This window comes from Engystomops pustulosus, chromosome 8, assembly GCF_040894005.1.
Source record: "Engystomops pustulosus chromosome 8, aEngPut4.maternal, whole genome shotgun sequence".
In the NCBI taxonomy this organism is placed as follows: domain Eukaryota; kingdom Metazoa; phylum Chordata; class Amphibia; order Anura; family Leptodactylidae; genus Engystomops; species Engystomops pustulosus.
The window spans coordinates 6,247,091-6,308,038 of record NC_092418.1 but is presented as its reverse complement, the minus strand read 5'-3'; the positions used below and the strand labels follow the sequence as shown (position 1 = coordinate 6,308,038).

The window sequence follows — 60,948 nt, the reverse complement described above, 5'->3', positions numbered from 1 at the left end:
GAGCCCGTGGTAGTAACAGCCATAACCAGGGATCAGACAGAGGCAACATTGTGCAAATCTACTCATGGTTCTTTATTGAACAACGGGTAGCAGGCAACGGGCCTAAACGGTGAAATAGCAGATTCGGATTCTGGTTACTGCAGTGGTCATGGAGAGGCATCCGCAGGAATAGTGCACCAGCCTGGTAGTAGATGCAGCCTGGTAGTAGATGTAGCCTGGTAGTAGATGCAGCCTGGTAGTAGATGCAGCCCGGTAGTAGATGCAGCCTGGTAGTAGATGCAGCCGGGTAGTAGATGCAGCCCGGTAGTAGATGCAGCCCGGTAGTAGATGCAGCCTGGTAGTAGATGCAGCCGGTAGTAGATGCAGCCGGTAGTAGATGTAGCCTGGTAGTAGATGCAGCCTGGTAGTAGATGCAGCCTGGTAGTAGATGCAGCCGGTAGTAGATGTAGCCTGGTAGTAGATGCAGCCTGGTAGTAGATGCAGCCGGTAGTAGATGTAGCCTGGTAGTAGATGCAGCCTGGTAGTAGATGCAGGCTGGTAGTAGGTGCAGCCTGGTAGTAGATACAGCCTGGTAGTAGATGCAGCCTGGTGATAGATGCAGCCTGGTAGTAGATGCCGCCTGGTGGTAGATGAAGCCTGGTAGTAGATGCAGCCTGGTAGTAGATGCAGCCTGGTGGTAGATGCAGCCTGGTAGTAGGTGCAGCCTGGTAGTAGGTGCAGCCTGGTAGTAGATGCAGGCTGGTAGTAGATGCAGCCTGGTAGTAGATGCAGCCTGGTGGTAGATGCAGCCTGGTAGTAGGTGCAGCCTGGTAGTAGATGCAGCCTGGTAGTAGATGCAGGCTGGTAGTAGATGCAGCCTGGTAGTAGATGCAGCCTGGTAGTAGATGCAGCCCGGTAGTAGATGCAGCCCGGTAGTAGATGCAGCCTGGTAGTAGATGCAGCCCGGTAGTAGATGCAGCCTGGTAGTAGATGCAGCCCGGTAGTAGATGCAGCCTGGTAGTAGATGCAGCCGGGTAGTAGATGCAGCCCGGTAGTAGATGCAGCCTGGTAGTAGATGCAGCCTGGTAGTAGATGCAGCCGGTATTAGATGTAGCCTGGTAGTAGATGCAGCCTGGTAGTAGATGCAGCCTGGTAGTAGATGCAGCCTGGTAGTAGATGCAGCCGGTAGTAGATGTAGCCTGGTAGTAGATGCAGCCTGGTAGTAGATGCAGGCTGGTAGTAGGTGCAGCCTGGTAGTAGATGCAGTCCGGTAGTAGATGTAGCCTGGTAGTAGATGCAGCCTGGTAGTAGATACAGCCTGGTAGTAGATGCAGCCTGGTGATAGATGCAGCCTGGTAGTAGATGCCGCCTGGTGGTAGATGAAGCCTGGTAGTAGATGCAGCCCGGTAGTAGATGCAGCCCGGTAGTAGATGCAGCCTGGTAGTAGATGCAGCCTGGTAGTAGATGCAGCCCGGTAGTAGATGCAGCCCGGTAGTAGGTGCAGCCCGGTAGTAGGTGCAGCCTGGTAGTAGATGTAGGCTGGTAGTAGATGCAGCCCGGTAGTAGGTGCAGCCCGGTAGTAGGTGCAGCCCGGTAGTAGATGCAGCCCGGTAGTAGATGCAGCCGGGTAGTAGATGCAGCCCGGTAGTAGATGCAGCCTGGTAGTAGATGCAGCCCGGTAGTAGATGCAGCCCGGTAGTAGGTGCAGCCCGGTAGTAGGTGCAGCCCGGTAGTAGGTGCAGCCTGGTAGTAGGTGCAGCCTGGTAGTAGATGTAGGCTGGTAGTAGATGCAGCCCGGTAGTAGATGCAGCCTGGTAGTAGGTGCAGCCCGGTAGTAGATGCAGCCGGGTAGTAGATGCAGCCCGGTAGTAGATGCAGCCCGGTAGTATGTCCCCTTATGGTGCCTCGTGTCCTCTGCAGCACAGCAATGATGCAAGGAGCTGATAGCTCCCTGCATCATCATTGTATTCAACTGTATCTGGAGAAACTGGGACATACCTCCTGCCACAGACCAAAATCCGGGACTGGCCCACTGGTTCCAGGACGCTTTGGAGGTGGGACAGTACTGACAGCATCAATTAGCTATTGTTAACCCCCTAGGTGCTGCTTCAATACAACTCCCTGGTATTTTATCATTGAAAAACTGAAGAAATATCACCAAATCGTGTTGCCGCCCTGTTATAGTACAGGATGGACATGTATAACACATAGACACCCGTATAACACACAGACACCCATATAAGTGAGGTTCTCATGTCGCTGTTGCTAAAAACTGACGTGGCAGCTCAGGCTGATAAACTTCATGTCCCAAAATACTGAGATGTGTCACACCCGAACCGACGTGTGAGGCCAGAGGCAGCCGAAGCTCTGCAGAGGTGCAAGAGCTGACGCTCCATGTATGTGCACTGTATCTGTCTGTATATTGTAAAGGGGGTAACTATGGATGGGGGACATGTTTCCCCTGGGTTTTCTTATTCTGCAAGACCTTAATGCGGAGGTTGTGTTTGTCCAGGTGCAAACACTGTAAATCCGGGAGGTTTGGCTCGAACAAGTTATTTGTTGGAGCAGTTGTGTAATACTCTCCTGGGCCGGGATTATATGGAGTGGATCCGCAGGCCAGTAGTGGGGGGCCCATTGCACCTCCCTGTTAGGCTTGGCCAGGTCTTGGGTTGTTCATCACCTTGGACACGGGTTTGTGGGAGGAGCCTAATCGGGGGCATAAAGCTGCTGAGCAGAGCTGAGAGAGTGCACTACAGCCCTGACTATCTCTGCCTCCTCAGACTCAACTGGGCCAAAGCCCCTATATATGTATATGTATATATATATATGTGTAGTTGTAATGGATATGCAACATCCCCCACCGGGGTCTAGCTTTTTCTTGGGACCTGGAGGCAGCCGGGGCCCAGAATACCGGAGTGGCTGGCGGTTGCGGCCTAGGCACGCTAGTGTCACGGTGCTTGGTATGGGGACCGGAGGGATGTCCTACAGCCTGGCAGCTCTCCAGCAGGTGGTGTGTGCAGGAAATATGGAGGGAGAGGCTGATGTACTGGTTCTCCCTGGGGCAACCCCTGAGTGTCCATAGTATCTGTCCCAGGGTAATGGATGGGGAGCCCGTGGTGGTGACAGCCGTATCCAGGGATCAGACGGAGGCAACATTGTGCAAATCTACTCATGGTTCTTTATTGAACAACAGGTAGCAGGCATAAACAGCAGATCTGGTACAGGAGCGGTCGTGGAAAGTGGTCCTCACGAATAGTGCACCAGCCTGGTAGTAGATGCTGGGGTAATGGAGATGAAACTGTGTCCAACCATGTAGGCTGCAGCTCTGGATTAGAGTCTCCTGATTCAGTTCCTAGGATTGGTTTCTGTGGCAGCACTGAAGGTGCACTACACACTCAAGACCATGAGGTCAGACAGATCAGCTATGACCATGTGCCCCCTGCACAGGGGTTTTATACCCCCTCCCCGGTCAGGTGGTAGCTCCTCTCCAATCACACTCCACCTTACAATACAGCCACATCATTAGATAACATCTTACACCCATTTAACTATTGCTTGTCCAGACAGAGGCTACAGATAACATTACATAATCTCTTTTATTGTTAATCCCGGTTCTCAGTTTTAAAATTCAATTGTCACTGAGAGCAAAAAAATTTTTTCTGGGATTACAATTATAAAATATACTGTTCCAAATTTGACTACGTAACCCGGGGACTTCCTGTACACACAAACAGTGTCGGACTGGGTTTCTTTAGGCCCAACAGAGAAAATCTATTTGGGGGCCCACTCTTCATTATTCCCCAGGAAATATAATCTAGCAGCCTACAAATTGTGGTATTTTCTGAAGGAACTCTGGGGTTCAGTATTGGGTTGAGCGAGGGCCCACCGGAGGATCCTCTGATACTCTGGTGGGCCAGTCCGACACTGCACACAAATAGATAAACCTACAGTACATACATACATACATACATACATATAAATACGGTACATATGTATACACAAACACATACTTAGGCTATATTCACACGAACGTATGGGGGACGTATATACGGCCGCCATATATACGGCCGATATACGTCCCCCATACACTCCTATGGGCGCACGGCACCCTACGGGAGCGGTACGGTGCCGCACACGTGCGGCACCGTACCGTTCCGTACCCGGGAAAAAGATAGGACATGTCCTATCTTTTCCCGTAATACGGCGCCGTGCGCCATATGTTGCTATGGAGAGGGGCGGGGGTGAGCTGCGCTCACCTCCTCCTCCTCTCCCCGTACACTGCCGTTGCCCGCTACGGTACGGTACGGGCGGGCAACGGCAGTGTGAATATAGCCTTAACCATACATATTCACACATACATACATATACACACAAATAGATATACCTACAGTACATACATATAAATGCATACACACACATACATACATACACACACACATACATAAACCATACACACACACATACATACATACACACACACACACATACATACTTACATACATACACACACACATACATAAACCATACACACACATACATACATACACACACATACATACATAAACCATATACACACACATACATACACACACATACATACATACATACACACATACATACATACATACATATACACACACATACATACATATACACACACATACATACACACACATACATACATACATACATACACACATACATACACACATACACACACACATACACACACATACATACATATACACACACATACATACATATACACACACACACACATACACACACATACACACACATACACACACATACACATACACATACACACACATCATATCCAAGATTCCTGCCCAACATCAGCCACATCGATGGCTTTATTGGATCTTGTTTACTGCATTAATTTAGTGGTTTTGGTTTTGTAAACTAACATGAGCTGAGAATCTGTAGTCTTCCATGTAATGACATAGAGTCTGTGCCTGTCCGAGGGTCACCTGTGGTGGGTCCATCATAAGATGACCCTTCTGTAGAGCCGGATGACCTGTCTCCTCATGGAACCTGATATCAGATCCTGGTCCCGGATATCTGTGATGAATATTGGATGTTCTCGTAGGTCAATTCTAAGTGGCTGTATATATCCACTGATTATAGAAATGAGAGAATTGTACTATTTTGGTAATGCCAGTAACTGGAGTAATTTATTAATACATTGGACCCTAAGTAATTAAATTGATCAAAGAAGTCCACACTTTACATGATCAGGTAAGTCTATTGGAGAAAAGCACAGCTCCATCAGAAAGACTCTTGGCTAAACACTCGGGGGCACCGGGACGTAATCCTGACAAAACATCCCCTGGAGGTGATCGGCACAAGTTACACTCATAGAATACGTGACACTTCCGCGTTTAAGGTAACAGGTTTCAGGAGTTTTCCCTGAAGACAGAACTTTCTCACATTTCCCCAGGAAATCATCACCACCTTTGTCCTCATCCCAAACCTGGATTGTATATTTCTTACCAGCGCTGAGCTCCACCTCTCCCATATTAAACTTTTGCTCCCATTTGGGGTTGTCATTATCTGGAATGGTCGGGGTTGTAATACTGGAACTATCAAATCCAAATATGACATAGGCGTCTGTCTCTGAAAACCAGTCACCTTTCAGACCGGTGCCATAAAGGATGGTGACGTGAAGCTTGGCCGCTCCTCGAGATGTTGGGCAGCAGTTAGAACTTGTGTGCCGCGAAGCTGGACATGAGCAGAGGCAGTCACTGCCAAGTTTGATGGCGCGACCATAGGGACATGTACACTTCTGTATAAGAGCCCTCTCACTGACATAATCGCTTATGGCCAGCCTGAGGTTCTCCCGCTTAGGGCCCTCAATTTTCACCAAGTTATGAATGGAATCTAAGGAATAGGAAACCAGTCCTGGATGGGTCTTCAGGCTTTCCATCCACTTCTTCAAGGCATCAGCCAGGCCCTTTTCAGTCGAGAGAAGATCAAATGATATGGTTCCTCCAACAACCTATAAATGTAGATGTTGAGATCAGTAAATATCACATCCTATCACATCTTTATTCTCTCGTTTTTATAGGCCATACAGGTTGTCTCACTAACTAACATTTACCATGTGTCTGCTTTGTGTTGGCATCATTTTTTAAAAGTTATCAGGGCAGTAGTCAGGGCTGTAGTCAGGGCAGTAGTCAGGGCTGTAGTCAGGGCAGTAGTCAGGGCAGTAGTCAGGGCTGTAGTCAGGGCAGTAGTCAGGGCAGTAGTCAGGGCTGTAGTCAGGGCAGTAGTCAGGGCAGTAGTCAGGGCTGTAGTCAGGGCAGTAGTCAGGGCAGTAGTCAGGGCTGTAGTCAGGGCTGTAGTCAGGGCAGTAGTCAGGGCTGTAGTCAGCGCTGTAGTCAGGGCAGTAGTCAGGCCAGTAGTCAGGGCTGTAGTCAGCGCTGTAGTCAGGGCTGTAGTCAGGGCTGTAGTCAGGGCAGTAGTCAGGGCAGTAGTCAGGGCAGTAGTCAGGGCAGTAGTCAGGGCTGTAGTCAGGGCAGTAGTCAGGGCTGTAGTCAGGGCAGTAGTCAGGGCTGTAGTCAGGGCAGTAGTCAGGGCTGTAGTCAGGGCAGTAGTCAGGGCTGTAGTCAGGGCAGTAGTCAGGGCTTTAGTCAGGGCAGTAGTCAGGGCAGTAGTCAGGGCTGTAGTCAGGGCAGTAGTCAGGGCTGTAGTCAGGGCAGTAGTCAGGGCAGTAGTCAGGGCAGTAGTCAGCGCTGTAGTCAGGGCTGTAGTCAGGGCTGTAGTCAGGGCAGTAGTCAGGGCTGTAGTCAGGGCAGTAGTCAGGGCTGTAGTCAGGGAAGTAGTCAGGGCAGTAGTCAGGGCAGTAGTCAGGGCAGTAGTCAGGGCAGTAGTCAGGGCTGTAGTCAGGGCAGTAGTCAGGGCAGTAGTCAGGGCTGTAGTCAGGGCAGTAGTCAGGGCAGTAGTCAGGGCAGTAGTCAGGGCTGTAGTCAGGGCAGTAGTCAGGGCAGTAGTCAGGGCTGTAGTCAGGGCAGTAGTCAGGGCTGTAGTCAGGGCAGTAGTCAGGGCTGTAGTCAGGGCAGTAGTCAGGGCTGTAGTCAGGGCAGTAGTCAGGGCTGTAGTCAGGGCAGTAGTCAGGGCTGTAGTCAGGGCTGTAGTCAGGGCTGTAGTCAGGGCAGTAGTCAGGGCAGTAGTCAGGGCTGTAGTCAGGGCAGTAGTCAGGGCAGTAGTCAGGGCAGTAGTCAGGGCTGTAGTCAGGGCAGTAGTCAGGGCTGTAGTCAGGGCAGTAGTCAGGGCAGTAGTCAGGGCTGTAGTCAGGGCAGTAGTCAGGGCTGTAGTCAGGGCAGTAGTCAGGGCTGTAGTCAGGGCAGTAGTCAGGGCTGTAGTCAGGGCAGTAGTCAGGGGCCGGGCTGTAGTCAGGGCTGTAGTCAGGGCAGTAGTCAGGGCTGTAGTCAGGGCAGTAGTCAGGGCAGTAGTCAGGGCAGTAGTCAGGGCTGTAGTCAGGGCAGTAGTCAGGGCAGTAGTCAGGGCTGTAGTCAGGGCAGTAGTCAGGGCTGTAGTCAGGGCAGTAGTCAGGGCTGTAGTCAGGGCAGTAGTCAGGGCTGTAGTCAGGGCAGTAGTCATGGCTGTAGTCAGGGCAGTAGTCAGGGCAGTAGTCAGCGCTGTAGTCAGGGCTGTAGTCAGGGCAGTAGTCAGGGCTGTAGTCAGGGCTGTAGTCAGGGCTGTAGTCAGGGCAGTAGTCAGGGCTGTAGTCAGGGCAGTAGTCAGGGCAGTAGTCAGGGCAGTAGTCAGGGCAGTAGTCAGGGCTGTAGTCAGGGCAGTAGTCAGGGCAGTAGTCTGGGCTGTAGTTTGGGCTGTAGTCAGGGCAGTAGTCAGGGCAGTAGTCAGGGCAGTAGTCAGGGCTGTAGTCAGGGCTGTAGTCAGGGCAGTAGTCAGGGCAGTAGTCAGGGCTGTAGTCAGGGCTGTAGTCAGGGCAGTAGTCAGGGCAGTAGTCAGGGCTGTAGTCAGGGCAGTAGTCAGGGCAGTAGTCAGGGCTGTAGTAGTCAGGGCAGTAGTCAGGGCTGTAGTCAGGGCAGTAGTCAGGGCTGTAGTCAGGGCAGTAGTCAGGGCTGTAGTCAGGGCAGTAGTCAGGGCTGTAGTCAGGGCAGTAGTCAGGGCTGTAGTCAGGGCAGTAGTCAGGGCTGTAGTCAGGGCTGTAGTCAGGGCAGTAGTCAGGGCAGTAGTCAGGGCTGTAGTCAGGGCAGTAGTCAGGGCAGTAGTCAGGGCAGTAGTCAGGGCTGTAGTCAGGGCAGTAGTCAGGGCTGTAGTCAGGGCAGTAGTCAGGGCAGTAGTCAGGGCTGTAGTCAGGGCAGTAGTCAGGGCTGTAGTCAGGGCAGTAGTCAGGGCTGTAGTCAGGGCAGTAGTCAGGGCTGTAGTCAGGGCAGTAGTCAGGGGCCGGGCTGTAGTCAGGGCTGTAGTCAGGGCAGTAGTCAGGGCTGTAGTCAGGGCAGTAGTCAGGGCAGTAGTCAGGGCAGTAGTCAGGGCTGTAGTCAGGGCAGTAGTCAGGGCAGTAGTCAGGGCTGTAGTCAGGGCAGTAGTCAGGGCTGTAGTCAGGGCAGTAGTCAGGGCTGTAGTCAGGGCAGTAGTCAGGGCTGTAGTCAGGGCAGTAGTCAGGGCAGTAGTCAGCGCTGTAGTCAGGGCTGTAGTCAGGGCAGTAGTCAGGGCTGTAGTCAGGGCTGTAGTCAGGGCTGTAGTCAGGGCAGTAGTCAGGGCTGTAGTCAGGGCAGTAGTCAGGGCAGTAGTCAGGGCAGTAGTCAGGGCAGTAGTCAGGGCTGTAGTCAGGGCTGTAGTCAGGGCTGTAGTCAGGGCAGTAGTCTGGGCTGTAGTCTGGGCTGTAGTCAGGGCAGTAGTCAGGGCAGTAGTCAGGGCAGTAGTCAGGGCTGTAGTCAGGGCAGTAGTCAGGGCTGTAGTCAGGGCAGTAGTCTGGGCTGTAGTCAGGGCTGTAGTCAGGGCAGTAGTCAGGGTTAACTATTGATGAACTGGAGCTGAGCTGCAGGAGAGTGATGGGTGTGGAGCAAATCAACCGAGATAGCCAGGTTCCTGGTCTCCGTTGTCCTATTTGTTGCCAATCTTCACTGCTTCCTTGTTTAATACCATATCTTTGCTCCTCTGTTTGGTGCCTGGTCTCTGCACCCCTGTTTGGTGCCCGGTCTCTGCTCCCCTGTTTGGTGCCCGGTCTCTGCTCCACTGTTTCGTGCCCGGTCTCTGCTCCACTGCTTGGTGCCCAGTCTCTACTCCCCTGTTTGGTGCCCAGTCTTTGCTCCCCTCTTTGGTGCTCGGTCTCTGCTCCCCTGTTTGATGCCTGCACTTTGCTCCCCTGTTTGGTGCCCAGTCTCTGCTCCCCTGTTTGGTGCCCAGTCTCTGCTCCCCTGTTTGGTGCCTGCACTTTGCTCCACTGTTTGGTGCTCTGTCTCTGCTCCCCTGTTTGGTGCCCGGTATCTGCTCCCCTGTTTGGTGCTCAGTCTCTGCTCCATTGTTTGGTGCCCGGTCTCTGCTCCCCTGTTTGGTGCCTCGTCTCTGCTCCCCTGTTTGGTGCCTGGTCTCTGCTCCACTGTTTTGCAAGCCCGGAGGCGTATAGCCGTTGGGCTAATGACTGCACAAAGGGGTCTTAGTTAGCGGGGTTATAAGTACAGGAATAGGTCCTTCTTTAACTGAGGTGGTTTTTCCCTTTCCTTTCTGTCTCCCTGCGTATCCCAGGGAGGTGGGGGCTACGTGACTAGGGGCGGGGCTGGTGGTGGGGGCTACGTGACTAGGGGCGGGGCTTGTGTCGTGGGTGGTACAGGAAGTGAGCATAGCTTAAATAGGGGCTGCAGACGTCACTCACCCTCTTTCCGGATCGCGTTTCCCACCCGCCCTCCCTTTGTTTAAGGTATTTTCGGCGTTACAATTGTCACAGCTGGCGGTTAGTTGGGTTATTTGGGCTACATGCCCATTGGCTGGCAGGCATACAGGTGGGAGGGGTTTTGTTGCTCTTTGTTTGTTATTTAAATTTGTTACCTGTTCAAATTATGTTTTAAATAATACAAAAAAATAATATAAAAAAAATAAGAAATGTTTATTACAATAATATATAAAGCTGTGGCCGACCCTCACGTCAACCCACATATGTTCAACTTTAATACAAGTCTCTGTGTGTTTTTTATTGGCGAATATTGGTTTAGGGTTAAAGGGGCCTGAGCTCCCGGGGGTTTATGGTTTTAAATTTATTTGGGCAGTCTGGTGCCCAGTCTCTGCTCCCCTCTTTGGTGCAAAGTCTCTGCTCCCCTGTTTGGTGTCCGGTCTCTGCTCCACTGTTTGGTACCCGGTCTCTGTTCCACTGTTTGGTGCCCGGTCTCTGCTCCCCTGTTTGGTGCCCAGTCTCTGCTCCACTGTTTGGTGCCCAGTCTCTGCTCCACTGTTTGGTGTCCGGTCTCTGCTCCCCTGTTTGGTGCCCAGTCTCTGCTCCACTGTTTGGTGCCCGGTCTCTGCTCCCCTGTTTGGTGCCCGGTCTCTGCTCCCCTGTTTGGTGCGTGGTCTCTGCTCCACTATTTGGTGCCTTGTCTTTGCTCCCCTGTTTGGTGCCCGGTCTCTGCTCCCCTGTTTGATGCCCAGTCTCTGCTCCCCTGTTTGATGCCCAGTCTCTGCTCCACTGTTTGGTGCCTGGTCTCTGCTCCACTGTTTGGTGCCTGGTCTCTGCTCCCCTGTTTGGTGCCTGGTCTCTGCTCCCCTGTTTGGTGCCCGGTCTCTGCTCCACTATTTGGTGCCTTGTCTTTGCTCCCCTGTTTGGTGCCCGGTCTCTGCTCCCCTGTTTGGTGCCCGGTCTCTGCACCCCTGTTTGGTGCCTGGTTTCTGCCCCCCTGTTTGCTTGGTCTCACCTTTCCTGTGAAGTGACCAGTCTCTGCTGTACTTTTTAGTGCCCAGTCTGAGGTGTCTGTTTGGTGCTCTGGTTATTTGGAGAAAGGTTGGTATAGCAAATCTATTAAGGAAAACAACCATCAAAATCCATCCTGATAAATAAGGGACACTGACCCATAGATCCAGGCGAAGTTGCTGTTGTAATCTTTGTTATCCATGGACTTCTTTCTTCTAAAATCAAGGCCATGATGTAGGCCATGGACAACAAATATAAGAAGATACCACAGTCACCGTGCCTGGTTCTATGAGTGTCTCTGGTTTATCAGGATGGATTTTGAAGGTCATGTTGTACCTCGGATGTCCTTTACTTTACATACTAGAAAATACTCCATTAGATAATGATTTGGTTTTTAGAGACATCTAAGCTCGGTATTTAGCACCAGAGGAGGTAAGAAATGGACAAATGTGAGCGTTCTACGAGAGTGCCTCTATACGTATATACTTTATAAATCCATCAACCTCAGCAACTTACCTCTGATACATATTCATTGAATTCTGTATGAAAATCACCACCAAATTGTGTTTTCCTTAATTTGTTTTTACAATGTTCATACTTGGATTTGATACTTTCGGATTTGGTGATATCGGATAATTCCACCTTTGCTTCCACCGAAAGGCAATCCTTGACCTCGTCGACCTTCAATCCATTCATTTCCAGTTGACATGTTCTTACTGCAGTGAGGTATTTGGAGAGGCCTCCGGCTCTTACCCGTGTGATATAGTGTGTCCCAAAGTTGGATATGAGATGTCTGTATGTCGCCTTGGTCATCGTATTATAGGAATCTGGAAGTTCTGACAAAGCTTTCTCATAGTGAGGTGTGAAGGAAGCATTGGATCCCAGGCCAAAACTGGAGACAATATAAACACAAAGGTTTTTAGTAAAGTTTTTCCAGTTAGTAAAACATCCACAGTTAGTTACCCCCCACCCCACAAGAAAGTAATACCTGTAAAAGCTGCATTCTAACTTATGGCTCAGAAAGTTGTAGGTGTCGGTGAGGCTTTTGCTATCGGCAAACTTGGCCATCTTACTGTGAGAGCCTCCTACAGCTACGATGCCATCCGATACGTAGGCTGTCACATTCAGACCAACTTTCCAGTCGTTCTCCACTGTCGTGGTTACATCATTGGCCACTGACACTTTGGACTCAGACACTGAGCCTTGTATGTTTCTGGAGCACGTAGACTCTGGTCTCCAGTCCACCAGCGCCTTAGGAAGCTTCTGCAGAACATTCTGGTTGTGAGGGTTCTCACACACGGTGCATCTCTTCTCCACTTCTTGTAGATCGAAAAGAAACGAGCCGGTTGTCTTCATAGTGACGATGTCAATGCCTTCACCCAACAAGGTGTGGCCGGGGACAAATCGAGCCTCCTTACATTCTTTCAGTGTTCCGGGTCTACAGCCATATTTAAGAATGGGAGAGCTCATAGACGGCGTCTGATGATGGAGAAGAAGAAGAAGCCAGAAGAGAAGATCCAGCTTCTTGTCCATTACTGAGAACATCCTGAAAAAAAAAAAGTTTTATCAGAAATGTAAAATATGTGTGTACAACAAAAAAGGTGTAACAAGGACAATAGTGGAGGGAACAGCGAGAGAAATGAAATGAGGGCTTGTAATAGAGCAGAGAACGTGTGACCATTACTTCACTCTGCGGAAATCTACTCAAAATCGGCAGATTGTATAGAAATTTACTAAACACTTCTATACCTTCCTATAGGGTCTTTTTAGGGGATGTCTTAAAGACCCTTTTACATGGATGTTGCGGTGCCGTATATACATAGACAGCTATGGCACCCGGCAGCAGTACGGAGAAAGCACACGAGTGCCACCTTCCGCACCAAGCGTGCTGTGTTTAAGGATGGGCACTATGCTTCACTATAGATAGGGGAGGGGTGCGCAGCACACATCCCTCCACCTCTCCAGTGAACCTATGTCCTAAAGGTCGTAAAGTCATTCAACTCAACTTCTCAGGTCTAGCAATAGCCCTTTCCTTACACAATCCCCACTTGTGCACATAGCTGCTTGTAGCCATTACATCTGCAGCTCCCTCTTCCCTGCAGCTTCTTCCTCCTCACTACCTTCAGCTGCCAGACTTCAAACTGTGATATTTTCTGGACTTTGGCAACCAGAAATACAGGTCTCATTTTAATGAGGAGAATCTCCCATGTGATATTGCTTTAGGATTGTGTTTCTAAGTGCAACAAAACCAGAAATATCCTCAGATAAAGTCAGGAGTGTGAGCTCTATACTGTACGTGGGTGTCATGGTACAGAAGATATGGGTGTCTGTAATCAGGGCTAATTTTGCAGGGTAGGGTTATTTTCCCGAAAAGAACAGTAGTGGAGTGGAGTGTCAGTGCAACTATGAAGTATGACGCATTATATGAGGAATTTCTAAGATGCAGATTGAATTCTCTCCTTTTGTAAATACACCAAAAATTATTTAAAAAAAATGAGATTTACAGAAAATGGCGCGGAGCACACATGGTCTTCTCGCCGCTCAGGACTTTTTATGATGTATTTCTTTTGAAGACCGAGTGCCCAAACTAAAACCAAAACCCACTTATTTTTTTGCAAAGTGCCAACACCCCAATTTAAGCAGGAACTTATTGCACACTGTTCTGTCGCAGCTTTCAATTGTATTGGCATCCTGAGGACACCAATACAATAAAAAGGAAGAGAAATTCTCTAATTATCATTGTAGCTTCCCTCCAGGGTCCCATGAATAAGAAGAAGTCTGGGGCTCAGAGCAGGAGCCCCAATGTCAATCCAGTTCTGTCTACTCTTCACTCCTTCTGAAGTCTGTATGCTGCATGTCCTGGGGTGTCTGGGACTGTAGGATGAGGCCTTGAGTCGTGTCTGCCAAACTCCATGTTGGGGTAAAAGCTTGAGTGCCACTTCTGGCACCCGTGCCATAGGTTCGCCACCACTGTTCTAGATGATTTTCTGGACAGCAGGGTAACACAATGTAGCAGCACTTACAGGAGGCTAAGTTTTGGACACAGAGGTTTGTCCAGACTGGAGATATGGGATAAAATGGTGCCATAGAGAGATGGGATGAATTATGGAAATTTACAGTTATATGTATATGGCTTTGATGTGTGAGAGATGCCTTGACTCTTCTTCTAAGGAGAAAGTTGTTTTAGATTTTATGGCAAATTTGAAAAAGTTTGGGTATAATAGAGATGATAAAATTATGACCAATAGATGTGCTATAACCTACTACACGGTAAGAACATGTCGTAGGGGCCACCATCTAGTAGACCAACCACATCCAACCAGAAGGTCAAGGAAATTGGTTGTTTTTTTTTTGCTGGCTTTAGAGAGTAAAACTTACCTTGATGTTTCTGGCCTCGGGTGACTTCTTCTGAGAGTCCTGGAGACTAGAGAACTGGAGACTATTACAACTTCTCTCATTTCAGTTGGAGCAGCGGTAAAACTTCTTCCATAAATGGTCTTCTCTTCTCTTATATTGTGATCAGATAACTTTAAGCAAAACACTTACGTAACACTTACCTGATGTTCCCCTCCCCTCTCTCGTGTGACTTCAGTTCAGAATGTTTTTGGTAGAAGTCTTTTGAGTTTGGTAGAAGTTTTTTGAGGGCTGCCAGGGGAAGACACAGCAGGTTCAGTGGTATTTGGGTGGTTGGAGGGGACACTTGGGCTCACGTGAATCTCTGGAGTGGAACTTATCATTAAGACGCCATCTTGCAGTGTTTTATGTACTAAAATTGTGAGGCTCCCTAGTGCAAGTGCACCCTATGATGTTGTTATATGTGTTCTGCTAATGAGTGTGTGTGGGTTTGGGGCAGTTGTTACAGACAGAGCAAGGAGAAGCCTGGAATAAAGTTGTCTCTGAACCTGCAAACCAGTGATCCAATGTTCCTTCCACATCTCATGGGTTCCTACCACGACATTACACAGCCTATGATGTAACTGGAGAGTGGGGGGTTCATCTCACCAGCCTTAAAAGATGTTCCTCAGCTGAAGTGGGAATCATTTCTCATTCATCCATGATTCCGGACACTGATAGGGGGCCTAGCTCACCAACTCTGGTTTGGACCAAGGTGTTGGATACAGTTGAGGACAGGGCTTTATGTAGCCAATCGAGTTCTTCCACAGCAGTTTCCCTCAAACATTCCTTTATTGACCAGGTTCATCATCCGCACCTTTGTGGACATTACTTTATGCACCGGGGAACAGCCATGCTGGAACAATAATGGGTCTTCCCTAATATGTCACCACAAACTTATAACTAACCATCCACATAGGGGCTCATTTACTAAGGGTCCGAACGCCGCACTTTCATCGGGTTTCCCTAATATTTCAATTTTGCGCCGAATTGCCCCAGGATTTTGGTGCACGCGATCGGATTTTGGCGCATCGGTGCCGGCTTTCACGCGACTGAAATCAGGGGGTTTGGCCATTGGACAACCCGACGGATTCGGACAAATCGCGGGATTTAAAAAAGGATTTGTGTCGCAAGATCAAGCACTCACATGCACCGGGAAGAAGACAGTGAACTCCGGCGGACCTCAGCGCAGCAGCGACACATGCAGGAACTCTGACGCACGATGTTAGTGAATCCTGGCAGACCCGAATCCTCGTCGGACAACACACTGCGGGATCGCGAGGGAACCTGGTAAGTAAATCTGCCCCAATATCTTTATATAGAAATTTATTGAGTGTTAAAATGTACCTATACTCAAACCAGGTTCTGGTTGGGCCAATGATGTACCAGTAAATCCACCGGTGGCTTCTGTCACTTATAGACTCTTCTTCCTATTCCAATGACTCGACCATCTATTTCAGATACAACTTCATTGTGCGTCTGCGGCTGTGTACAGGAGAGGCCGACAAGCGCAAGGTGATGATGTTATCACGCCTGTCGGCATCACAGCAAGAAGAGAGAAGAGAACTGCTGCAGGGGAACAGGAAAAGTGAGTAACCGATGTTTATCATTTTTTAAAGGGGTTGTCCAGGATTTTAATAAATGCTATATTTCTGGAGGGGTGGTAAAATTAGTTAAACCTCATATACTCACCTCCTCCACTGCTCCCACGGTGCCGCCCATCACTACCGGTCTCTGGGACACATTTACTTACCCGGTCCTGTCGCGACCAAGCGGCGCGCTCTCCAACGTGGATCCAGGTCTTCCGGCAATTCACTAAGGTCGTGCGCCCGATGTCCACCATGTGTCACTGCTGCGCCGAGGTCCGCCGGAGTTCACCTAGTTCTTCCCGATGCATGTGAGTGCCTGATTTTGCAACACACTTCGTTTTTTAAATTCCGCGTTTTTTCCGAATCCATCGGCTTTTCCGTCGGCCACGCCCCCAATCTCTGTAGTCCAAGATCCAATCTTGTGCGCCAAAATCCCGGCGGAATTCGGTGCAAAACGGAAAAGTCGGGAAGCCCACCGAAAGTGGAGCCCTTAGTACAGTGGTGGCGAATAGAGATGAGCGAGCACTAAAATGCTCGGGTACTCGTTATTCGAGACGAACTTTTCCCGATGCTCGAGTGCTCGTCTCGAATAACGAGCCCCATTGAAGTCAATGGGATACTCGAGCATTTTTCAAGGGGACCAAGGCTCTGCACAGGGAAGCTTGGCCAAACACCTGGAAACCTCAGAAAAGGATGGAAACACCACGGAAATGGACAGGAAACAGCAGGGGCAGCATGCATGGATGCCTCTGAGGCTGCTTAAACGCACCATTATGCCAAAATTATGGGCAACAGCATGGCAATGACAGAGTGACCGAATGAGGCTAGATAGCATCTAAAACATCCAATAATTGACCCTGACACTATAGGGGACGGCATGCAGAGGCAGCGGCAGCAGCGGCAGGCTAGAGAGTGGCATGGCGACATACCCTAAATGGACTCAGGCTTCAAACCAATGGGTGGCAGAGAGGAACCAAAGGAGGTGAGCAAGAAGCGCTGAAATTATTTCCTCTGTGAACAAAAGGTTGACGGTATATTTAGTCGATAACACAGCATGGTGGCGACATAGTGATCAAGTTCCATAACGTATCTGGTGAAACACCCGAAAAATTAGCCTGACACAGCTCGTTTGATAAGGGGACGACATTTGGAGGCAGCCATGGAGAGGACTTCCATGATTAAGAGCGACAGTATGGGGCATTCATATTGCGCTTCTATGATTGCAACTGCAGGTCTCCAGCATGGCGGCGACAGACGCGCCGAGTTCCACTATGTATCTGGTGAAACACCTGAAAATTCTGCCTGACACAGCTCGTTTGATAAGGGGACCATGTATGGAGGCAGTGAACTAGTAGTAGATTAAAGGTGCTGCAGTTAAAACTATGTTAGTTGGATCTTGGCATGGAGCTGGCGCTCCGCTGCCAGGCGAGCTTTCGCCAATCCAAGCCCCTGTCTCTAGGCTACTCCCCAAACAGCACTTCTAAGAACCTTTTGTATAAGATCAAGTGTAGTAGCGTTCTTATAAGTTTAGGATATGGCGGGTGAGGGGAATGTAAACAGATGCGCAAGAAGCGCTGAAATAATATCGGTAAATGATAAAAGTTTGCCAGTATATTTTGTGGATTACACAGCAGGGTGGCGACAAAGTTAACAAGTTTGATGTGGAATGCCCTGTAATAGCTCTTGGGCGTTGTGCCTTTTATCGCCTAGGCCAGTGATGGCCAACCGCTGACACGCATAGCCATTTTCAGTGACACACGGCCGCCGGAGAGTTAAGTTTCATCCTCGGCTCCTATACGGCCAGGTGCAGTAGCCGGGAGGCTGAGAGATTGTCCAGCACATTGTAATAAATAGATGATGTGGAAAATCCCCATATACTGCCATACTGTAGTACATGGTAGGATCAATCACGCAACTTAGGATTAAAGTACCCTAGAAGTTAAATAATTATACATATTTGTTATTTAAAACTATAAATATCACAAAATTATGTTTTTTTTTGTCAAGGTGACACACCACCTGAGTTATGCTCGGTTTTTTGGCGAAATTTGACACACCAAGCTCAAAAGGTTGCCCATCACTGGCCTAGGCTCAGCAGTTTGAGCACCGCCTGCTGTCGCTTAGCGACGGCACTGCTGCTGTGCCTAGAGCTACCGACTGATGGCGCCATGCCCACGGATGGTAATTCGGAGGAGGAGGAGGTGGAGGAGGGGTGGGAGGAGGAGGAGGTATAGTAGGCCTTTGAGACCTGGACCGAGGTAGGCCCCGCAATCCTCGGCGTCGGCAGTATATGACCAGCCCCAGGGTCAGACTCGGTCCCAGCCTCCACCAAGTTAAGTGTAGTAGCGTTCTTATAAGTTTGGGATATGGCGGTTGAGGGGAATGTAAACAGATGCGCAAGAAGCGCTGAAATAATATCGGTTAATCATAAAAGTTTGCCAGTATATTTTGTGGATAACACAGCAGGGTGGCGACAAAGTTAACAACTTTGATGTGGAATCCATGAAAACAACCCAAAATTCTGCCTGACACACCTCGTTTGATAAGGGGACGATGTATGGAGGCAGCTATATGGACGACTTTTGGAGGTAGCAATGGAGACAACGTGTGGAGGCTGCTATGGAGACAATTTAATTTGGATAGTGCCTGTATGTGGCAGTCCAAAAAAGTTTTCAAACCAGAGGAGCAGGTAGGTGGCCCTCCAGAAAAATGAAATAGATTGAGTGCCTGTATGTGACAGTCCAAAAAAGTTTTCAAACCAGAGGAGCAGGTAGGTGGCCCTCCAGAAAAATTGAATAGATTGAGTGCCTGTATGTGGCAGTCCCAAAAATTGTTTAAAACAGAGGACCGGGTAGGTGGCCCTCCAGAAAAATTAAATGCATAGAGTACTATAGCTAGAGCCAGTGGGCTCTGTCAAAAAATAGCCAGTTTCCTCTGCTTTAGTGTACAAAGAGGAGGAGAAGGAGGAAAATGAGGAGGAGGAGTGCATAAATTATTCAGGTTGAGCTTCCTTCACCTGGTGGAGATTGGAAATTATGAGAAATCCAGGCTTTATTCATCTTAATAAGCGTCAGCCTGTCAGCGCTGTCAGTCGACAGGCATGTACGCTTATCGGTGATGATGCCACCAGCTGCACTGAAAACCCGCTCGGACAAGACGCTAGCGGCAGGGCAGGCAAGAACCTCCAAGGCGTACAGCGCCAGTTCGTGCCACATGTCCAGCTTTGAAACCCAGTAGTTGTAGGGAGCTGTGTGATCATTTAGGACGATGGTATGGTCAGCTACGTACTCCCTCACCATCTTTCTGTAAAGATCAGCCCTACTCTGCCGAGACTGGGGACAGGTGACAGTGTCTTGCTGGGGTGACATAAAGCTGGCAAAAGCCTTGTAAAGCGTACCCTTGCCAGTGCTGGACAAGCTGCCTGCTCGCCTACTCTCCCTCGCTACTTGTCCCGCAGAAGTACGCCCTCTGCCGCTAGCGCTGTCAGAAGGGAAATACTGTTTCAGCTTGTGCACCAGGGCCTGCTGGTATTCATGCATTCTCACACTCCTTTCCTCTCCTGGGATGAGAGTGGAAAGATTTTGCTTGTACCGTGGGTCCAGGAGAGTGAACACCCAGTAATCGGTGCTGGAATAAATTCTTTGAACGCGAGGGTCACGGGATAGGCAGCCTAGCATGAAATCTGCCATATGCGCCAGAGTCCCAACGCGCAAGAATTCACTCCCCTCACTGGCCTGACTGTCCATTTCCTCCTCCTCCAACTCCTCCAACTCCTCTTCTTCTGCCCATACACGCTGAACAGTGAAGGTCTGAGCAATGGTCCCCTCTTCTGTCTCGCCAACATTCTCCTCCTCTTCCTCCTCATCCTCCTCCACCTCCTCCGATATGCGCTGAGAAACAGACCTGAGGGTGCTTTGGCTATCAACAAAGGAATCTTCTTCCCCCGTCTCTTGTGACGAGCGCAAAGCTTCCGACTTCATGCTGATCAGAGAGTTTTTCAACAGGCCAAGCAGCGGGATGGTGAGGCTGATGATGGCGGCATCGCCACTGACCATCTGTGTTGACTCCTCGAAGTTACTCAGCACCTGACAGATATCAGACATCCACTGGGTCCACTCCTCATTGTAGACTTGAGGAAGCTGACTGACCTGACTACCAGTTCTGGTGGAAGTTGACATCTGGCAGTCTACAATCGCTCTGCGCTGCTGGTAAACTCTGGATAACATGGTCAGTGTTGAATTCCACCTCGTGGGCACGTCGCACAACAGTCGGTGAGCGGGCAGTTGGAGGCGGCGCTGCGCTGCACTGAGAGTGGCAGCATCTGTGCTGGACTTCCTGAAATGCGCACAGATGCGGCGCACCTTCGTGAGCAAATCAGACAGATTGGGGTATGTCTTGAGGAAACGCTGAACTATCAGATTTAACACATGGGCCAGGCATGGCACATGTGTCAGTCTGCAGAGTTGCAGAGCCGCCACCAGGTTACGGCCGTTGTCACACACAACCATGCCTGGCTTCAGGTTCAGCGGTGCCAGCCACAGATCAGTCTGCGCCGTGATGCCCTGTAATAGCTCTTGGGCGGTGTGCCTTTTATCGCCTAGGCTCAGCAGTTCGAGCACCGCCTGCTGTCGCTTAGCGACGGCACTGCTGCTGTGCCTAGAGCTAGCGACTGATGGCGCCATGCCCACGGATGGTAGTTCGGAGGAGGAGGAGGTGGAGGAGGGGTGGGAGGAGGAGGAGGCATAGTAGGCCTGAAAGACCTGGACCGAGGTAGGCCCCGCAATCCTCGGCGTCGGCAGTATATGACCAGCCGCAGGGTCAGACTCGGTCCCAGCCTCCACCAAGTTAACCCAATGTGCCGTCAGCGACATATAGTGGCCCTGCCCGGCAGCACTCGTCCACGTGTCCATGGTCAGGTGGACCTTGTCAGAAACGGCGTTGGTCAGGGCACGGATGATGTTGTCTGACACGTGCTGGTGCAGGGCTGGGACGGCACATCGGGAAAAGTAGTGGCGGCTGGGGACCGAATACCGAGGGGCGGCCGCCGCCATGAGGTTGCGAAAGGCCTCGGTCTCTACCAGCCTATAGGGCAGCATCTCCAGGCTAAGCAATCTGGAGATGTGGACATTAAGGGCTTGGGCGTGCGGGTGGGTTGCACTATATTTCCTTTTCCGCTCCAGCGTCTGGGGTATGGAGAGCTGAACGCTGGTGGATGCTGTGGAGGATCGTGGAGGCGACGATGGGGTTTTTGGGCCAGGGTCCTGGGCAGGGGGCTGACTATCAGCTGACACAGGGGAAGGAGCAGTGGTGTGCACGGCCGGAGGTGAACGGGCTTGGTGCCACTGAGTGGGGTGTTTAGCATTCATATGCCTGCGCATACTGGTGGTAGTTAAGCTAGTAGTGGTGGAACCCCTGCTGATCCTGGTTTGGCAAAGGTTGCACACCACAGTCCGTCGGTCATCAGGTGTTTCTTTAAAGAACCTCCAGACTTCTGAAAATCTAGCCCTCGCCACGGGAGCTTGACTACGGGCAACATTTGGCGCTGATGCACCAGCTCTGGCCCTGCCTCTCCGTCTGGCCCCACCACTGCCTCTTCCAACCTGTTCTGGTCGAGGACTCTCCTCCGTCTCAGAAACACTGTGTTCACCCGGCCTCTCAACCCAGCTTGGGTCTGTCACCTCATCATCCTCCGATCCCTCAGTCTGCTCCCCCCTTGGACTTCCTGCCCTGACAACAACTTCCCCACTGTCTGACAACCGTGTCTCCTCATCGTCGGACACCTCTTTACACACTTCTTCCACTACGTCAAGAAGGTCATCATCACCCACAGACTGCGACTGGTGGAAAACCTGGGCATCGGAAAATTGCTCAGCAGCAACCGGACAAGTGGTTTGTGACTGTGGGAAGGGTCCAGAAAACAGTTCCTCAGAGTATGCCGGTTCAAATGCCAAATTTTCCTGGAAGGGGGCAGACTGGGGGGGAGGAGGCTGAGGTGCAGGAGCTGGAGGAGTGCCGATTTCGGTGACATGGGTGGACTGCGTGGAAGACTGACTGGTGGACAAATTGCTCGAAGCATTGTCAGCAATCCACGACATCACCTGTTCGCACTGTTCTGGCCTCAACAGTGCTCTACCACGAGTCCCAGTAACTTCAGACATGAACCTAGGGAGTGTAGCTCTGCGGCGTTCCCCTGCTCCCTCATAAGCAGGTGGTGTCTCACCCCGCCCAGGACCACGGCCTCTGACCCCTGCAGTAGTTGGACGCCCACGTCCCCGCCCTCGTCCTCTACCCCTAGCCCTCGGGTTAAACATTTTGAAAATGAAAGTTATAACTTTAATTTTTTTTTTACTTTTTTTTGTGTTTTTTAGTTTTTAAAACCAAACGATGCTATCCTATTGCTATGGCTATTTTGTAGCCAACTATGAAAGCACACTACTATGCCAGATGAGATGACGCTGAGTTATCAAAAAATAAACGTAAAATAAAAAGTAAATGGCAGACTGTGCCTAATTGAAATCCAACCCCTAATAAATTTTCCCACTTCGGTCTTTGCGATGGATATGTGCGTCACTAAGAGCTAAACACAGCGGTCGCAAGTCTCACTACAAATTCCTCACAATTTGCTAGTAGATGCACTGCAGCAAGTACAGCCACCAGCAGATCAACCAGAAATCAAATATATAACGCTACTGTAGGCGTAAGTAAGCCGTTTGGATTCTCCTATGGCTATTTTCTAGCCAAGTATGAAAGCACACTACTATGCCAGATGAGATGACACTGAGTTATTAAAAAATAAACGTAAAATAAAAAGAAACTGGCAGACTGTGCCTAATTGAAATCCAACCCCTAATAAATTGTCCCCCATTTCGTGTTTGAGGTGGATATGTGTGTCACTAAGCGCTAAACACAGCGGTCCCAAGTCTCACTGCAAATTCCTCACAATATGGTACTAGCTGCAAATAAAAAAAAAAAAAGTAGAACGTTATTGTAGCCCTAAGAAGGGCTGTTGGGTTCTTGGAGAATCACTCCTGCCTAACAGTAAGCTAATAGAACACCCTAACGCTTTCCCTGACCAGCAGCAGCTCTCTCCCTAGCGGCATCCAGACACAGAATGATCCGAGCAGCGCGGGCAGCGGCTAGTCTATCCCAGGGTCACCTGATCTGGCCAGCCAACCACTGCTATCGACGTGTAAGGGTACCACGTCATGCTGGGTGGAGTGCAGAGTCTCCTGGCTTGTGATTGGCTCTGTTTCTGGCCGCCAAAAAGCAAAACGGCGGGAGCTGCCATTTTCTCGAGCGGGCGAAGTATTCGTCCGAGCAACGAGCAGTTTCGAGTACGCTAATGCTCCAACCAGCATCAAGCTCGGACGAGTATGTTCGCTCATCTCTAGTGGCGAACCTATGGCACTGGTGCCAGAGGCGGCACTCGGAGCCCTCTCTGTGGGCACCCAGGCCATCACCCCAGCATGAAGTTCACCAAACAGAACTCAAGGAATCTTCCTATAGAATCTTCCTACAATGATAGGCGAATTTGCCCTCCTCCTTTTAACTGCATTGGTGTCTTTAAGAGGCTGAACAATTGAAAGTCGTCAAAGAACAAGGAGAAATACATTACTGCTTAAATTGCTGTGCTGGCACTTTGCAATAAATAAGTGGCTTTTGGTTGAAGTTTGGGCACTTGGGCTCTAAAAGGTTCGCCATCACTGCCTTAGTAAATGATCCCCTCTGTCTACAGAGGCCAGTGGTGTTGTCCCGACCCCTGCTGGGTGTTCTCAGTAGCTGGAAACACATGCCCTAGGAGGCGCTCGGCAGTGGTCGGGATGGCAGTAAGTGGCTGTTACTGACCTGAAAAAAACACAGAATTCCACATAGAACTTCTAGCAGTGACACTTTCCTAGTCCGCTCTCTTGTGTTGTGGAAAACTGAATGTCTGTCACTGAGCCCAGACAGGTGAGGGTCTCAGTAAGATTCCCAAAGAGATTGGGAGTCTTAACCCTTTACCTGTTCATCTATTCTGCGTGTAACTTCCAGTCGTATCTTCATTACTGATTCACATATTTCATAATATCAGACGTTACATGTTACTCCAGATGTCAATCTATCGCCTTGGGTACAGCTTATCTCACTCTTACATAACATTCTAACTTCTTCTTTCATTTAATAAGTAAATCAGGTTTGCAGGCGGCTTATTATAAGGAAAGAACCTGCAAAATAGCAAAGTCATGGAGCGGGTCGACTGCCATCTGTAACCCCTTCACATTCAGCCAATGTACATATACGTCGGGCAGTCATGAAGTAGTCTATGGCTGTAACAGTGACGTTATTTTGGATGGACGATCGGCGCTTCCCGTGATGTATTTGGAAGTCAGTGATCAGCTGGAATAAAAGCTGAGAGTCTCTTAGAGGAATAGTCAAGAACAGCAGCCAAACATAGAAAACCAGAAGCACAGAAGTAGCGAAACGGTAGCACGGACATTAGAGCTAGCAAAAAGACTTTAACCAGCAATGAGGACCAGTTTTCTGTTGGACTTGTTCTTTTCAGTGTAAACTGCTTGTACAGGCATTTATACAGTGTCTGTGCTGCACTAAGTTTCTGCACTGAAGGGGGCGCTCTGGTGCTCAGTCGGACCCTGTGTCACATTGATCATGTAGAGGCCTACAGAAATGTGTTGCACACCCCATGTTAAAGGTGCACCAAAGTGGTGCGCTCTGTCGGAGCAGTGCAGGGGGCACCACATTCGTGAAGAACGGCACCAGAAATACTAAATCTGGTGCCTCCTGCACACTACACTGTTATTAGTAATCGTGGGCCACTGTGTCTTTGTAATTGACCTTGTCGAACTCCATTCCGTTAATTTCCAGTTGACTCGTTCAATCGTCATAACTCAGGAATTTGGAAGTTCTGCAGAAAATGTTGCCATAGAGATGGGATGTGGCGGGACACAGAGTGACCATTGTGTAAGTGGCTTTGACGCGTCTTACTAACAGAGTGTTAACGTGTGGGATAGTCACTAATAGCTGCCATCAGGCCCGGCGCCAGCACCCGGCCAACCCGGGCAAGTGCCGGGGCCCCGGGGTACTGGAGGGGCCCACTCGGGTCCCCGGATCAATTGTACCAGTGTCGCTATAAGACACTGGTACAATTGATCACCATCCGGATCGATCACTTTTCTGCCTCTATGCTGCGCTGGTCGGGAGCGCAGCAGAAAGGCAGAATCTAAGACTCACCTGTCCCGGTTCCCACGATGCAGCGCTCCGCAGGGTATGCGACAGGACGGCTCTGAAGCCAACGCACATGATGACGTCATTGCAGGCGCTGCTCCGGGGGAACCAGGAAAGGTGAATTTTTTTTCTTTCCCGGAGGGGGGGGGGGGGGAGGGGTTCAGTGTGTCATCAGGGAGAGGGGGGAGGGAGGGGGTCAGTGTGTCAGCAAGGGGGGTCATTGTGTCCAGAGGGGGGTTCAGTGTGTCCGGAGGGGGGGGGGGGTTGAGTTTGTACGGAAGGGGGGGGTTCAGTGTGTCCGCAGGGGGGTGAGGGGGTCAGTGTGTCCACAGCTGGAAGGGGGGGTGGTCAGTGTGTCCGCAGGTGGAAGGAGGGTAGTCAGTGTGTCCGCAGGGGGAAGGGGGGCAGTGTGGCCACTGGAGGGTGGCCCACGAAGGGGCCCACTAAGGCTCTGTTGCCCAGGGGCCCACTAAAACCTGGAGCCGACCCTGGCTGCCATGTGATACAGAGTCGTGGCTGAATGCTGACATTGCAGATAGTGGGGTCTCATTCCTGGGGTTCAGCCTCGTGAGGTCGGATAGAAGAGGATCGAGCGGTAAGATACGAGTTGCGGGGGGGTTAATATGTTAATCAGCCTCGGTGCTCGGAGGGTCACAATACTTTGCAGCTTCAATGTCGTTGCAGTAATATCAAAATCCTTGCGTTAGTCGTCAGGCCAAAATAATATCCACATGGTTTTTCTGTTTGCAGTTTTTGAGTTTGCATAAAGCAGAGGTGAGAACTAAATGGCTCAGGGGACAAAACAGAGAGATTTGGGGTCCAAAATAAAAAAAGCAAAAAATCTTACCAAAAATTGATGATTTTCATTTCCTCCACCAACAAAGAGTTAATAAAATCTCCTCAATTCGCTATAGACGCCCCAAAATGATGTCCCAGAAAAGTGCATCTCATGTGGCAAAAAATAAGCCCCCATAGGTCCACATTACAAAGAGAAAAATTATAACCTGTACAATGTGATCCTGCAGATCGGCTATGGATGGCTCCTCCCATTCTATGCTCCTCCCATATTCTATGCCTCTCCCATTCTATGCTCCTCCCCTATTCTATGCTCCTCCCATTCTATTCTCCTCCCATTCTATGCTCCTCCCATTATATGCCCGGCCGGCAGTCACCACTCAACACTCGGGAGAAATTGGGGATCAAACTTTGTGGAGCTTCTTTTTCATTTAATCCATTGCAAATGGATTTCCGCCAAAAATTAATGTATTGTCCGAAGCCTCATAACATTCTAGTAAAATATGTGGACTCTTATAAACACTCAACATAAAGCAGAGATTTTAAGACAAATTAACAAAAAAATGACCCGAGGGAGGAATCAGATAAGCTCTTTATTATTGAGAAAGAAGAATTAAAGGTGAACCGCAACTAAAAGCCACGAGCTCAAAGACTCACGAGGAAAGCGTCAGCACGACACATTCCCTGGCTCAAAGACTCACGAGGAAAGCGTCAGTGCGACACATTCCTTGCCACGAGCTCAAAGACTCACGAGGAAAGCGTCAGCGCGACACATTCCCTGCCACGAGCTCAAAGACTCACGAGGAAAGCGTCAGCATGACACATTCCCTGGCTCAAAGACTCACGAGGAAAGCGTCAGTGCGACACATTCCCTGCCACGAGCTCAAAGACTCACGAGGAAAGCGTCAGCACGACACATTCCCTGGCTCAAAGACTCACGAGGAAAGTGTCAGTGCGACACATTCCCTGCCACGAGCTCAAAGACTCACGAGGAAAGCGTCAGCGCGACACATTCCCAGCCACAAGCTCAAAGACTCACGAGGAAAGCGTCAGCGCGACACATTCCCTGCCACAAGCTCAAAGACTCACGAGGAGAGCGCCAGCGCGACACATTCCCTGCCACGAGCTCAAAGACTCACGAGGAAAGCGTCAGCGCGACACATTCCCTGCCACGAGCTCAAAGACTCACGAGGAAAGTGTCAGCGTGACACATTCCCTGCCACAAGCTCAAAGACTCACGAGGAAAGTGTCAGCGCGACACATTCCCTGCCACGAGCTCAAAGACTCACGAGGAAAGAGTCAGCGCGACACATTCCCTGGCTCAAAGACTCACGAGGAAAGCGTCAGTGCGACACATTCCTTGCCACGAGCTCAAAGACTCACGAGGAAAGCGTCAGTGCGACACATTCCCTGCCACGAGCTCAAAGACTCACGAGGAAAGCGTCAGCACGACACATTCCCTGGCTCAAAGACTCACGAGGAAAGCGTCAGTGCGACACATTCCCTGCCACGAGCTCAAAGACTCACGAGGAAAGCGTCAGCACGACACATTCCCTGGCTCAAAGACTCACGAGGAAAGCGTCAGTGCGACACATTCCCTGCCACGAGCTCAAAGACTCACGAGGAAAGCGTCAGCGCGACACATTCCCAGCCACAAGCTCAAAGACTCACGAGGAAAGCGTCAGCGCGACACATTCCCTGCCACAAGCTCAAAGACTCACGAGGAGAGCGCCAGCGCGACACATTCCCTGCCACGAGCTCAAAGACTCACGAGGAAAGCGTCAGCGCGACACATTCCCTGCCACGAGCTCAAAGACTCACGAGGAAAGTGTCAGCGTGACACATTCCCTGCCACGAGCTCAAAGACTCACGAGGAAAGTGTCAGCGCGACACATTCCCTGCCACGAGCTCAAAGACTCACGAGGAAAGAGTCAGCGCGACACATTCCCTGCCACGAGCTCAAAGACTCACGAGGAAAGTGTCAGCGTGAGACATTCCCTGCCACGAGCTCAAAGACTCACAAGGAAAGTGTCAGCGCAACACATTCCCTGCCACGAGCTCAAAGACTCACGAGGAGAGCGTCAGCACGACACATTCCCTGCCACAAGCTCAAAGACTCACGAGGAAAGCGTCAGTGTGACACATTCCCTGCCACGAGCTCAAAGACGCATGAGGAAAGCGTCAGCGTGACACATTCCCTGCCACAAGCTCAAAGACTCACAAGGAAAGTGTCAGCGCCACACATTCCCTGCCACGAGCTCAAAGACTCACGAGGAAAGTGTCAGCGCGACACATTCCCTGCCGTTACTAAGACTACAGGTTTTCAAGTACAGGACACACATCGATTTCTTCTAGGTTTGTGACACATTTCTGTTGGACTTTGGATGATAAATGTGACGCACGGTCCAGCGGACGCTCCTCCAGTGCAGAATTCTGTGTTGTGTCGGGTGTAATGCAGCCGGGATACAAATGTACAGACACTTTATACATATCTGTGCAAAGTCTGACAGAAAACTGGCGCAGGGGCTTCAATCAATCTGGGCCATTATCTCTCTTTCTTTCTTTCTTTCTTTCTTTCTCTCTTTCTTTCTTTGTTTTTTCTTTTCTTTCTTTCTTTCCCGCTTTCTTTCTCTCTTTCTCTCTCTCTTTCTCTCTCTCTCTCTTTCTTTCCCTCTTTCTCTCTCTCTTTCTGTCCCTCTTTCTCTCTCTCTCTGTTTCTTTCTCTCTCATTCTTTCTTTCTTTCTTTCTTTCTCTCTCTCTTTCTTTCTTTTTCTCTCTCTCTCTCTTTATTTCTCTCTCGTTCTCTGTCTCTCTTTCTCTCTGTCTCTCTCTATTTCTCTTTCTCTCTCTCTTTCTCTGTCTTTCTATCTTTCTCTCGTTCTCTCTTTTTCTCTCTATTTCTCTCTTTCTCTCTTTCTCTTTTTGTCTCTTTCTCTCTTTCTTTCTTTCTTTCTCTCTCTCTCTCTCTCTCTTTCTTTCTTTCTTTCTTTCTCTTTCTTTCTCTCTCTCTTTCTCTCTCTCTTCCTTTCTCTCTCTCTTGTTATCTCTCTTTCTCTCTCTCTTTCTTTTTTTCTCTCTCTTTCTCTTTCTTTCTCTCTTTCTCTCCCTTCATATAAACAATGAGTTGGGCCCCTTGTATTTGTCTTGCCCCTCGTGGTACAGGTGAGTGCTGCTCTCTTGTGGCAGATACGCGTCTAGTCATAGTCTAGCTTCATATAGATAATAGAGAAGATAAGACAAAGCAATGAGCATAGAAGATACCAGGGGGATATAGCACAGAGATGAGTATGAGAGCCCCCTTAACGCGGGGGCTCCGGGGTATAATCCTGGCAGAGCTGCCCTTGGAGGTGATTGGCACAAGTAACACTCACAGAATACGAGACGCTGCACTGAGGTCTACCATCCCTAAATCATACTTTACATTCCACCTGGGCTCATCCGAATCCAGGATTGTCGGGGTCCTGGCACTATAAGAATCATATGTAAATATCACATAGGCGTCTGTCTTTGTCCACCAGTCACCATGGAGGTTGGTGCCGCTATTGATGGTGACGTGAAGCTTGGCCGCTCCTCGAGATGTTGGGCAGCAGTTAGGACCTGTGTACCGTGAAGCTGGACACGTGCAGGAGCAGTCATTGCCATGTTTTATGGCACGACCATAGGGACAAGAGCACCTCTCTATTAGAGCCATTTCATTGACGTAATCGCTTATGGCCAGCCTGAGATTCTCCCGCTTAGGGCCCCCAATTTTCACCAAGTTGTGGATGGAATCCAAGGAATAGGAAACCAGTCCCGGTTGAGTCTTCAGGCCTTCTACTAGACAACATCCAGGCCCTTTTGTGTTGAGAGAAGATCAAATGTTGCGTCCCCTCCCGTCACCTGTTGATGTAGAAGACAAGTCTGCGTTCAGATCACCACATATCATCTCTAAACGTTGAGGTTGGGATGTATGGAGACTACGGATGATCACAGAAGTCAGGGACACAACAAAACGGCACTCACATTATTGTAAAAAAGGAAGATGAAACCTGAACTGATCAGTTGTAATTGCAGCAAAAGAGAATTAAAGAACTAAATTTGTGACCAGAACCCAAAATCCAAATAAGTCCATTAATCTCAAGAACTCACCTCCAATAAATATTCATTGAATTGTCTATGAAAGTCCCCACTCATTTGCGCCGTCTTTAATTTGTTTTGGAGTTGATACTTGCGGATTTGGTGATATCAGATACTCCGACCTCCGCCTCCACTTAAGGGCAATCCTTGACCTCGTCCACCTGCAATCCGTTCATTGCCAGTTGACATTCTTACTGCAGTGAGGCATTGGGAGAGGCCTCCGGCTTTGACCCGTGTGATATAGTGTGTCCCAAAGTTGGATATGAGACGTCTCTATGTCGCCTTGGTCATCGTATTATAGGAAACTGGAAGTTGTGACAAATATTTTTCGAAGTGATATGAGAGCGAGGCGCTGGGTCCCAGGCCAAAACTAAAGGAAATGCAAAAAATGTAAACGTCTTCAATGTATTTTTAAAATTATTTAATAATTTATAACTACCCTTTACTTCCCGCCCCCCAGAAACTAATCCACTAAATGAAGGTTATGGGTAATACCTGTAGAAAGAACATTCTAGCTTGTGGGTCAAAAAGCTGTAAGTGTCGGTGAGGCTTTTATCATCAGCGAACCTGGCCATCTTACTGTGAGATCCTCCCACCGCGACGCTGGCGTCCACCGCATAAGCTTTCTCCTTCAGACCAACTTTCCAGTCGTTCTGCACTGCGGACTTTGCGTCATTGGCCACTGACACTTTGGACCGAGACACTGAGCCTTGTATGTTTCTGGAGCACTCAGTATCCGCTCTCCAGGCCACCAGGAAGCTTCTGCAGAACATTCTGGTTGTGAGGGTTCTCACACAAGGTACATTCTTGCTCAACTTCTTGTAGGTCAAAAAGAAACGAGCCGGTTGTCTTCATAGTGACGATGTCGATGCCTTCACCCAACAAGGTGTGGCCGGGGAAAAATCGAGCCTTCTTACATTCTTGGGGTGTGCCACGTTCACACCCATTTTTAAGAAATGGCGAACTCATTGAAGGCGTCGGATGGAGAAGAAGAAGAAGCCAGAAGAGAAGACCCAGCTTGTTGTCCATTGCTGAAAATATCCTAGAAAAAGGAAGATAGAAAAACACATTATTTGTTATTGACCTACGTTTTGAGCAGTAAATAAGGAATATAAGGTGTAGCAGGGACGTAACTTGTGGGGGTGCAATGGGTGGGGTCACAACCGGGCCCAAGAGGCTTCGGGAGCCCATAAGGTGTCACTTTTCCATATAAGAGGACTAGAACTATAATCCATACATTATGGTCGGGGGCCTGGCACAGTCTCAGTTTTAGGGTACTCCACTGAGGTGCAGGTGTGGTGGGTGGCTCACAAGGTATCTTATAAATGTCTTTTGGATTAACATACTACTCTGTAACAAGTATATCCTCAGGTAGTTAGAAACCTCTAAAAAAGCTAGAAAAAAATCTAAATCGGAAAGTACTGACCAATAAAGAATCATATTAAAAAAATCATTAAAAAAATAAAATCAACCCATTTCCTCTAAAACTGATATAGAACTCAAATCATAAACATGTCCGAAAAATATGTCGAAACATAAAAATAATTATTCCTGGTGTTGAACCTTGTAACAGAAAATTAAGCCCAAAAATCTGAATTGTAACTTTTTTTGCCATTTCACAACAAATAGACATTTGGATATAAAGGGGGTCATTTACTAAGGGCCGATTCGCATTTTCCCGACGTGTTACCCGAATATTTCCGATTTGCCCCGATTGTACCTGAATTGCCCCGGGATTTTGGCACACGCGATCGTATTGTGGCGCATCAGCGCTGGCATGCACTCAACGGAAATCGGGGGCCGTGGCCGAACGAAAACCCGACGTATTCGGAAAAAACGCTGCATTTAATAACCGAAAATGTGTCGCTTGGGAAGCGCTTACATTCACCTGGTCCAGCTCGGTGTATTCCGGTGCGTTCAGATGATTTTCAGCGCAGCAGCGTAGTAAAAGTGGGAACCTTCTTTAGAACGATAGGGCAGGTCTATAGTCGGGGAGGTTATCAATCATCAGAGAGGAAGTTTTTTATAAACAAAATCTCTATAGAAGCAGAACTCCAGTGAAAAAGTCATTCTTTTTGTCCCAAAATGTATAACAGGCAACGTTTTACCTTCAAGCCTCGAAAATTCCTTCATGGAGAGGGTGAAGTGTTGCCTCTTATACATTTTGTGGATATCCTAACACGGCGTGGTCTACCATTCTTAAGGTCTTCTCCCTCAGCTTCACTTGTCCGGTTCTTAATTTCAACTCTACGTTACATATATTTTTCTCCAAAAACATTTTCCTTCATCCTTTAAGTGAAAGTCAAAGAAAAATGTATAATGAATGGGACCTCCTTCTGGTGGGGACCTGACATTTCACCAAGTAGGTGAGATAAAAACAGCCCCAGAACTTCAGGATTATTCTTGGTAAGGAACAAAATTATTTAATGTCTCAACGTTAATCGAAAGGATCTAATAGAGATTGCCCAGACTCTTAAGAACAACCATCCCTGAAAGCATTGGACAATATATCCATCTAAGAAAGAGAAAACATAAACTATTTGAGCAGATATTAGGGAGGATGAGACCTTCCATCCTTGTTCCAGTTATACAAAAAAGCTGAAAAAATCCAATAAAAATAGAAACAAACGAAACATAAATACCAACTCTAAATCCAACCACCAACGTTCAAGGAGAAGGTCAAGGGAATGGATTGGTTTTTTGGGTTTAACCAGATTTTGAGGACAAAACTGATCTCAATGTCCACATCCATCTACATCCAACGAGAAGGTCATGGGAATGGATTGATTTTTTGGAGATTGAGGACAAAACTTACCTCAATGTTTCTGGTCTTGAGGTGGCTTCTACCTAGAATGGTTGACTGGAGACATTGAAGATGTGAGGAGTTTCTTTGTATATATAGTAGGAACACGGTTGAAGCTTCTACCATAAATGGTTTCTTCTTCTCACATGTTGTGACACTGAAGTTTCTCCAAATCCCTGTGGCCTCCGTTATCAGTCCATCTTGTTACCAGCTCATAAACCCCTTAGTTCTCCTTATTACAGGCACGAGATTCGGCTAAGAAAGGTTTTGTGTATTTTGCTTTTGAACTTCAGTCAATTTGTGGAGATTAAGAAACTTTAAGGGATTAAATCAGGGATTGATTAAATCTCACTTCTGGTCGCGATGTTGTGAGTCTCACGTTGAGGTGTCCACAGATATCAGGATAGAGATGAGATGTCCCCGAGATAAGATGTAACAAGAGCCCAATGAGTGACCGGGCAGAAGGCGGCCATGCTGGGAGTCACTGCCCCTTATTGTTATAATAAACATTTCTAAAAGATTTCCCCGAGAAAGTTACCAGGACGAAGGCTTCTGGTTATTGAAAAAAATACATAAAAAGTAACAAGAAACAGAAATACTTTATAATAATGTACTGATAGGGAGTCAGGGGGAGTGGAGGGAGACCTAGCGACCAGCATCCGCTCCCCAGAACAATCTGTAATACAACCAGATCATTTTCTTTATTATTTGTTGATTTTTCATGCATCACAAAATGTAGAATACTTGGACATGATATAAATGTACATGAGAAATACACAGCGTTACTCCTATACCCGACCACTAGTTCCCACAGAGGACATCAGTTCCCATGAGGATCCTCGGATGGTGTACTCTCTCCTATCTTTCTCTCCTCTCCTTCTCTCCTCTCTCTCCTTTTTCTCTCCTCTCTATTTTCTTTCTCTTCTCTCTCCCCTTTCTCTCCTCTCCCTCTTCTCTCTCTCCTCTCCCTCCTCTCTATCCTTTCTCTCTCCTCCCTATTTTATTTCTCTTCTCTCTCTCCTCTCTCTCCTCTCCCTCCTCTCCCTCTTCTCTCTCCCCCCTCTCTCCTCTTTCTCTCCTCTCTCTCTCCTTCCTCTCCTCTCTCTCTCTCTCTCTCTCTCTCTCTCTCACCTCTCTCTTCCCTTGCTTTCTCCTCTCTCACTTTTCTCTTTCTCTCAGTATTTTTAATACTGATGGCAAATCTTCATATAAGGCATGGATATGAGACAGAGAGTGCTTGAGTGATAGAAAGGCAGGGAGAGTAAGTGACAGAGATGGGCAGGGAGAGTGAGTGAGTGAGTGAGAGACAGGTAGGAAGAATGAGTGAGTGAGAGACAGGCAGGGAGAGTGAGAGGCAGGCAGGGAGAGTTAGTGACAGAGAGAAAGGCAGGTAGAGTGAGGGACAGAGAGACAGGCATGGAGAGTGAATGAGAGAAAGGCAGGGAGAGTGAGTGACACAGAGACAGACAGGGAGAGTGGGTGACAGAGAGACAGACAGGGAGAGTGAGTGACAGAGAAAGTCAGGGAGAGTGAGTGACACAGAGACAGACAGGGAGAGTGAGTGACAGAGAGACAGACAGGGAGAGTGAGTGACAGAGAAAGACAGGGAGAGTGAGTAACAGAGACAAAGACAGGGAAAGTGAATGAGAGAAAGGCAGGGGGAGTGAGTGAGAGAGACAGGGAGTGTGAGTGACAGAGAGGCAGACAGGGAGAGTGAGTGACAGAGAGACAGACAGGGAGAGTGAGAGAGAGAGACAGGCAGGAAGAGTAAGTGAGAAACCAGCAGAAAGAGTGAGAGACAGAGAGACAGGCAGAGAAAGTGAGAGACACCGAGATAGACAGGGAGGGTGAGTGAGAGACAGGCAGGGAGAATGGGTGAGAGACAGACAGGAAGAGTGAGTGAAAGAGAGACAAACAGGGAGAGATAGATACATAGATATAAAATATTTTTTGTTCATAGATTCTATTTTGTTGTAGCTAAGAGCAGTTATTTACAGAAACAGAAAATAAAAATCTACTTATAGCAGTCGCCGGTCTCTATCTGTATCTGTAGATGGTGAGTAGCAGGGAATTGTGGGATTTTCTTTTGGCTTCTTCCTATTGTAGAACAAGTTTCAGTTTGAAGCATTTGCCAGTATCACAATACAGTTTTATTTTATTTTATACTTTACAAATCCGTCCCCGGCAGAAGGTAGAGACAAAACTCTACAGACAGACTGCGACATCTGAGGAAGAGGCGGCTGCTCTTACTCAACGATTCTCAGACACAAACTACTCAATACATGGACCAACGTCTTACTCAAGGGAGGAAACGAGACGCACGAGACAGAACCTTCTGTCACAGGAAATGCCCGTGTTTAAAAAACTCCTGATTTACAACTTTATGGACATGTTTAATGGGTTTTAGATATTGGGTCTTATGCAATCTTTACAGGGATGAATTTGGGATTGGAAGGGGCGCAGTCACAGGTCCCTGCAGATCTCCCTTGTTTCGGACCACAGACGCCCCTCTACCCAGGGGAGCAACCAAGAAAGTGCTGGATGGACCCAACCCTGAGGATGGATTTTAGATTTGGAGAAAGAGCACAATGCCGTTACCCCATCATAGTGATTGATAAGGGGAATCCGGGTTACGCTGACCAATAAATAATAGAACGTTTCATGATAAACTATAATAATCAGGTATTAGAAGAGGGCAACTTGCTCTGCCCATAAAGTCTTCATCAGGGGGATATTGATCCAGAGTGACTGACACCGGTTGTTGTCTGGGTGTCTAGTTGTCTTGGTGTCTTGGTGTCTGGCTGTCTTGTTGTCTGGTTGTCTGGGTGTCTGGTTGTCTGGCTGTCTGGCTGTCTTGTTGTCTGGCTGTCTTGTGGTCTGGCTGTCTTGTTGTCTGGCTGTCTTGTTGTCTAGTTGTCTTGTTGTCTGGCTGTCCTGTTGTCTGGCTGTCTTGTTGTCTGACTGTCTTGTTGTCTGGCTGTCTGGCTGTCTTGTTGTCTTGTTGTCTGGCTGTCCTGTTGTCTGGCTGTCCTGTTGTCTGGCTGTCTTGTTGTCTGGCTGTCTTGTTGTCTGGCTTTGTGTCTGGCTGTCTTGTTGTCTGGCTGTCTTGTTGTCTGGGTGTCTTGTTGTCTGGCTGTCTGGTTGTCTGGTTGTCTGGGTGACTTGTTGTCTGGTTGTCTTGTTGTCTGGCTGTCTTGGTGTCTGGCTGTCTTGTTGTCTGGCTGTCTGGGTGTCTTGTTGTCTGGCTGTCTGGGTGTCTTGTTGTCTGGCTGTCTGGTTGTCTGGGTGTCTTGTTGCCTGGCTGTCTTGGTGTCTGGCTGTCTTGTTGTCTGGCTGTCTGGTTGTCTGGGTGTCTGGTTGTCTGGCTGTCTGGTTGTCTGGGTGTCTGGTTGTCTGGCTGTCTGGTTGTCTGGGTGTCTTGTTGTCTGGCTGTCTTGTTGTCTGGGTGTTTGGTTGTCTGGCTGTCTGGTTGTCTGGGTATCTGGCTTTCTTGTTGTCTTGTTGTCTGGCTGTCTGCCTGTCTTGTTTTCTTGTTGTCTGGCTGTCTTGTTGTCTGGGTGTCTTGTTTTCTTGTTGTCTGGGTGTCTTGTTTTCTTGTTGTCTGGGTGCCTGGTTGTCTGGGTGTTTGGTTGTCTGGTTGTCTGAGTGTTTGGTTGTCTGGGTGTCTTGTTGTCTTGCTGTCTTGTTTTCTTGTTGTCTGGCTGTCTTGTTGTCTGGCTGTCTTGTTGTCTAGTTGTCTTGTTGTCTGGCTGTCCTGTTGTCTGGCTGTCTTGTTTTCTGGCTGTCTGGCTGTCTTGTTGTCTGGCTGTCCTGATGTCTGGCTGTCTTGTTGTCTGGCTGTCTTGTTGTCTGGCTTGGTGTCTGGCTGTCTTGTTGTCTGGCTGTCTGGTTGTCTGGGTGTCTTGTTGTCTGGCTGTCTGGTTGTCTGGTTGTCTGGGTGACTTGTTGTCTGGCTGTCTTGTTGTCTGGCTGTCTTGGTGTCTGGCTGTCTTGTTGTCTGGCTGTCTGGGTGTCTTGTTGTCTGGCTGTCTGGGTGTCTTGTTGTCTGGCTGTCTGGTTGTCTGGGTGTCTGGGTGTCTTGTTGTCTGGCTGTCTTGGTGTCTGGCTGTCTTGTTGTCTGGCTGTCTGGTTCTCTGGGTGTCTTGTTGTCTGGCAGTCTGGTTGTCTAGGTGTCTGGCTGTCTGGTTGTCTGGCTGCCTGGTTGTCTGGGTGTTTGGTTGTCTGGCTGTCTGGTTTTCTGGGTGTTTGGTTGTCTGGGTGTCTTGTTGTCTGGCTGTCTTGGTGTCTGGCTGTCTTGTTGTCTGGCTGTCTGGTTGTCTGGGTGTCTGGTTGTCTGGCTGTCTGGCTGTCTGGTTGTCTGGGTGTCTTGTTGTCTGGCTGTCTGGTTGTCTGGGTGTTTGGTTGTCTGGCTGTCTGGTTGTCTGGGTATCTGGCTTTCTTGTTGTCTTGTTGTTTTGTTGTCTTGCTGTCTGCCTGTCTTGTTTTCTTGTTGTCTGTGTGTCTTGATTTGTTGTTGTCTGGGTGTCTTGTTTTCTTGTTGTCTGGGTGTCTTGTTGTCTGGTTGTTTTGTTGTCTGGGTGGATGGTTGTCTGGGTGTTTGGTTGTCTGGTTGTCTGGGTGTTTGGTTGTCTGGCTGTCTGCCTGTCTTGTTTTCTTGTTGTCTGGCTGTCTTGTTGTCTGGGTGTCTTGTTGTCTTGCTGTCTTGTTTTATTGTTGTCTGGCTGTCTTGTTGTCTGGGTGTCTTGTTGACTGGGTGTCTTGTTTTCCTTTTGTCTGGGTGTCTTGTTGTCTGGCTGTATGGGTGTCTGGTTGTCTAGCTGTCTGGTTGTCTGGGTGTCTGGGTGTTTTGTTGTCTGGCTGTCTTGTTGTCTGGCTGTCTTGTTTTCTTGTTGTCTGGCTGTCTTGTCTGGGTGTCTGGGTGTCTTGTTGTCTGGGTGTCTTGTTGTCTGGGTGTCTTGTTTTCTTGTTGTTTGGGTGTCTTGTTGTCTGGGTGCCTGGTTGTCTGGGTGTTTGGTTGCCTGGCTGTTTTGTTTTCTTGTTGTCTGGCTGTTTTGTTGTCTGGCTGTCTGGGTGTCTGGTTGTCTGGCTGTCTGGTTGTCTGGGTGTCTGGGTGTTTGGTTGTCTGGCTGTCTGGGTGTCTGGTTGTCTAGCTATCTGGTTGTCTGGGTGTTTTGTTGTCTGGCTGTCTTGTTTTCTTGTTGTCTGGCTGTCTTGTTGTCTGGGTGTCTGGTTGTCTAGCTGTCTGGTTGTCTGGGTGTCTGGGTGTTTTGTTGTCTGGCTGTCTTGTTGTCTGGCTGCCTTGTTTTCTTGTTGTCTGGCTGTCTTGTTGTCTGGCTGTATGGGTGTCTGGTTGTCTGGCTGTCTTGTTGTCTGGGTGTCTGGGTGTTTTGTTGTCTGGCTGTCTTGTTGTCTGGCTGTCTTGTTTTCTTGTTGTCTGGCTGTCTTGTTGTCTGGCTGTATGGGTGTCTGGTTGTCTAGCTGTCTGGGTATCTGGGTGTTTTGTTGTCTGGCTGTCTTGTTTTCTTGTTGTCTTTCTGTCTTGTCTGGGTGTCTGGGTGTCTGGGTGTCTTGTTGTCTGGGTATCTGGCTTTCTTGTTGTCTTGTTGTTTTGTTGTCTGGCTGTCTCGTTGTCTGTCTGTCTGGTTGTCTGGCTGTCTTATTGTTGTCTGGGTGCCTGGTTGTCCGGGTGTTTGGTTGTCTGGCTGTTTTGTTTTCTTGTTGTCTGGCTGTCTTGTTGTCTGGCTGTCTTGTTTTCTTGTTGTCTGGCTGTCTTTTTGTCTGGCTGTATGGGTGTCTGGTTGTCTAGCTGTCTGGTTGTCTGGGTGTTTTGTTTTCTGGCTGTCTTGTTGTCTGGCTGTCTTGTTTTCTTGTTGTCTGGCTGTCTTGTTGTCTGGCTGTCTTGTTTTCTTGTTGTCTGGCTGTCTTGTTTTCTTGTTGTCTGGCTGTCTTGTTGTCTGGCTGTATGGGTGTCTGGTTGTCTAGCTGTCTTGTTGTCTGGGTGTTTTGTTGTCTGGCTGTCTTGTTGTCTGGCTGTCTTGTTTTCTTGTTGTCTGGCTGTCTTGTCTGGGTGTCTTGTTGTCTGGGTATCTGGCTTTCTTGTTGTCTTGTTGTTTTGTTGTCTGGCTGTCTGTCTGTCTGGTTGTCTGGCTGTCTTATTGTCTGGGTATCTTGTTTTCTTGTTGTCTGGGTGTCTTGTTGTCTGGGTGTCTTGTTGTCTGGGTGCCTGGTTGTCCGGGTGTTTGGTTGTCTGGCTGTTTTGTTTTCTTGTTGTCTGGCTTTTTTGTTTTCTTGTTGTCTGGCTGTCTTGTTTTCTTGTTGTCTGGCTGTCTTGTTGTCTGGCTGTATGGGTGTCTGGTTGTCTAGCTGTCTGGTTGTCTGGGTGTTTTGTTGTCTGGCTGTCTTGTTGTCTGGCTGTCTTTTTTTCTTGTTGTCTGGCTGTCTTGTTGTCTGGCTGTCTTGTTTTCTTGTTGTCTGGCTGTCTTGTTGTCTGGCTGTCTTGTTTTCTTGTTGTCTGGCTGTCTTGTTGTCTGGCTGTCTTGTTTTCTTGTTGTCTGGCTGTCTTGTTTTCTTGTTGTCTGGCTGTCTTGTTGTCTGGCTGTATGGGTGTCTGGTTGTCTAGCTGTCTGGTTGTCTGGGTGTTTTGTTGTCTGGCTGTCTTGTTTTCTTGTTGTCTGGCTGTCTTTTTGTCTGGCTGTCTTGTTTTCTTGTTGTCTGGGTGTCTTGTTGTCTGGGTGCCTGGTTGTCCGGGTGTTTGGTTGTCTGGCTGTTTTGTTTTCTTGTTGTCAGGCTTTTTTGTTTTCTTGTTGTCTGGCTGTCTTGTTTTCTTGTTGTCTGGCTGTCTTGTTGTCTGGCTGTATGGGTGTCTGGTTGTCTAGCTGTCTGGTTGTCTGGGTGTTTTGTTGTCTGGCTGTCTTGTTGTCTGGCTGTCTTTTTTTCTTGTTGTCTGGCTGTCTTGTTGTCTGGCTGTCTTGTTTTCTTGTTGTCTGGCTGTCTTGTTGTCTGGCTGTCTTGTTGTCTGGCTGTCTTGTTTTCTTGTTGTCTGGCTGTCTTGTTGTCTGGCTGTCTTGTTTTCTTGTTGTCTGGCTGTCTTGTTTTCTTGTTGTCTGGCTGTCTTGTTGTCTGGCTGTATGGGTGTCTGGTTGTCTAGCTGTCTGGTTGTCTGGGTGTCTTGTTGTCTGGCTGTCTTGTTTTCTTGTTGTCTGGCTGTCTTGTCTGGGTGTCTTGTTGTCTGGGTATCTGGCTTTCTTGTTGTCTTGTTGTTTTGTTGTCTGGCTGTCTTGTTGTCTGGCTGTCTTGTTGTCTGGCTGTCTTGTTGTCTGGCTGTCTTGTTTTCTTGTTGTCTGGCTGTCTTGTTGTCTGGCTGTCTTGTTGTCTGGCTGTCTTGTTTTCTTGTTGTCTGGCTGTCTTGTTTTCTTGTTGTCTGGCTGTCTTGTTGTCTGGCTGTATGGGTGTCTGGTTGTCTAGCTGTCTGGTTGTCTGGGTGTTTTGTTGTCTGGCTGTCTTGTTGTCTGGCTGTCTTTTTTTCTTGTTGTCTGGCTGTCTTGTTGTCTGGCTGTCTTGTTTTCTTGTTGTCTGGCTGTCTTGTTGTCTGGCAGTCTTGTTGTCTGGCTGTCTTGTTTTCTTGTTGTCTGGCTGTCTTGTTGTCTGGCTGTCTTGTTGTCTGGCTGTCTTGTTTTCTTGTTGTCTGGCTGTCTTGTTTTCTTGTTGTCTGGCTGTCTTGTTGTCTGGCTGTATGGGTGTCTGGTTGTCTAGCTGTCTGGTTGTCTGGGTGTTTTGTTGTCTGGCTGTCTTGTTGTCTGGCTGTCTTGTTTTCTTGTTGTCTGGCTGTCTTGTCTGGGTGTCTTGTTGTCTGGGTATCTGGCTTTCTTGTTGTCTTGTTGTTTTGTTGTCTGGCTGTCTGTCTGTCTGGGTGTCTGGCTGTCTTATTGTCTGGGTGCCTTGTTTTCTTGTTGTCTGGGTGTCTTGTTGTCTGGGTGCCTGGTTGTCCGGGTGTTTGGTTGTCTGGCTGTTTTGTTTTCTTGTTGTCTGGCTTTTTTGTTTTCTTGTTGTCTGGCTGTCTTGTTTTCTTGTTGTCTGGCTGTCTTGTTGTCTGGCTGTATGGGTGTCTGGTTGTCTAGCTGTCTGGTTGTCTGGGTGTTTTGTTGTCTGGCTGTCTTGTTGTCTGGCTGTCTTGTTTTCTTGTTGTCTGGCTGTCTTGTTGTCTGGCTGTCTTGTTTTCTTGTTGTCTGGCTGTCTTGTTGTCTGGCTGTCTTGTTTTCTTGTTGTCTGGCTGTCTTGTTGTCTGGCTGTCTTGTTTTCTTGTTGTCTGGCTGTCTTGTTGTCTGGCTGTATGGGTGTCTGGTTGTCTAGCTGTCTGGTTGTCTGGGTGTTTTGTTGTCTGGCTGTCTTGTTGTCTGGCTGTCTTGTTTTCTTGTTGTCTGGCTGTCTTGTTGTCTGGCTGTCTGGGTGTCTGGTTGTCTGGGTGTTTGGTTGTCTGGCTGTCTGGGTGTTTGTGGTCATGTTGTCTGGCTGTCTGGGTGTCTGGGTGTTTAGTTGTCTGGGTGTCTGGGTGCCATTTTGTCTGGTTGTCTGACCATTGTACAAGTACTGTCACCTCCTGTGTCTCCTGTCTCCTCCTCATAGATTGTAAGCTCCTGAGATCAGGGTTCTCACTTCTGTTGTCTCATACAGCCATGTTCATACTCTGTAGTGTCTTATTCTGTTTGTACCGCGCTGTGGAATATGATGGCGCTATAGACATACGGCTTTATTGTTACCATTACTGGAGATGCTGGAGATGTTTCCCACCATCAGTATTTGCGCTCGTTGCTGATACTTATCTGGAGTCTCCTCATCTCCGGGGATCTGCTGACCCAGCAATAGACGCCTCCACCTGCAGAACATCTCCAGCTCTGCAGGCTGCAGCATGTCGCACCTCGCCAGCCTCAGAGTCTCAGGTCTACCGCGCAGAATTCTCATAATCTGTGACTTCATGTCCATTTATTCCAAAAATACTGAATCCTCCCTCAGTGAGGGGGAACACAAAGGGGGAATAAGGATTGGATTTTGTGAGATTCCCCCCCTGCAGGGGACGGAGAGGTCCTGTCATTATATTGTAGGTCACTTCACCCGGGAGAGACAGAATCTAAAAAAATCCCAAAAATCACATTGTATATGTTATACTTAATTAATCAGCATTTTATTTCATGAGACAATTATTTGATTCAACAATAAAGCAGAACCTAGTATTTGGTCCATTTCCCAGGTCAGGGGTCAGAGGTTTCCTGCAGGGGTCGTGGCTCCTCCATAAAGATCTCCAGAACTTCCAGACTTCAGGCTGCTGCCGGGCTCAGAGCTTGACCTTCTTCTTACTGATGCGTTTCGGGTCATTGTCACCCTGAAGACTCATCCACCATCCAGTCCTGGAGGAAAGTTGCCTCACTGAGAGATTCTGCCGCCTACTGGACAGAATAATTATCTCTCCTCCAATACAGAAGTCATTCAGCTGCGACGTCTTCTCTTGGATCCTCCGTCCGGACTGTTACCATCAGCTCTGTTCTGCTGTGTCAGGGCCAGTTTTAGCCCCAGATGCCGAGGTGCTGCTGGTTATGGCAGCCTAAGTCCTGGCTATTATGAGGGGCAAAATATGAGGGGGAGCCACAATGTGAGGGGGAGCTGGGGGGGGGGGGGGTATTAGCGGGCCACAATGTGACAGGTAATTGGGGGCACAATACCAGAGGGGCTACAATGTGACAGGGAGCTGGGGGGACACAATGTGACAGGGAGCAGGGGGCACAAGTTCAGGGGGCTACAATGTGACAGGGAGCTGGGGGCCACAATGTGAGGCGGATATGGGGGCACAATATCAGGGGGGGACACAATGTGAGGGGGAGCTGTGGGGACACAATATCAGGGGGGCCACAATGTAACAGGGGGCTGGGGGGACACAATGTAATGGGAATCTGGGGGCACAATATCAGGGGGCCACAATGGGACAGGGAGCTGGGGGACACAATGTGAGGGGGATCTGGGGGCACAATATCAGGGGGCCACAATGTGATAGGGAGCTGGGAGCCACAATGTGAGACGTATCTGGGGGCACAATATCAGGGGGCCACAATGTGACAGGGAGCTGGGGGGACACAATGTGAAGGGGAGCTGGGGGCACCATATCAGGGGGCCACAATGGGACAGGGAGCTGGGGGGACACAATGTGAGGGGGATCTGGGGGCACAATATCAGGGGGCCACAATTTGACAGGGAGCTGGGAGCCACAATGTGAGACGGATCTGGGGGCACAATATCAGGGGGCCACAATGTGACAGGGAGCTGGGGGGACACAATGTGAGCGGGAGCTGGGGGCACAATATCAGGGGGCCACAATGGGACAGGGAGCTGGGGGGACACAATGTGAGGGGGATCTGGGGGCACAATATCAGGGGGCCACAATGTGACAGGGAGCTGGGAGCCACAATGTGAGATGGATCTGGGGGCATAAATATCAGGGGGCCACAATGTGACAGGGAGCTGGGGAGACACAATGTGAAGGGGAGCTGGGGGCACCATATCAGGGGGGCCACAATGTAACAGGGGGCTGAGGGCACACAATGTGAAGGGGGCCACAATGTGACAGGGAGCTGTGGGGACACAATATCAGGGGGGTCACAATGTGAAAGGGAGCTGGGGGTACAGAATGTGAGGGCGATCTGGGTGCACAATATCAGGGGGGACACAATGTGAGGGGGATATGGGGGCACAATATCAGAGGGCCACAATGTGATAGGGACCTGGGGGGACACAATGTGAGGGGGATCTGGGGGCACAATATCAGGGGGGGACACAATGTGAGGGGGATCTGGGGGCACAATATCAGGGGGGGACACAATGTGAGAGGGAGCTGGGGGACACAATATCAGGGATCCACAATGGGACAGGAACCTGGGGGGACACAATGTGAGGGGGCGCTGGGGGCACAATATCAGGGAGGGCCACAATGTGACAGGGAGCTGGAGGGACACAATGTGAGGGGGGCCACAATGTGAACTAAGGGGGGATTATACTGTGCATTGTGGAGTAAGAGATGGAGCAAAAGGATAGGATAAAAAAAGATTCCACGCCTCATCTTTTGTCCCTCTTTCTCTGCCCCTAATGTTGGGAGTTCTGTGGTGCGCTGGCCTCATCATCTAAGATGACATTACAAATTCTTCTGGATGACTCCACCAATATTCCCAGAACCAAGATCTTATAGTAAGAAGAGTGGGGGCTATTCTACTGCGCAGAGCAGAGCCCCTCCATGTGTGGTGTAATGTGTATGGGGGCCAATGCTCCTCTCCATATAATGTACAGCCCATCCCTACACATACACAGGTGCACACAGCCCTCCCTGCGGACATGTCCAGACACAGGACACGCTATCACCACAGGCTGCGCTCATTTCAATAAAGATAAGCATCATGTAAATGAGGAGGATTCTGATGATGATGATTTATGGAGTCGGGGAGGGAGAAGCTTCTTGTGGTTATAGATGTCCAGACTTTCACATTTTAGAAAAAGATCCTTCAGGACTTGAGGATTCCTTCCACTATCATGGAGACCAGGTCCTTCAGGACATGAGGATTCCTTCCACTATCATGGAGACCAGGACCTTCAGGACTTGAGGATTCCCCAACTATCATAGAGACCAGGTCCTTCAGGACACGAGGAATCCTCCCACAATCATAGAGACCAGGTCCTTCAGGACTTGAGGATTCCTTCCACTATCATGGAGACCAGGTCCTTCAGGACATGAGGATTCCTTCCACTATCATGGAGACCAGGACCTTCAGGACTTGAGGATTCCCCAACTATCATAGAGACCAGGTCCTTCAGGACACGAGGATTCCTCCCACAATCATAGAGACCAGGTCCTTCAGGGCATGAGGATTCCTCCTACTATCATAGAGACCAGGTCCTTCAGGACACGAGGATTCCTCCCACAATCATAGAGACCAGGTTCTTCAGGACATGAGGATTCCTCCCACTATCATAGAAACCAGAACCTTCAGGACACGAGGATTCCTCCCACTATCATAGAGACCAGGTCCTTCAGGACACAAGGATTCCTCCCACTATCATAGAAACCAGAACCTTCAGGACACGAGGATTCCTCCCACTATCATAGAGACCAGGTCCTTCAGGACACGAGGATTCCTCCAGCTATCATAGAGACCAGGTCCTTCAGAACATGTGGATTCCCCCCACTATCATAGAGACCAGGTCCTTCAGGACATGAGGATTCCTCCCACTATCATAGAGACCAGGTCCTTCAGAACACAAGGATTCCCCCCACTATCATAGAGACCAGGTCCTTCAGGACTTGAGGATTCCTCCCACTATCATAGAGACCAGGTCCTTCAGGACATGAGGATTCCTCCAGCTATCATAGAGACCATGTCCTTCAGGACATGTGGATGATTCCCCCCACTATCATAGAGACCAGGTCCTTCAGAACACAAGGATTCCTCCCACTATCATAGAGACCAGGTCCTTCAGGACTTGAGGATTCCCCCCACTATCATAGAGACCAGGTCCTCCAGGACACGAGGATTCCTCCCACTATCGTAGAGACCAGGTCCTCCAGGACAAGAGGATTCCCCCCACTATCATAGAGACCAGGTCCTCCAGGATACGAGGATTCCCCAACTATCATAGAGACCAGGTCCTTCAGGACACGAGGATTCCCCCAACTATCATAGAGACCAGGTCCTTCAGGACACGAGGATTCCCCCCACTATCATAGAGACCAGGTCCTTCAGGACACGAGGATTCCTCCCACTATCATAGAGACCAGGTCCTTCAGGACACGAGGATTCCTCCCACTATCATAGAGACCAGGTCCTTCAGGACACAAGGATTCCTCCCACTATCATAGAGACCAGGTCCTTCAGGACATGAGGATTCCTCCCACTATCATGGAGACCAGGTCCTTCAGGACACGAGGATTCCTCCCACTATCGTAGAGACCAGGTCCTTCAGGACACGAGGAATCCTCCCACAATCATAGAGACCAGGTCCTTCAGGACACGAGGATTCCTCCCACTATCATAGAGACCAGGTCCTCCAGGACACGAGGATTCCTCCCACTATCATAGAGACCAGAAACTTCAGGACATGAGGATTCCTCCCACTATCATAGAGACCAGGTCCTTCAGGACACAAGGATTCCTCCCACTATCATAGAGACCAGGTCCTTCAGGACACGAGGATTCCCCCCACTATCATAGAGACCAGGTCCTTCAGGACACGAGGATTCCCCCCACTATCATAGAGACCAGGTCCTTCAGGACACAAGAATTTCTCCCACTATCATAGAAACCAGAACCTTCAGGACACGAGGATTCCTCCCACTATCATAGAGACCAGGTCCTTCAGGACACAAGGATTCCTCCCACTATCATAGAAACCAGAACCTTCAGGACACGAGGATTCCTCCCACTATCATAGAGACCAGGTCCTTCAGGACACGAGGATTCCTCCCACTATCATAGAGACCAGGTCCTTCAGGACACAAGGATTCCTCCCACTATCATAGAGACCAGGACCTCCAGGACTTGAGGATTCCCCCCACTATCATAGAGACCAGGTCCTTCAGGACATGAGGATTCCTCCCAGTATCATAGAGACCAGGTCCTTCAGGACGCTAGGATTTCTCCCACTATCATAGAGACCAGGTCCTTCAGGACATGAGGATTCCTCCCACTATCATAGAGACCAGGTCCTTCAGGACTTGAGGGTTCCCCCCACTATCATAGAGACCAGGTCCTTCAGGACACGAGGATTCCTCCAGCTATCATAGAGACCAGGTCCTTCAGGACACAAGGATTCCTCCCACTATCATAGAGACCAGGTCCTTCAGGACACAAGGATTCCTCCCACTATCATAGAGACCAGGTCCTTCAGGACATGAGGATTCCTCCCACTATCATAGAGACCAGGTCCTTCAGGACTTGAGGATTCCCCAACTATCATAGAGACCAGGTCCTTCAGGACACGAGGATTCCTCCCACTATCGTAGAGACCAGGTCCTCCAGGATAAGAGGATTCCTCCCAGTATCATAGAGACCAGGTCCTTCAGGACACAAGGATTCCTCCCACTATCATAGAGACCAGGTCCTTCAGGACATGAGGATTCCTCCCACTATCATAGAGACCAGGTCCTTCAGGACTTGAGGAATCCCCAACTATCATAGAGACCAGGACCTCCAGGACTTGAGGATTCCCCCCACTATCATAGAGACCAGGTCCTTCAGGACACGCGGATTCCTCCCAGGACCTTGGACACAACCTGAGGTATGTTATGATTATTAGGAGAACCTTATTGAGGGGTGGATGGGTAAGACCATAATTCTCTGATCTGCAGTTTGGGGCCCAATGCTCAGAGGGGAGCGATCGGTGGAGTTGTAAGGGTGAAGTAGTGTATAAGAGCCTGGACCAGGGCTTCTCCCAAGTTGTTTTTCTTTTGTTCCCCCCCAAATTCCTTCTGTTCTGAACAGCGGGAAGGAAGAGACCCTCGTCTGACCCCAGAGTCCCCTCCAGATACCTCAGACATAGACTAGGGTCCCGAGACCAAAAGCATCACAGGATCCATCACTTCAGCTAACATCCATGTATATGGGATTGGGAATAGGGAGCAGAATAGGTCATAGCACTGGGACCCCCGACCACCAGGAGAAGGGAGAACCACAAGACCCTCCACAAGATCCGTTATAGATCCAATTGAAGTCAAGGCCATTTTCATTGTCATCAGTTTTTAGGAGTTTGAAGGACTTTTTTCTGTTCAAACCTCCATTAAAAAAAGGTAAAGAACCGCGGTTAAAGGCATCTGTTACAAATCCCATTGAATCAATGTAAATTTATGTCATCGTTATGTTCCGTTTAGGCCGGGATCCGTTATCCATGGGTTTTATCCTGCCTAACATAGAGGACGACATCATATTTACATGGCTGTCAATGGGATTTTTAACGGATGCCTTTAACTTCTATTCTTTTAACTTTTTTTCACGGAAGTAACAGAGGTGTAAAAGTTAGTGTGAACTGAGCTGAAAAAGTTGAGGTTTTTGGCGATTACAGAGTTATTACAGATTTACAAATGTCCTGAATCAGCTCCTCTGCCGCCCTCTAGGCCCCACTGTGTGTACTGCACCTTGACCACTGTCCTAATATCTGTTGACATGAAGTTTAGATGTGATCTGGGTAGTGATGTGCGGCTCCTCATATGGCCAGTAGTGGGCAGTGTCAGATAACAACAACGTGAGGACTGGAGAGTAATAATGAGGACCCGCACCCAATGCCCGGAGCAGCGCATCGCAGGGACATCGGGACATCACTTATAGTGATTTGCTCCTGGAATGTCCCTAACGTGATGGGAATCTCAGTAGCTGTCAGCCGCAGCATCGGTGCTGATGACGGGCGTCCTGCCAGAGGCTGACACCTGCAGACACACGGGCGCCGCGCCAAGTCATTATGTAAGATGAGATAATGAGATAACGCTGCAAGTCGTTAAAGGGATATATTCCCCACAAAGACAAAATTCTTATATATACTCAGGATATCAAAATATCACATTCTCTAATTCACTGGTATTAACAAAAATCCAGCATTTCACAGATATTATTCCAACCTGTCTCTATCAGTCCTGGTGTTTATGTTTTGGTTGTCCTTGGATACAACCATAAACTCCTAACCATAGTCTGGCAGATTCTTCTGGCATTAATAGCTTCTCCTGTCCTGCAGGGGGAGGGGCAGAGGGCACTACAGACATAGGCACTTCCTGTTCAGCAGCAGACAAGATAAGCTCAGGATCCAAGGGGAGGGGGAGGCGTAGCAGTGCTAACTGTGTGTTAGTATTGGGCAGTCCGGCTCTTCTTAGTGAGCTGGGTCATTAGGCTCTGCTCGCTAAAATGACATGGTTCTTCTGGCTTCTTATTAAATGTATACTAGGGGGCCTCACTCCAGTTAGACAGCCCTCTCCACAGCACGATACCGATTAGGCGCTGGGTTAAGTGAGAGCCGGCTTATTCAGGAATGCCAAATCACTACTGTGTGTTTTATTGCTTAGGTGAGGTAGCAGAGCTGAGTGTGTCATTGGGGCAGATTTTCTTACCCGGTCCATTCGCGATCCAGCGGCGCGTTCTCTGCGGTGGATTCAGGTCCGGACGGGATTCACTAAGGAAGTTCCTCCGACGTCCACCAGGTGGCGCTGCTGTGCTGAAGTCCACCGAGGCCCGCCGGAATGCACTCAAGTTCACCGGCTTCCCCGCTCAGGTCCGCTAAGTTCACCTTCTTCTTCCTGGTGCATGTAAGTGCATTGTCCGTGTATAATGCGCTGTGCGGGGAGTCACTAAGATCCTGCACCCGATATCCTGCATGTGTCACTTCCCCGCTCAGGTCCCTGGAGTTCACCTTCTTCTTCCTGGTGCATGTAAGTGCATTGTCCATGTATAATGTGCTGTGCGGGGAGTCACTAAGATCCTGCCCCTGATATCCTGCATATGTCGCTTCCCCGCTCAGGTCCCTGGAGTTCACCTTCTTCTTCCTGGTGCATGTAAGTGCATTGTCCGTGTATAATGCGCTGTGCGGGGAGTCACTAAGATCCTGCGCCCGATATCCTGCATGTGTCGCTTCCCCGCTCAGGTCCCTGGAGTTCACCTTCTTCTTCCTGGTGCATGTAAGTGCATTGTCCGTGTAAAATGTGCTGTGCGGGGAGTCACTAAGATCCTTCCCCCGATATCCTGCATGTGTCTCTTCCCCGCTCAGGTCCCCGGAGTTCACCTTCTTCTTCCTGGTGCATGTAAGTGCATTGTCCATGTATAATGTGCTGTGCGGGGAGTCACTAAGATCCTGCCCCTGATATCCTGCATATGTCGCTTCCCCGCTCAGGTCCCTGGAGTTCACCTTCTTCTTCCTGGTGCATGTAAGTGTATTGTCCGTGTATAATGCGCTGTGCGGGGAGTCACTAAGATCCTGCGCCCGATATCCTGCATGTGTCGCTTCCCCGCTCAGGTCCCCGGAGTTCACCTTCTTCTTCCTGGTGCATGTAAGTGCATTGTCCGTGTATAATGTGCTGTGCGGGGAGTCACTAAGATCCTGCACCCGATATCCTGCATGTGTCACTTCCCCGCTCAGGTCCCCGGAGTTCACCTTCTTCTTCCTGGTGCATGTAAGTGCATTGTCCGTGTATAATGCGCTGTGCGGGGAGTCACTAAGATCCTGCACCCGATATCCTGCATGTGTCGCTTCCCGCTCAGGTCCCCGGAGTTCACCTTCTTCTTCCTGGTGCATGTAAGTGCATTGTCCGTGTATAATGCGCTGTGCGGGGAGTCACTAAGATCCTGCCCCGATATCCTGCATGTGTCGCTTCCCGCTCAGGTCCCTGGAGTTCACCTTCTTCTTCCTGGTGCATGTAAGTGCATTGTCCGTGTATAATGCGCTGTGCGGGGAGTCACTAAGATCCTGCCCCGATATCCTGCATGTGTCACTTCCCCGCTCAGGTCCCCGGAGTTCACCTTCTTCTTCCTGGTGCATGTAAGTGCATTGTCCGTGTATAATGCGCTGTGCGGGGAGTCACTAAGATCCTGCGCCCGATATCCTGCATGTGTCGCTTCCCCGCTCAGGTCCCCGGAGTTCACCTTCTTCTTCCTGGTGCATGTAAGTGCATTGTCCGGGTATAATGCGCTGTGCGGGGAGTCGCTAAGATCCTGCACCCGATATCCTGCATGTGTCACTTCCCCGCTCAGGTCCCTGGAGTTCACCTTCTTCTTCCTGGTGCATGTAAGTGCATTGCCCGTGTATAATGTGCTGTGCGGGGAGTCACTAAGATCCGACACCCGATATCCTGCATGTGTCACTTCCCCGCTCAGGTCCCCGGAGTTCACCTTCTTCTTCCTGGTGCATGTAAGTGCATTGTCCATGTATAATGCGCTGTGCGGGGAGTCACTAAGATCCTGCCCCCGATATCCTGCATGTGTCGCTTCCCCGCTCAGGTCCCCGGAGTTCTCCTTCTTCTTCCTGGTGCATGTAAGTGCATTGTCTGTGCATAATGCGCTGTGCGGGGAGTCAATAAGATCGTGCGCCCGACATCCTGCATGTGTCACTTCCCCGCTCAGGTCCCCGGAGTTCACATTCTTCTTCCTGGTGCATGTAAGTGCATTGCCCGTGTATAATGCGCTGTGCGGGGAGTCACTAACATCCTGCACCCGATATCCTGCATGTGTCGCTTCCCCGCTCAGGTCCCCGGAGTTCACCTTCTTCTTCCTGGTGCATGTAAGTGCATTGTCCGTGTATAATGCGCTGTGCGGGGAGTCACTAAGATCGTGCCCCCGATATCCTGCATGTGTCACTTCCCCGCTCAGGTCCCTGGAGTTCATCTTCTTCTTCCTGGTGCATGTAAGTGCATTGTCCGTGTATAATGCGCTGTGCGGGGAGTCACTAAGATCCTGCGCCCGATATCCTGCATGGGTCGTTTCCCCGCTCAGGTCCACGGAGTTCACCTTCTTTTTCCTGGTGCATGTAAGTGCATTGTCCGTGTATAATGCGCTGTGGGGGAGTCACTAAGATCCTGCACCCGATATCCTGCATGTGTCGCTTCCCCACTCAGGTCCCCGAAATTCACCTTCTTCTTCCTGGTGCATGTAAGTGCATTGTCCGTGTATAATGCACTGTGCGCGGAGTCACTAAGATCGTGCTCCCGATATCCTGCATGTGTCACTTCCCCGCTCAGGTCCCCGGAGTTCAACTTCTTCTTCCTGGTGCATGTAAGTGCATTGTCCGTGTACAATGCGCTGTGCGGGGAGTCACTAAGATCCTGCACCCGATATCCTGCATGTGTTGCTTCCCCGCTCAGGTCCCCGGAGTTCACCTTCTTCTTCCTGGTGCATGTAAGTGCATTGTCCATGTATAATGCGCTGTGCGGGGAGTCACTAAGATCCTGCCCCGATATCCTGCATGTGTCGCTTCCCCGCTCAGGTCCCCGGAGTTCTCCTTCTTCTTCCTGGTGCATGTAAGTGCATTGTCTGTGTATAATGCGCTGTGCGGGGAGTCAATAAGATCGTGCGCCCGATATCCTGCATGTGTCACTTCCCCGCTCAGGTCCCCGGAGTTCACATTCTTCTTCCTGGTGCATGTAAGTGCATTGTCCGTGTATAATGCGCTGTGCGGGGAGTCACTAACATCCTGCACCCGATATCCTGCATGTGTCGCTTCCCCGCTCAGGTCCCCGGAGTTCACCTTCTTCTTCCTGGTGCATGTAAGTGCATTGTCCGTGTATAATGCGCTGTGCGGGGAGTCACTAAGATCGTGCCCCCGATATCCTGCATGTGTCACTTCCCCGCTCAGGTCCCTGGAGTTCATCTTCTTCTTCCTGGTGCATGTAAGTGCATTGTCCGTCTATAATGCGCTGTGCGGGGAGTCACTAAGATCCTGCGCCCGATATCCTGCATGGGTCGTTTCCCCGCTCAGGTCCACGGAGTTCACCTTCTTTTTCCTGGTGCATGTAAGTGCATTGTCCGTGTATAATGCGCTGTGGGGGAGTCACTAAGATCCTGCACCCGATATCCTGCATGTGTCCCTTCCCCGCTCAGGTCCCCGGAGTTCACCTTCTTCTTCCTGGTGCATGTAAGTGCATTGTCCGTGTATAATGCACTGTGCGCGGAGTCACTAAGATCGTGCTCCCGATATCCTGCATGTGTCACTTCCCCGCTCAGGTCCCCGGAGTTCACCTTCTTCTTCCTGGTGCATGTAAGTGCATTGTCCGTGTATAATGCACTGTGCGCGGAGTCACTAAGATCCTGCGCTCGATATCCTGCATGTGTCGCCTCCCCGCTCAGGTCCCCGGAGTTCACCTTCTTCTTCCTGGTGCATGTAAGTGCATTGTCCGTGTATAATGCGCTGTGCGGGGAGTCACTAAGATCCTGCGCTCGATATCCTGCATGTGTCACTTCCCCGCTCAGGTCCCTGGAGTTCACCTTCTTCTTCCTGGTGCATGTAAGTGCATTGTCCGTGTATAATGCGCTGTGCGGGGAGTCACTAAGATCGTGCGCCTGATATCCTGCGTGTGTCACTTCCCCGCTCAGGTCCCCGGAGTTCACCTTCTTCTTCCTGGTGCATGTAAGTGCATTGTCCGTGTATAATGTGCTGTGCGGGGAGTCACTAAGATCCGGCGCCAGATATCCTGCATGTGTCGCTTCTCCGCTCAGGTCCCAGGAGTTCACCTTCTTCTTCCTGGTGCATGTAAGTGCATTGTCCGTGTATAATTCGCTGTGCGGGGAGTCACTAAGATCCTGCGCATGATATCCTGCATGTGTCCCTTCCCCACTCAGGTCCCGAGAGTTCACCTTTCTCCTGGTGCATGTAAGTGCATTGTCTTGCAACAAAATTAGAAAGTTAAATTCCACGCTCAATCCGAATCTGTCGGATTGCCTGGCTGCCCGACCACCCGCCAATTTGCGCCATCCCCCTCCCCCCGATTTTTGCTACATGGAAGCAGCGCAGTTGCACCACAATCCTATCAAGTGTGACACAATCCTAGCGCAGACACTTGTTAAATACCTGTCACAGCCGATTAATCCCCGAAAAAGACGAACAGTGCAACGGAAGTGTGATCTGCGACCCTTAATAAACGAGCCCCAATGTCTTTTATATCCAACTCTCTCTCTATGTGTTAGATACTAGTGAATGTTTAGAAGGTAAATGAAAATGTAGATAACCCTGTACCCTGATAATCTAAGCACATTGTCAGCACACAGCATCTCACAGCACAGAGGGATCATGAAGAGTCTGCTCAGAAAGTCCCCGCTCACACTCTGGAATCTTACAATCTTACACCGACCATCACTGTAACATCGTAAAGTAAAGGGTTAAGAATTCTCTTTATTGCCTAAACATTATTTGGGGTTGAAATGCAAGAATTTTCTTTCAAGGGAAAACCCCTTTAACAGTGAATCTGCAATACAAAAAAATGACAAAGTTAATTAGTAATGTCCCTGTCGTGTGTGCGCAGCTATTATGTAACTAAAGTTTCATCAATTCTCTCCTGTATCATGTGACCTGTATTTTCTCCCATCAGTCCCAGCTGAGAGAGAGCTCTGAACCTGCAGCTGCACAAGCAAGAGGTCAGAATACATTGATATCGATCACACGGGAAGGATTACTATTCAGCTCATGATATCAAAAACGGTATCTTCTCCAGGTGAATGTGCAGAATTATTACCTGCCCCTAATGAGGAAATACAGACACGACCTCTTCTGCACAGTCATGTATCTGCCTATTTATTCCAGGGCGACACTTCCCACCCATCATGGATCTAGATGAAGAGGACTCTTATTTCGGTGACCTGTTCCTAGAGCCAGATGAACCAGAGATGACAAATAATCCTGTGACTGAGGAGAACCCTCTAGAAGCCGTGATCCGAGCCTGGGATCCCAGCCACCGACAGCAGGACAAGAGTCTGGAGGAGGTCATCTCCAACATCATACTCATGCCCTACCTGCCCGGATTCACCCCTGACTGTAAGTATTCATCTCATCCAGCATCTGTCACCTCTACAGGTGCACTGGCCATGAAGGGTTAAAGATAATTAGAGCCACAAAGACGGACGTACATCCCCAGCTCTGGACCAATGAGATTCATAGGTGGTCGGTCCTTTACACGACGTCTGGTTAACGTCAAATCTCTGAAGAAAGACTTGGATGAGTGGACACTGATGACCTGGTCAGTGGTGGTCTACCGTAGACGTCTTTCAGCATATGCTTGGCTCTGATTGGCTTATCCTAATTTGGTCAGGTTTCCGTTGGGTACATAGAAAAGACGACGTAACGTGATTGATATATACACGAGGCTTCATGGTACAAGGAATGTGATGGATCCTCTCACAGACCTTGCTGGACATGAAGTCTTGGAGGTCTAAGCACGCAGACACCTTCCTGCAGAGCTCCAGAAGATGAAACTGAGTTATGTCCATCATAAAAGTTAATTCTTTCTTAAAGGGAACCTGTCACCAGGAGACCCATTTTTAGCACTCCCCCAGTCCCCACAGAGCATAGCACATACACTGACAAAATGTTTTTGTATAAAAAAAATTGGTTTTACAGAAAAAAGATCTGTTATATTGTACCTTTCATTAGCATCTGCTGTGTGACTAGGCAGTTGCCTTTTGGGAGGGGCTGGAAAGGAGCAGTCCCCCCCACCCTTGGGAAACATGTGACCTTTTCAAATATATGAATAAATCCCCACACTCGGGATTGGCTGTAGAGGAGCAGGGGGCGTCGCTAAGCCAAGTGATGGGTATTTTCATATATTTGAAAAGGTCACATGGAGAAGCTGTTTCCCAAGGGTGGGAGCTGCTCCTTTCCAGCCCCTCCCATTTGGCAACTGCCTAGTCACACAGCAGATGCTAATGAAAGGTACAATATAACATATCTTTTTTTCTGTAAAACCAATTTTTAATACAAAAACATTTTGGCAGTGTATGTACTATGCTCTGTGGGGACTGGGGGAGTGCTAAAAATGGCTCTCCTGGTGACAGGTTCCCTTTAAATAACTTCAACCAGAAAATAGAGTCCTATCCATAACCCCCCACACAACGCTTCTCAATAAAAGTCCATTGTCGGACTGTGGTTCCCTTGACCCACCAGATCAAATTATTGTTGGGGTTCTTTGCTGGTCCAGTCCAGTCATTAAGCTTACAGTCTGTGTAATAACATTGTTTGTCCATAACTGGACTTAGAACCCAGACCTCAGGGTGCAGTCACACGTTCAGTTTATCAGATGCAGTTTTTGTTGCCCAAACCTGGAATGGAGTAAATGTAGGAGGAGGAGGAGCAGAACCTTTTAATTATTTGTCTCACCCCATTATCATCCACACCTTCTTTTGGCTTCGAAAACCGAATGTTATACACTGACCGCACCCTCAGTGTATAAGGAACCATCCGGTTCCTTGATCCAGAGCAGATGTAATGTCAGTAACGAGGATTTGTGCGCCTTCTCTTAATGGGAGAAGAACCTGTGAACCCGACATCGTCCAATCAGTATTTAATACAGTAAATTCTCAGGCCCCATTCACACGCCCGTAATTATGGGCGTGATCTGGCCACGCACATTGCTGCCAAATCACAGCCACAATAGAAGTCTATGCCACCCGGTCACGGTGAGGTGAGCACCCGCTGTCTTACCACCCGTGACCGAGCCAAGTGACAACCCTGCAAGTTGCCTAATTTTCTTGTCTTTTAATGGAGAAGGAAGGGCTGCGGAAGCTCACTCCCCCTCCCATCCTCATCCGGCATCAGCCTGGGGACTGAGGCCTTGAATGTATACAGGCCTTGACCACTACTATTCGTGTGTGTGTTACTCTATAGCGATATCAGACTAACTAAATCAGAATAATATAGAGACATAACTTGCCCCGATATGATATGATGCAACACACAACTAATATGTTATTTCTATCCACAGCTAAAACAAAAACATTTGATACAAAGTTGAAAGAACTGAACATGGAAAAGTTCAAATCGTCAAAGCTAAGTCTCTCAGATGTCTTGAAGGTCGGACAAGAAGATCTAAAGAGGCTTGTGCCTCAGAGAATAGAAGAGGTTCCTTGGAGTTTCCTACAAAACCTCATGGCCTTAAACAGTAGTGCGAGAAACACAAGGTATGACCAGTCCGTCAGCACAAAACTGAGCATGCAGCAGGACGAGGATATGGATTTCATGGACGATATGGACAATTCCAGTACTATCCACCCGCTGGATGTTCTCTGTGTCCTCCTGCATTGTTCTGACAGCTTCCTTCAGCAAGAGATTGTGACAAAGATGTCCATGTGCCAGTTTGCACTCCCTCTGCTTCTTCCTGCTAGGAATAGTCCAGGTACCACGTTCATGTTGTGGGCAATGAGAGACATAGTGAAGCGCTGGAGACCTCACTCCATGGCTGACAGTAAAGGATGCAGAGAAGATAATGTGGTGAAGATCCCTATGCCAGTCTTCACTTTTGTCAGGCTAGGAAAATGCAATTTGTCCAAGTCGAGAATTCTCAATTGTGTTCTGAGTTCAGCTCAGCGACATCATGATTTTTTTGTCCATCAGAATATGGATGGTGCAAATACTTCTAGGGAAATATCCGATGGATTTGTGGAGATAGCTTGGTTCTTTCCAGGGGGTCGGGAAACTTTGGACACATTCCCAGATCCAGTTGCAGTCACCAACCTCCGTGGTGACCTTGAGTCCAATTGGGAGCAGTTTAGCTTTCTAACTAAGGTGTCGACGGCGATCTTCATTTTCCTAGAGAGTATAGATGAGAGGCAGTACCACCTGCTCGAATCCATGGAGGAAACCAACGCTAAGTATTTCATTATCCTTGCTCCATCATCTAGAAATATAAGTGGGGAGACACAAACATTCATAAAGAGGTTGTACCCCATATTGAAGATCAACAGAAAACACGTCTTGGTGAAGAACATAACCATAAATGATGCCGAGCTGGTCAAGAAGTTACAGTTAATCATTACAGATCTTCTTCAATCTTCTTCGTGCTACATCACCCTGGAGGAGATGTCACATATTGCAGAAGATCTAGGGATACAGGTGGATGAGAGCTCAGAGGAACATCAAAACACCAGGAAATTTGCTCTGGAGATTACAAAAAACATAAAGGATGTCGTCCAGTACAAAAACGAAACCATGAGACTTCAAGGAGATCTGTGGAAGCAACTGGCCAAAACCGAGAAAGAAATATGTAGGATGAAAGGACTGGGCAGTCGCAACGCAGACGACTACAAAACAAAACTGGCCAAGAAATGTTCTAGTCTACGGAAACAACAGAGTGAACTTGGCATCCCAGAAGAAATAGTCAGGTTTATAGATGCAATCAAAAGCTTAACCCACACAGAGAAATTCTACTTTCTGAGATGGATGAAGCTCTACCTTGACTCCATCTCTCGAAAGCACATGAGCTCCCTACAAGCGGAGTACAAGGAGTACTGCTATAACTCAGGTGCGAATGCAGAAAAGTTGAAAAAATTGGATCAAGTAATATTAAGCAGTTCACTAGGTATCGAACATTTTATCAGAGAGGTGGGGCAGATATATGAAGCTCAGTGTTATGTATCAAAGAACGGTATTGAGGGAAATAATCTGCTACACCAAATCCCAACGATTGCAGCTGATCTCCTGCTGGATGGATTCCCACTGGAGCTTATCGATGGAGATGCCTCCAACATTCCCTTACAGTGGATCACTGATGTCCTGACTGAGCTGGATAAGAAGACTGGAGGATGGTGTAGGATGAGAGTGATCACTGTGCTGGGAGTGCAGAGTACGGGGAAGTCCACCCTCCTGAACACCATGTTTGGTCTACAGTTCCCTGTGGCCAGTGGACGATGCACAAGAGGAGCCTTCATGACTCTTATTAAGGTGAAGGAGAACTTCCAGGAGGAGCTGGGCTGTGAATTTGTCCTGGTGATTGACACTGAAGGGTTGAAAGCCCCTGAATTATCATCACTTGATGACAGCTATGAACATGACAATGAGTTGGCCACCCTTGTGGTTGGGTTGAGTGACATCACCATAGTCAACATGGCCATGGAAAATACAACAGAGATGAAAGATATTCTCCAGATTGTGGTCCATGCTTTTCTGAGGATGAAAGAAGTTGGAAAGAGACCAAACTGCCAGTTTGTCCATCAGAATGTGAGCGACGTGTCCGCCCATGACAAGAATATGAGAGACAGAAAGAAACTTCTAGAACAATTAGATGAAATGACTAAAGTGGCTGCAAAAATGGAAGAAAAAGATAATGTTATGAAATTTTCGGATGTCATGGACTATGATCCTGAGGAGCACAGCTGGTACGTTCCTGGACTCATGCATGGTGTTCCACCTATGGCTTCTGTGAATACAGGGTACAGCGAGAACGTTTTTGAACTGAAAAGACATTTGTTTGAAATCCTGAAGAACCAGCAACAATCCAGAATATCTCAGACAATAACAGATTTCATATCATGGGTGAAAAGCTTGTGGAACGCAGTGAAGTATGAACATTTCATCTTCAGTTTCAGAAACAGTCTGGTGGCCGAGGCTTATAACCAACTGGCTATAAAATATTCAGAGCTAGAGTGGAAATTCCGAAAATCGATGTACAAGTGGATGACTGAGGCAGGGAATGAAGTATCCAACCAATCTGCTTCAGAATTGGAGACTGAAACGTGGACCGGAATAAGGGATGACATGCAGCGAGCATTGCAGGGGGAAGAAGAAGACATGTTAGCAGAACTAGAGAAGTACTTTGAGAGTGGGAACAAGTACGTGCACCTGGTAGAGAGGTATAAGGAGGATTTCTTCAAAAGTGTCTTAACTCTTAGGGATGAAATAGAAGAAGATTTAAGAATAAAATGTGAGGAAGCCATCCGCATCCAGAGAGAAAAGCACGAGATACAGTTTGTTCAGAGGAGCTACTTGAAGATCATTGAAGAGAAAGCCAACAGTCTCCTGGAAAACTGCAAAAGTAAAAAACATCAACTGAGCAACGAGGAACTAGAGACGGAGTTTGAGAACATGTGGAATAAAACCATCTCAGGATTACAGCTCAGCAGTTTAAAGAAGCACAACATCAGCCAAGAGATGGTGGAACAGCTGCGGAAGGACATGAGGCACAAAGCAGGTTACATCAACGAGAAGCTCAACGACATCCAAAGTGTGGACAACTATGGACAGAACGGGCTGAACCTCGAGGAGATATATGTTCAGCCGAGCCACTATGAAAGTCTGCCAGAAGAAAATCGAGCAGAATACTGGAATAAGGTGAACAATCTCGTGTCCTCACTGAAAGAGCAGTGCAGCCGTTACATATCGGAGCAAGTGAATGCAATGAAGGATTATCACCAGACCTACAGTCAAGAGCTTCTCAACACTTTAAACGAAAGACTGAACCAGGAGGATATTAGAGCCCTGCACCTCACTACATTTTTCGAGTTGGACCTGAAGCTTCACCTCTTGGGTCGAGCTGCTCCCTTATTCCAGAAGAAGCATAATATTTTTTTCCAAGAGAACAACATGAGGCTTTATCTGGATAACCTAAAGCCTCAGTACCGCTCCATGTTCATCAATGTTTACCACGAGAAAGACGAGTCTCTGCTCCGAGCAAAACGGTTCTGTGAGGTTTGCCTGAAACCTTCTCTCACGGACTACGTGTACAAAAACCTGGGAGGAGAAATTGTCAACGACATATTGACCAGTAGCGATTCAATCCAGTACAGCAGCAGAACCTTCTTCCAGTACACGCTGCTCAAGGAGCTGTTAGAAAATTCGGATTTCACTCAGTATGTAAAGTACAATAATCATTACGAGACTTTTGTGAAGACTTGGATAGTAAAATACATCAATAACAAGTATAAGGACTCGGCCTCTCTGGAATGCTTAAAATCCAAGATCTTGCTCTCCGTTACAAAGAAAATCAGACAAGTCCTCAAAGACCCTAAAGTGACCGAAAGTTCCAGTGTGTCCAAATGTTTGAAGACCTTTCGGTTGATGCTAAAGAAGGACTTGGTCATCGCACAAAATGAGATAAAGGTCATCACATTTCAAAATAACGCCACCCCGTTACAGTTCTCGGTGGACATCGAAACGTTCCTCGAGGACGTGGAGAGAGAAATCATCACAGAAATTAAACATTTTACCATTGATTACGTCCTCTCCAAGGCATTGGTGAAGCCTCAGGATGAGCTCTTCAAGAAGGTGTTCGGATGTGGAAAGCAGTGTCCATTCTGTAAGGTTCCCTGTGAGGCCGGAGCGTCCAATCATACCGAGCACTTTGCCTCTGTTCATCGGCCACAAGGACTAGGAACCTACAGGTGTACGGATTCTAAAGCTCTGTCCCACTCCATATGTTCTACCGATGTTGTCAGTAACACAACATTTCTAAATTCAGATACAGAATGGAAGCCACGTCGCTACAAAGAATACCGCCAGATCTACCCCGACTGGAGCATACAGCCCGACACCACCATCGGGGCCTCCGATTACTGGAAATTTGTCTTTAAGGAATACAATAAACAGTTTTCAGATTATTATAATGCAAAGCCGGCCGAGCTGCCCGAAGACTGGTTTCTCATCACCAAAGAGCAAGCCCTCCATAGTCTGAAGGAGACCTTCAATATGA

General features: G+C 48.8%; 2 protein-coding genes and 1 pseudogene across 2 annotated transcripts in view; 1 reads left to right on the top strand and 2 right to left on the bottom strand.

The window, feature by feature from the left end:
- Positions 1–3,204: 3,204 nt before the first annotated feature.
- LOC140076299 (perforin-1-like) lies at positions 3,205–14,334 on the bottom strand. Its single transcript, XM_072122868.1, has 4 exons — positions 14,246–14,334; positions 11,856–12,413; positions 11,384–11,759; positions 3,205–5,998 (listed from the first exon to the last, which is right to left on the bottom strand). Exons 1-4 carry the CDS (start codon positions 14,323–14,325, stop codon positions 5,285–5,287), a joined length of 1,728 nt encoding a protein of 575 aa, XP_071978969.1. The 5' UTR covers positions 14,326–14,334; the 3' UTR covers positions 3,205–5,284.
- A 14,832-nt stretch (positions 14,335–29,166) lies between these two features.
- Positions 29,167–31,012, bottom strand: LOC140075711 (perforin-1-like; annotated as a pseudogene).
- Positions 31,013–53,854: 22,842 nt separating this feature from the next.
- Positions 53,855–60,948, top strand: part of LOC140076291 (interferon-induced very large GTPase 1-like) — a 7,919-nt gene continuing 825 nt past the window's right edge. Inside the window, exons 1-3 of the mRNA XM_072122859.1 lie at positions 53,855–53,988; positions 54,078–54,308; positions 56,251–60,948. The exon at positions 56,251–60,948 is cut by the window's right edge and continues 825 nt beyond it. Of these exons, the coding sequence (XP_071978960.1) occupies positions 53,961–53,988; positions 54,078–54,308; positions 56,251–60,948 (4,957 nt within the window). The 5' untranslated portion in view covers positions 53,855–53,960. The remainder of the gene's footprint in view (positions 53,989–54,077; positions 54,309–56,250) is intronic.

Bases quoted from the DNA above. Each gene is read 5' to 3' on its own strand.
- LOC140076299 (XM_072122868.1), bottom strand. From the start codon at position 14,325: ATGAGAGAAGTTGTAATAGTCTCCAGTTCTCTAGTCTCCAGGACTCTC. The intron at 12,414-14,245 runs GTAAGTTTTACT...TTTTTTTTTCAG, and splicing joins CCGAGGCCAGAAACATCAAG to GATGTTCTCAGTAATGGACA. The intron at 5,999-11,383 runs GTAAGTTGCTGA...CTACATTTATAG, and splicing joins TCAATGAATATGTATCAGAG to GTTGTTGGAGGAACCATATC.